Consider the following 72,089-nt stretch of genomic DNA (forward strand, 5'->3'; position numbering starts at 1 on the left):
CAAATACAAGATCACCATAAACAATTTAACATGTGCAACTCTAGATTTTAGCATTTACTTACTTTACTTTAAATAACTTTTAAACATTTTAAATAGTTTTATTGTGTATAGTTTTGGTTATATAGTTTATATTAATTGGAGGATTGGGTTTCAACATCTGCAGTAGTGTCAGTTTGTTCTTGGTTAAATTATAAATAAAAATTGTCAAAAAAATGTTTTTTAAAGGATTTTGTTATCTTTTAGACCTTTCAGTTATTTATTTGGTCATTTTGATAAAAATATATTGACTATTTGTCTTAACTAATTATTAACTGACAATAATTAAGACATTATAAGACATAAAAAAACCAAAATTTTAATGCTATTTAATAACAACAAACTAAAAAATCTTTTAACTAGTGCTAATTAATAATTATTTGAAACATTAAGTCACTGTTTTGTTTTGTTAATTAATGCAACTGTATTGTAAAAGGTTACTTTAATGTCCTGTTGCAGTAATATATCAAAATGTCTGCAACTCTAGATCATCCAAATGTATTAAATGCTGATGCGGAGGACACATGCATGACAGGACATTTAAAAAAATGACAATCAAAAGTTATTAAGCTGGAACATATGCAATTTCTGTGTAGTCTGAAGTATAAGGTCTGTGCCGCTTAATTATAGGGCGTCAGTGTGTCTTTGCTATCGTAACCACGGGAAAAGTACACCTTGCTCTTATTTAAAAACACACAAAAGTTAAGTACTTACTCTCTTAATTAATCATGGGTGTGTTTAATTAATTTTGGGTGTAATGTGAAAAAAAATCAGAGTGTCTCTTTAAGAGCTCATCAATCCCTTTAAGATTAGAACCAGGTGAGCTTTGTCTTTGGTGGATTGCTATTTTAACGGTGCAGCTACCTGGACGTGTGCAACAAACGCTTCTCAGCAGAGGAAACTGAGCTGCTGGTTGACGCTGTGAAGGAGCTCCAGCAGCTCATTTATTACGGGAACAGCGATGTTATTTTATTTACTATTCTGTTTATTGTTTATTGATGTAAAAGTTGGGTTTGTGGATTGTGTCTGTTTTGCAAAGAAAGAAATGGACGTCTGACTTTTGGCTGTTGTCAGGGTTTAAAAGGGTTTAGAGTCAGTGGCGCACTGAGTGTGTTTTCCAGTGCTAAGAAAGCAATACGCCAGAATCAGTGTAGATATATTCAGAAGCTCTGCTGCTATTTAAACGTAAAATAGAATGTTAACGGATTGTGATAGGGCACTGAATGTGTTCTGGTAATGATTCTGTAAATAATCGCACTTATTTTGGTCATTTTGAGCTATTATACTCCAGTATTTCAACTCTTTCCTCATAGAAAATTCATAATTTAACACATAAAACCTTAAAAACTGCGCCTCCAGAGCTCCCAGAGCCTCTGCAGATGCAGGTCGGCGTGGGATCACAGCTAAAGAGCTGGTCTTCAGTTCCAGCCTAATCTATAAAGTCCGCCTGGCTCTTTCTCGCTCTCTTTTTTATTTATTTTATAAACGCCGGAATCAAATCTTTCTCCTCCAGCCGGCGGAGAAGTGGGTCCTCCAAGCCTTTTTTCATATCAAACAAACTGCATCCGGCTGGTAATGCGATACGGTAAGCCTATTAACACTCATTTCTCTTCCTTACACGCCGCAAAGATGATATAATTCTTGTTCGGGGACGCGGCGTATAGATCCCGGCAACAAAGCGCTCCTCGAGTTCGGGAGTTTGGGCTGGTGAACCCTTCAGCCATCCCATAATTCTCTGCACAAAAGGAGGATTAACAAATGAGCGCTCAAACAAAGGAGATGTTTGAGCTCAGACTCAATAGAAACGACAAATCTCCAGTTTAGTTCCACACCTTTCTTCCGGAGCCCTCTGGAACGTATGGGAACCCCCACTGCTTCTGTTCAAATCTCATCAACGCCGTTTTAACCAATCAGCTTCCAGAGTTTACCCTGCATTCGAATATAAACTGGAGATATATTAGCCTAATTAACGAGATTCACTTTGGAAACGAACACGATTTCCTTAATCATCAAAAAGAAAGTAACTGACTGAGTAAGTTACAGTAAATTTTAGTGTTTATTACATTGTTTATTATGGTGTTTATAGACTAATATTTCCTATACAATATTCCTTTACACTAAATAAAGATATATTAGTCTTTAAACACCCTCAATAAACACTCCTATACACTAGAATATGAGATATTAGTCTATAAAGACCCTCAATAAACACTCCTATACACTAGAATAGGAGATATTAGTCCATAAACACCCTCAATAATAAACACTCCTATACACTAGAATAGGAGATATTAGTCCATAAACACCCTCAATAATAAACACTCCTATACACTAGAATAGGAGATATTAGTCTATAAACACCCTCAACAAACACTCCTATACACTAGAATAGGAGATATTAGTATATAAACACCCTCAATAATAAACACTCCTATACACTAGAATAGGAGATATTAGTCCATAAACACCCTCAATAATAAACACTCCTATACACTAGAATAGGAGATATTAGTCTATAAACACCCTCAACAAACACTCCTATACACTAGAATAGAAGATATTAGTCTATAAACACCATCAATAAACACTCCAATACAAAAAAGTGACTGACATTGTTTATTGAGAGTATTTATAGACTAATATCTCCTATACTAGTGTATAGGAGTGTTTATTGAAGGTGTTTATAGACTAATATATTCTAGTGTATAGGAGTGTTTATTGAGGGTGTTTATAGACTAATATATTCTAGTGTATAGGAGTGTTTATTATTGATGGTGTTTATAGACTAATATCTTCTATTCTAGTGTATAGGAGTGTTTATTGAGGGTGTTTATAGACTAATATATTCTAGTGTATAGGAGTGTTTATTGAGGGTGTTTATAGACTAATATATTCTAGTGTATAGGAGTGTTTATTATTGATGGTGTTTATAGACTAATATCTTCTATTCTAGTGTATAGGAGTGTTTATTGAGGGTGTTTATAGACTAATATATTCTAGTGTATAGGAGTGTTTATTGATGGTGTTTATAGACTAATATATTCTAGTGTATAGGAGTGTTTATTGATGGTGTTTATAGACTAATATCTTCTATTCTAGTGTATAGGAGTGTTTATTATTGATGGTGTTTATAGACTAATATCTTCTATTCTAGTGTATAGGAGTGTTTATTGAGGGTGTTTATAGACTAATATATTCTAGTGTATAGGAGTGTTTATTGATGGTGTTTATAGACTAATATATTCTAGTGTATAGGAGTGTTTATTGATGGTGTTTATAGACTAATATATTCTAGTGTATAGGAGTGTTTATTGATGGTGTTTATAGACTAATATATTCTAGTGTATAGGAGTGTTTATTGATGGTGTTTATAGACTAATATCTTCTATTCTAGTGTATAGAAGTGTTTATTATTGAGGGTGTTTATAGACTAATATCTTCTATTCTAGTGTATAGGAGTGTTTATTGATGGTGTTTATAGACTAATATATCCTATTCTAGTGTATAGGAGTGTTTATTGAGGGTGTTTATAGACTAATATCTTCTATTCTAGTGTATAGGAGTGTTTATTGAGGGTGTTTATAGACTAATATATTCTAGTGTGTAGGAGTGTTTATTGAGGGTGTTTATAGACTAATATATTCTAGTGTATAGGAGTGTTTATTGATGGTGTTTATAGACTAATATATTCTAGTGTATAGGAGTGTTTATTGAAGGTGTTTATAGACTAATATATTCTAGTGTATAGGAGTGTTTATTCAAGGTGTTTATAGACTAATATATTCTAGTGTATAGGAGTGTTTATTGATGGTGTTTATAGACTAATATATTCTAGTGTATAGGAGTGTTTATTCAAGGTGTTTATAGACTAATATATTCTAGTGTATAGGAGTGTTTATTCAAGGTGTTTATAGACTAATATATTCTAGTGTATAGGAGTGTTTATTGAGGGTGTTTATAGACTAATATTTCCTATTCTAGTGTATAGCTGTGTTTATTCAAGGTGTTTATAGACTAATATCTGCTAAGTATGTGTAATGCTGTTTTTGAAAGGTTCACACGCTACTATCTTCTATTCTCTTGTTTATATGAGTGCTTTTGACTGTGTGTTTTTATATATCAACGTCTTTTTTTAAGCATGCAAGACCAAACAGTTTAACTGGGATCAAAGAAATTAATATTTTTTGATGATGCAGCCTCCAAAACAGACTGAAACGGGCTCACACTGTTCCGCACAACCTTCAAACGCAAATAAATCCCTAATCCAGTCCAACAGTGATGTGAGTAACATGACGTTATCTATATTTGAACACCAGTACGCTCAAATAAACGCCTGTTTAATCGTTCACTTTTCATTTCCAGCCGGCGGAGCGCGTTCGACTGCCTGCCTGTGACCTTGGTTTAATCCAGCGTATTCAGGCCGCGGCGTAGCGCTCATTAAGCGCTGGTTTACAAGTGCGTTCATTATATAATCACTTTATTTTTTATGCTTTTATATAAATTTAATGGTGTTTATTGGTGTTTACGTGTTTACTCGGACGGGTAAAGTAAAGAAACGTGAAAACGGTGCCGGCGCCAGGCCCACCGTCGCTTCTGGATTCCATTAAACGCGTGAAATAACTTTAAATGAACATTAAATGAGGCCTAATTGCCTGAAATCCCATCTGACGACTTAAACGTGATACTTTAAACCCACCCCTGGCACAGATTTGGGTAGAAAAAAAGAAAAAACGCCTCCAGCAAACACGAGGCTGGCGTTCGCCGCTACGCCGCCGCGGCCGAGAGGCATGTAGAGAGAAAGAGAAAGAGACAGATAGAGAAAGAGAATAAGTGAGAGAGAAAGAGAATGAGAGACAGTGTGTGAATTTTAATGTGCAGGATGTAGAAACAGCTGCAGATCGGTTTGGACGCTGATATGAAGCTGGTTTGGTGGCGGGTGGGGGACGGAGACCGGCGGTGAATTCGGGTAGTGGCAGGTTTTGGACGGGGGACGGTGAGGACACAGCTGGAAAAAGGACGGTTCTCTCGTAACAATGATGGCCTTCACTAATTACCCTCACTCTACCAGGACGCGGGCATTTCTGTAGTCAGTACAGGGGACAGACTGGCTGTGCCCGTGCCCAGTGTGTTCCCATTATACTAAAAACAAGATATTTTAACCCTGTTAGACCTGAATTATCTCCAGTTATGGACAAAAAAAAAATATGTAAAAATATAATACTAATAATTAATTGAAACAAGACATTTTATACACAACTTATATCTCGGTAAATTATTATTTCCAACTTTCTCAAGCATTAAAATGTTTGTAATAGTTGTATATAATGTAATAATTAATCTCAATTAATTATTAACTGAGACATATCTACAGCTCTGGAAAAAATAAGAGAGCACTTAAAAATGTTTTTTTTTTTTTTTTTACCAAATTTTACCAAATTGAAAACCTCTGGAATATTACACACATCTTGTTCTCTTCCACATTTTTTCATCGTACAACCATAAACTTAATAAAATGGGGTTTGTCTCTACGAGCTTTGATCATCTAGAGACGTTTTCTAGAGATTTTTTTTACTCCCTTCTTCTTTATAAAACAGCTGAAGATCAGTCAGGTTGGATGGAGAGCGTCTGTGAACAGCAGTTTTCATGTCTTTCCACAGAAGATTAATGAGATTTAGGTATTTTAGGACTTTAACTGGATCATTGTAACTAGTGGTGTCAATCGATTACAAAATTTAATCAGATTAATCATGAAAATCATTAATTCTGTGATTAATTTGCTTTTTATCGTATTTGTTTCTATTTAGACGTACATTTTTATAGTGGATATTTAAATGTAAATAAAAGAACGAATGTAAGAAATGTAAAATGCAATTATATGTACAGTATATTAGCGGTGTCAGTTAAAATAATAGTATATACTTGTATGCTGGAGGGGAGATGAAATTAACGCGACTTGGATTCTGGAACGCGAACAGGATTCTGTCCTGTATTTATTTATCTCCATCCATCTTCCATCCATCAACTCTGACCAGCTTCCTAAATCTGTCCCTGCTGAAGAAAGAAAAGCATCCCCACAGCATGATGCTGCCACCACCATGTTTCACAGTGGGGATGGATGGTGTGTTCAGGGTGATGAGCTGTGTTACTGAGCTCTCTGGAATGATTTAGCTCCATCTAATACTTCTGAAAAAAAAAAATGATTCCATCATCCTGACCTCACCAATCCTTATTTTGTTGTTGAATGCAATCGAATCCTCACAGCAATGTTTTTACTCCAAAATGTAGTGAAAAGTCTTATCTAGATAGTAGAGACAGTTACTCCAACAAAAGCAGAGTAAACTCTTTTTAATACCCTTGATTTCAGAAGAACCAATAGATACAAAAAGTCATCTCAACACTTTAGTCTCTCTGTTGTTCCGCTGACCTTTGTCAGGGTGTCCTGTTGTATTGGTGGGAGTGGCCATCTTGTACCAGAAGGTCAGAGGTCAGGACCATGAAAGACACCCTATCACTAGCCCTGACCTTTATCACGACCCTTGGAGAAGATCAATTACACTATTGATCGACAGTAAAGGTTGAGTTATGATTGAGCACAGAGGACTGTCACAACTAAATGCCGTCAGATTGTTGAGCAACTGTGACCTTAAATGTAAGAATTTGCATTATTGTTTGATGGTTTATTTGGTTTCGCTGGTCTACCAGCATCATCAACCTGTCTGTGATGACGTAGATGATCCAGGATGACCAGGGTTGTCCAACAGTATGCCTGGACTGAATAGCTCTACAGTATAAACCAACAATTAGTTGGAACTCAAACAAATAAAGTCTATCATAGTTTATAGAATAAAAACAACAATGTTCATTTTACTCAAACATAAGCCTATAAATAGCAAAATCAGAGAAACTGATTCAGAAACTGAAGTGTTCTATTCATTATTTTGAAAGCTGTGGGGCATAATGTAAGGTCCAGTGTCAGAAAGCTGGGCTTGCATCCTAGGTCTTTGCTGGGTCTTGCAGCAGGACAATGACCACAACCACTCGTCAAAAAGCACCCAAAAATGCATGGAAACAAAGCTCTAAAATGTTCTAAAAGTGCTTGCGATGAGTCCGGATCTAAATCCCATTGTTTAATTGTCCACCTCATTTCCAGACCACTGTGACCATCAGTGTAGATATATTCAGAAACACTGTTGCTACTTACAGGAGAACTCCAGTGTAAAATTGACCTTGGGTTTTGTAAAAAATGATAAAGAGTACTTATCTTTGATGAATAGCACACCTCCGCTCTCCCGCAACTTTCCGAGACCCAGAATTTTTGTACTTTTTTCCAGCACTCTTTACAATGGCCGTAAAGGGGCATATTTTGCTGTGATTATTTGCTTTTTACACTGTTATCCAGTTTAAAGTAGCTCCACACCTCCTTGCCAGAATCCGGAGAACCCTGACATTTGAAAATAGGCATCAACAACTTAAAAAGTGCTGAAAAAGCTTATTAAAACTACTGATTACCAGAGGTGAAAAAAGTACTGAAAAATTGTAATTAAGTAAAAGTTCCTTTACTTTTCTAAAATTCCACTCAAGTAAAAGTAAAAGTACCCATCTAAAACTCTACTCGAGTAAAAGGAAAAATTACTCAATTTAAAATGTACTCTGAGTAAAAGTTACATAGTTACTTTTAATGATTTAATGTAAAAAAGTAAAAACAAATAATAAATAAATTGTTTTTAATGAACTATTATTCCACATAATATTTTGGACCTTCCAGGCAGTATTTTTAATAATAACTTGGACCACCCCATAAAACATTTTCAAGAACAAGTGGCATAGGTTTCTATGATCCATTTTTTTCTTTACTATTAAAAAGTTATGGTCATACAGGTGACTATAAACTGTAGTTTTATAGTTTTACATTTCTTTACAATTTTTTAACTTGCCATAGCTGTGCTTTAACTACTATTTACATGTTTTTTTTTTTTTTTTTTTACATTTAAGCAGATTGTGTAATGATAAAAATACTCACCACCACATGCTTTCTCAGGTTTGATCTGGAAGTTTTGAAAGCTGACAGCTCTGTCCGGCGGGGCAAGTACATTTTGTATTGCATGAGGAAGTTATTGCCTCGTTATTCCACGCGCGAGCATCCGTGCCAGTTTTTTTTTTTTTTTTATTCAAACAATTGTTTTTTTTTTTCCACAGCATTTTATTTTTTACTCAGTAATTGGAAGTTTTCCAATGTAGTAAAGTAAATTACTTGTGTCAAAATGTACTTGAGTAAAAGTAAAATTAACTATTTTAAAAACTACTTTAAAAATGACAAATTACTTATAAAATCTACTCAATTACAGTAGCTTGAGTAAATGTAATTCATTACTTTCCACCTCTGCTGATTACATCTTATAATGTAAGCTACTCTCCAGGCGCTGCCATCTTTAAGTAAAGTCATAATCAGTACAGTGGTGTTTGATGGTGTTTTTAACACACTAAAAGTATATTTTACATCAGAGTTCTCGTTTAAAGGATGCAGGAGTGTAGGATTGGACCCACATTCTCAATTCTATATTAGCAAGGTTTCTAGCTGTGATGTTTCAGCAGGATAATGCTCCCCCACACAGCCAATGTTTCCACCAGACTGTAGGATAGAGAATCAGTATATCACTCAGCATCACTGGGCTGCATCTCTCTGATCCGGTGCTGCCGGGTTTCCGCCCTCGTCTGAAGGCTCTTTGAGGTCCGGTCTCTGCAGAGCTGCACTCTATAATGCGGCTGCAGGTTGAGGTCGGAGCTCTCTGACCCGGTTTCTGCTGCTGTCGGTCGGGCCAGTGTCGGGCCGGCGCATGCAGAGCGTCCGGTTCTGCTTCAGTGAGCTGTAAATACTCGCTAAGCTCAGCGCATTTCACCTGCTGCAGAGCGGCGCCGAGTAACACGGTAATAATGCAGCGGGAGGAGCCTGTTCTCATATAACAGATATACTGTGTATAATATAGAAACAGAAGTACTGGAACACCTTTCAAAATGTTGGGAGACCTTTAAAAGTATTGGGACACCTGTAAAAGAATTAAGACACCAAAATAAGAAAATAAAAAAACAAAATATTGGGAGAACTTAAAACGTATTGGAAGGTGTGAAAAAGTATTAGGACATTCTGAAAAATATTGTGAGGTGTGTAAAATGTATAGGGACATGTGCAAAGGTATTAGGACAGCTTGCCACCTGTAAAAGCTTAGAGACACATTCAGACGTATTGACTTTTGTTAAAGTATTGAGACACCACTAAAAGTTTTGGGACGTGTGCAAAAGTATTAGGACACTAGTAAAAGTATTGAGACGCTAGTAAAGTTAAAAGAATTGAGACATCTGTAAAAGTAGTAGGACACCTGTAAAAGTATTGAGACATCTGTAAAAGTATTGGGATATCTGTAAAAGTATTGGGATATCTGTAAAAGTATTGTGACACCTGTAAACGTATTACGATATCTATTAAAGTATTGTGACACCTGTAAAAGTATTGGAACACCTGTGAAATTATTGGGACATCTGTAAAAGTATTGTGACACCTGTAAACGTATTACGATATCTATTAAAGTATTGTGACACCTGTAAAAGTATTGGAACACCTGTAAAAGTAATACAATATCAATTAAAGTATTGGGACACCTGTAAAAGAACTGAGACACCTGTAAAAGTATTGGGATATCTGTAAAAGTATTGGGACACCTGTAAACGTATTACGATAGCTATTAAAGTATTGTGACACCTGTAAAAGTAATACAACATCAATTAAAGTATTGGGACACCTGTAAAAGAATTGAGACACCTCTGAATGTACTGGGACACCTGTAGAAGTATTGGGACACCTGTAAAAGTAATACAACATCAATTAAAGTATTGGGACACCTGTAAAAGAACTGAGACACCTGTAAATGTACTGGGACACCTGTACAAGTATTGGGACACAATTTATCGGGACATGTGCAAAAGTATTTGGACAGCTTGCCACCTGTAAAAGCTTAGAGACACATTCAGACGTATTGACTTTTGTTAAAGTATTGAGACACCACTAAAAGTTTTGGGACGTGTGCAAAAGTATTAGGACACTAGTAAAAGTATTGAGACGCTAGTAAAGTTAAAAGTATTGAGACATCTGTAAAAGTAGTAGGACACCTGTAAAAGTATTGGGACATCTGTAAAAGTATTGGGACATCTGTAAAAGTATTGGGACATCTGTAAAAGTGTTAGGACACCTGTAAAAGTATTGGGACATCTGTAAAAGTATTGGGACATCTGTAAAAGTATTGAGACATCTGTAAAAGTATTGGGACATCTGTAAAAGTGTTAGGACACCTGTAAAAGTATTGGGACATCTGTAAAAGTATTGAGACATCTGTAAAAGTATTGGGACATCTGTAAAAGTGTTAGGACACCTGTAAAAGTATTACGATAGCTATTAAAGTATTGTGACACCTGTAAAAGTATTGGAACACCTGTAAAAGTAATACAACATCAATTAAAGTATTGGGACACCTGTAAAAGAATTGAGACACCTGTAAATGTACTGGGACACCTGTACAAATATTGGGACACCTGTAAAAGTATTGGAACACCTGTAAAGGTATTGAGACACCTGTAAATGTACTGGGACACCTGTACAAGTATTGGGACACTTTCAAAAGTATTGAGACTCCTATAAAAGTATTTACATGCGTCTCAATACTTTTAGATTTGTCTCAATACTTTTACGGGTGTCCCAATACTTCTATAGATGTCGTGATACTTTTACAGACGATAAAAGAGAACGCTTTTGGACTTTAGTTACCAAATACTTTAAAGTAGTTTTTGCCTTAGTATAAATAACTGTATATTAAACACTAATGGCATAGGTCCCAAAATATGGAGCCCTGAAGGACTCCATAAGATACACAAAATCAAATGTTTACCAAACTCTATTCTGTAAGAGTTCTGTATTAAGATGTAACCCTGTGGGATACCAAAGAAGCTTAGACATATCTTCCTCTTAGTTGAGAACTAAGCTGCTAAACGTCAACTTTAGAGGCCCCAACACTGAACCCTGTGGGACACCAGATATTCCCAACTGTTTTTGTACTAAAATTAAGAACTGATAGAACTGATTCTACAGGCCCTGAAATCCTATCTGTAAGATTTCTGTATGGAGGATGTAACCCTGAGGGATACCGGACGAGGTTAGGCAAGTCATCTTAAATAGATATCAATTATTTGAACATGCAGTCTATAACCATTTATTTAAAAAAAAAATACTTTCTTGAGAGAAATTAAAAGGAATTAGGGGACGTGCTTTTAAACATGCTTTTTAAATGTCACATGAGTTTTTTTAAACATCTTTAGATTATAAACCTCCTAAGAAATGAAATAAAGCTGCCAAAGATCGATCAGTACATGTTCTGAATAGTTAAATATATATGTTATTAGATTCAGAGTTGAAAAAGGATAAAAAAAACAAGTTTAATTTGGTAGATTTACAACAAGCATATGGCACCTATTTGGTGGAATGGCTTAACTGTATATTAAGCACAAATGTCATAGGTCTCGAAACAGAGCCTTGAGGGACTCCATAAGATACACAAAATCAAATGTTTACCAAATTATACTGTGTAAAGTTTCTGTATGAGGATGGACGATGTAAGGATGTAACCCTGTGGGATGCCGGACGAGGTTGGGCGTATCCTCCTCTGAGAGCAGGGCCGTGATTGGTCGTATCAGAAGGCCCCTGGATTAAATAAAGAGGGAAAGTTTGGTGAAGTGGGCGGAGTGACGGTGCTGTCAGAGAGCCGTAAAGGGGAAGAAAGAAGCCGAACAGCAGCAGTGTATTGTTTGATTACACGCTTGTTCTTCTCCCGGAACATCCTCACGCTGAATTCGGCTGAGATGAGGCCGGGGTTCGGATCCGCCCTCCGCCTCGCCTCTGTCACCGAGCGACCGTGATTTATAACACGCTCCATTATCACCGCACAAATTCCATTTGATGCATCGATGTAGTTCTCTTCCTCTCTCAGAAAATCCGCCGGCTCGCCGCCTTGTTTTCATAATGAAAAAATATTCCCCACGCTTAAACTGTATTAGTCACGGCCAGACGACTCTCGCGTAAGTGACAGCTCCCGTCCTCGCGTCCTCCTGCTGTCCCAAAAACACGGCCTGCCACTAAAAACCAACAGTAATCACACTTTTATTCACAATCACGCTATTAAAACACTATAAACACTATAGATACGCCCATAGTGCAGCATCCCACACCACTGATTATATACATTCTGTTTATTCCTAAAGCTCTGGAAAAAATGAACAGAGCGCTTCAGTTTCTGAATCAGTTTCTCTGATTTTGCTATTTATAGGTTTATGTTTGAGTAAAATGAACATTGTTGTTTTATTCTAAAAACTACAGACAACATTTCTCCCAAATTCCAAATCAAAATATCGTCATTTAGAGCATTTATTTGCAGAAAATGAGAAATGGCTGAAATAACAAAAAAATATGAAGAGCTTTCAAACCTCAAATAATACAAAGACAAAAATTCATATTCATAAAGTTTTAAGAGTTCAGAAATCAATATTTAATCACAGTTTTTTTTTCATGCATCTTGGCATCATGTTCTCTCTCCTCCACCAGTCTTACACACTGCTTTCGGATAACTTTATGCTGCTTTACTCCTGGTGCAAAAAATTGTTCAAGCAGTTCAGCTTGGTGGTTTGATGGCTTGTGATCATCCATCTTTCTCTTGATTATATTCCAGAGGATTTCAATTTGGTAAAATCAAATAAACTCATCATTTTTAGGTGCTCTCTTATTTTTTTTCCCCAGAGCTTTCAATTATATATGTATAATTGAACATTGCATATCCTCGCTGTCCAATTAAAAACTATTTTTTATTGACCAGATAATTTGAACAAACAAACAAACTTTCCCCTACACTGCATCAATTTCTTTTGTTGAACGAACCAATAGAAACTCTTGAAAATGACCTGAAATAAACTCTTTTTTTTTTTTTACATTGACTTCCGTTGAAAGTTTAGAAGGTCTCCTGCAAACTTGCTGTTTCGGAGATACTTGTTTTTTTATTGGACAGCGACGATATCATAATACAGAAGCCCAATAAATTACTATTTTGCATATATATATTTTACATAACAAATTACATCCATTAATGAGCATGCAGTATGAGCATCTTATGCTTATGCTTACGCAATATCACAATGTGCATCAATTTTATATATATAGCATACAACATACTGTTCAGATTGATATGCATGGCCCTGATCTGAAACAAGCACTTTATTATTAATCATAATAAAACTGCAGTAAATGAAGTGAACTAGGTGAGGAAAAAGTGAAATTGTGAACATCTCTCTTCTGCTCGATTACACCTGGATTAAGGAGTTATTAAGTGGTGATTGGACGGATTTTAGGTCCAAGTATCACTTAAATCATCTCCTCCTGAACCTCCAAACCGATATTGATCCGTATGAAGGTTCTACAGAGCTTCAGTGGTTCTCCAGACTCCCAGAGTAGAGCGATGATGACCGATCCGAGCTGATATCTGATTATGGCAGTGTGTTTCGGTGACGGCAGGAGTTTCATCACGTGCCTCTCGACCTTTTGCAGTGTTAGAGCGGACGGCAGATGGGCGGCCCAAAGAGGGGAGGACAAAGCGAGATGTTGTTGAGGAGTTGCAGTAGAGCCGGTGAGTCACTCCGTGTTTTATTCATCATAGCCGTCAGATTAAAAGCAAATAAATAAATAAGAACACGGAGAGCGCCGGGCGAGATCGGGCCGATAGCGGCACGCCGGGACTCTCGCCCGGCGTGAACCTGCCCAGCCTGTCCTCAAACCTCGCCTCGGCGGCTTCAGATAAGGCGGCGGCTACGGCGCGGGTTTAGCATTCATCAGATCGATTAGCCGGATGCCGATTTGACACTGTTTACTCTGGCGGCCCGGCTGTTTTGAAGTATTTTCCCGGTTACTCGGGTCCCCGGCGCCTCTTATCGCCGCTCCCGGCTCGCCGCAGAACCTTCAAATATCAGCCAAAGCCCCGGAGGATAAGAAAACAGACCTGCTGTCCTGATGCATACAAAATCCACCGCCTATTGTCCCCGGCTGAGCCGCCGCAGCGCGCCGCCGCGCTCCCTACACCCACACGCCGAGCCACGCTGCCGCCGCCGCAAAGCTGCAGCCGCTGCAAAACTGCTGCCGCCGCCCGGTGTCAAAGAGAACGCAACCTCAGCGCCCTCAGGATGCTCCTGTTGAACGTCATGCTGATGTTCGCGGAGAAAGACAGAACAGAGTGTGCTTTTATTGAGAACTGTACTTTATACCTGGTCCTGAAGCTCTTGAAGGTCTTAAATGTCCTGAAGATACTGCATAGTGATCTTTTGTCAGCATTCGCATGTGATAAGCACCCCATTGTAATCACACCTGTTGTTACAATGCTACAAGTACCACATAAGATACCCCAGCAACTACCTGGCAACACTCTAGCAACCACCTCTGATTGTACACATACTCTACTTTATACCTGGTTCTAAAGGTCCTAAAGGTCTTGAAGGTCTTGAAAGTCATGAAGATACTGCATAGGGACTTTAAAACATGTTAAAAGCACCCCATAGTAATTACACCCGTCTTTACAATGCTACAAATACCACATAAGGTACCCCAGCAACCACCTGGTAACACCCTATGAACCATAGTAACCACCTAGCAAACAGTTTTGACATGGCAGCAGATTGCCACAGCTGGCAATGGAGTATTGTTTTAATCTAACAACATGCTTTCCCCCCATAGGAATTAAACCCAGCCTACAAGTACCACATGAGGTACCCCAGCAACCACCTAGCAATGTCCTAACAACCACTTCATTTACAATATATACAATAATACACAACACCTGGCATACAGTGTACCATACTAGCCATTGCCAAGCGACTCCTTTGTAATTACAATGCAACACCATATCAACCCCTTTTGCCATATTTTAGCACCCATCAAGCAACCACTGAGACACCGCATTAACCACCTTGCAGCTTCATATGCATAGGAACCTTATAACACACGCACAAACCTGGGTTTACATTAATATGGGTATTTTATGCCGGCATTCACACATAAAAAGCACTCCATAATAATTCAATATGTCTTTGCCATGCTACAAATACTACATAAGGCATCCCAGCAAACACCTAGCAACCACCTAATTTACAATGCATACGATAATAACTTACACTAGGCATACTATACTAGCCATGGCCAAGCGACACCTTTGCAACAATTAGGAAAGTCCATATCAACCACCTTTCATTCATCATTTACCCCTAGAATACCATAAAAACCACCTAGCAACAGCATAGTGACATCCTGGTGTGAAATGGGGTAAGGTAAGTTGATGCAAAGGTGTTGCTATGTGGTTGCTGTGGTGTTGCTTGGAGGTTGCTCTAATGTTGCAGGGTGGTTGATATGGTGGTACTTAGAGTGTTTCTATATTAGTATTATTGGTTTGCATTATGTCTTAGGCTATGAAGTTTTAAAGATATGTGCTTTCTAGGTGGTTGCTATGGTATTCATGTTGGCCTCTATGTGTAATGTTGTATTAAACAAGATTAAATTAATTAAATTCAGTTAAATGATTGTAGATTAGTACACGGGTTCAGACCCAGGCCGTAGGTACAGTACAGGCGTCTTCATTACCGGTGATCTGTAACGAGCAGAAGCGTCCAATCAGAGCGCGCGCTGGGTTTGAGGTGGTAAAGGAGTGTGTAATTAGATTGGTGTGGTTGTGTACGGATCAGAGCGAGGGCGAGGGGTATGATTGAGTGGCGTTTGGGGGGGAAGGTGGAGGAGACGAATGCTAATCAGCGGCAGCGGCGCCGGAGATCAGAGCTCTGAATTAATTCATCACTTTACCAAAACGCCGCATTCGGCAGACTGACTCGCGTGTAATCTGATCCGGCGTTCCGGTAAGCGCGTTATGGGGAGTGCTTTTCCGTGACTGTTACACTTTCACGCTCCACATCATCATTCCTCCACCGCGCACACCGCCGCCGGCTCTAAGCCTCGGCACGGAACCGGCGCTATGACATCATCACGGATCAGACCGGGGTCGACCCGGAGACGCCGTACTCGCTAAACACTGTTTCATTCTGCTGTAAAAAAAAACTGCTTACATTCAGCTCACTAAACACTAATACAGCCCGATTATTTACTGACAAAACCCTAAGCAGCTGTTTCAGTAGCAAAGGTGGTTGCTCTGGTGTCCCCAGGTGGTTGCTGTGGTGTTGCTTTGGTAACACTTTCTATGAATGGTAAGTTTGGTATGTTATTACCTGTGATATCATAGCAACTGCCAGGCAACCACCATGCAACACCACAGCAACCACCTGAAATACTGTACCTAAGCAAACAGAAATGACTCTTTAAACATACTCATATCACTTATAACATTATTATAATGCATTCATAAAGCATTATAAACAATAAACATGGCTTGAATGTGTTATGAGTCAAATAGACACAACATTCATAGAAAGTGTTACCGTAGTTTCTATCTGGTTGCTTAGGTACAGTATTCCAGTTGGTTGCTATGGTGTTTTATGGTGGTTGCCTGGCGGTTGCTATGTTATCACAGGTGGTTGCTATGGTGTTGCTTATTGCTTTCGGTAACACTTTCTATGAATGACATGTTTATTAGACTCTATATATACATACTTGTAACACTTATAATATTATTTTAATGCATTCATAAAGCATTATTTTTGTACTTGATTAAAAACGTTAAACTCAGGTTTATAATGCTTTATAAATGCATTTTCATTGTAAGGTGTCCCGAGGTGGTTGTCATGGTGTTGCTTATTGGTTTTTGCATTATTACTATTATTGTGGACATTTTTCTACTAAATTTTATTATTGTCTCTCGTCCCCACCGTAGCAACTACCTGTGACAACATAACAACTGCCAGGCAACCACTTGCAACACCAAAGCAACCATCTTGAAATACTGTACCTAAGCAACCAGATAGAAACCACAGTAACACTTTCTATGAATGGTTTGTCTATTAGACTCTATAAAGTATGTTCATAATACTTTATGACTGCATTATAACAATGTTATAAGTGTAAGATGTATGTTTACAGAGTCTAATAGACACAACATTCCTAGAAAGTGTTACCGTGGGTTGAGTCTGCTTGGTTGCTTAGGTAGAGTATTCCAGAAGATTGCTTATGGTGTTACATGGTAGTTGCTTGGCAGTTGCTATGTTATCACAGGTGGTTGCTACGGTGTCCCAGGTGGTTCCTCAGGTGTTTACTCAGATAGGACAAGATACAATAGGCAATCAGTCACATGAGTAAAAACACAAATACAGCCAATTCATTTTCTGACCAAATCATAAGCAGTTGTTTTGGTAGCAGAGGTGGTTGCAGTGGTTTCCTGAGGTGGTTGCTATGGTGTTGCTTAGTGGTTTGGGTAACTCTGAAAGTGTTGAACATTGTGTCTATTGGCTTATGCCTCTTAAAAACGTACTTATTAGAACTTTATTATTATTTTTGTATCAGTATGGCAGATATGCAGCAGATCAGATTGAAAAGATAGTGTGAACAGATTAAAACTGGATTTGGGTTGTAAGTGGTTGTTAGTTTAGGCATTTGAAGGACCATTAAGCATTATGTTTTCTGTAGTAACTCATAACTTGACAAGGATGTATCATCAGATATTAAGGAAACATGTTGAGTTTAAGCACCAGCAGTTTTTGTCAGCAGAACTTCAGACAGTATTTTCTTAATGGAACTGTATCAGTTTGTTATGGTAATCTGTGTGGGATTTACTCCCATTTAAGTAGTCCCAGTCCCATTTCCACACATGGGGCTGCCAGATATAGAACACACATCACGCAGACAGTGAAACAGGTGAACAGGTAATCACTGATCTTCAGCACGGTTGCTGAGCATGGCTGGGTAATTTACCACCATCACTAGAGTAGTAGAAATGGGAATTTTAGACACTAAAATGTATATATTAACAGATTAGCTACCGAGTAAGACTAGCTGTTTCTTGCCACAGTGTGTCTGAGGAGGACCGGGTGGAGCAGAACATTATCCAGTGTTTGGAAATTGGACTCCTTTCGCACACTTGATCGCATTTATTACTGATAAATGACTGTTCCTTTAATATCAATTCAGTGTCACTGACTACATAAAAAGAGCTCTTCTCAGAAACAGGAGCTCTTTCAGGAGATATAAAAGATCTAACGACTCGACCCCGTCACGTTCCTCCCGTACCGCTGGTGAACGGTGCGAGGGTGAGTCGTTATCACTTTTATATCTTCTGAAAGGGCAGCCGTTCTGTGTTACAATGGCTAATGCTTTTTTTGTGCTAGTGAACACCATTGTACAAAATAGTGACATTATACCATAAATATTGACTGTACTTGGCATTAGACCAAATATTTAATTTTGTAAATCAAATTAATAAAGCCATATAAATAATAACAAACATTGTAAATAATTTATGTTATTCGATTAGTAGCCTAACTTTTTTAAACATCATTTGTTAATAAATGAACCTCACAATTTCCATCACTATCTCAAATATCCACCATACATTCTTAAAACCCAAGGACCACCAGATTAGGACTCATGGAGTCATGTTCAATCCAATATCTAGACCTGAACCCTATTGAACATTTCTCAACTGTAATAAAGAGCATGATGGATGGTCACAAGCCATCAAATAAAGCTTAAAATCACCCAAAGACTGGTGGATCAGAGCATGATACCAAGACACATGAAAGCTGAGATTCTGAACTCATCATCATTAAAACATCAGTACAGCTGTTTCTTAATGAATATGAAATTGTTTTCTTTGCATTATTTAAAGTTTGAAAGCTCTGAAGCACATTTTATATGCATATATTCCTTATTTTGAACATTTCTCATTTCCTATAAATGAAAATATTTTTCAAACATTAACATATAAACAGTGAAATCAGATAAACTTATCATTTAAAGTGATTTTAAAGCTTGTTTAAATACCATTTTAAACAATTAAATCACTGCTATGTTATATATATACCTCTCTGGAAAAAAATAAGAGAGCACTTAAAAATGATGAGTTTCTTTAATTTTACCAAATTGAAAACCTCTGGAATATAATCAAGAGGAAGATGGATGATCACAAGCCATCAAACCAAACTGAACTGCCTGATTTTTTGCAACAGGAGTAAAGCAGCATAAAGTTATCCAAAAGCAGTGTGTAAGACTGGTGGAGAAGAACATGATGCCAAGATGCATGAAAAAAAAACTGTGATTAAAAACCAACCAGGGTTATTCCACTAAATACTGATCAATTCTGAACTACTTTATGAATATGAACTTGTTTTTTTTTTTTTGCATTATTTGAGGTCTGAAATGTTCATTTTAATCAAACATAAATCTATAAATAGCAAATTCAGAGAAACTGATCAGAGGAATCAGAAAAGGACTCTCTTCATTTTTTACAGAGCTATGTATATGTGGTAGAGTAATACTTGAAGAGCTTTGGCCAGAGTGCCATTACCGTGCAATTCTGGCACTCCTAGTAAATCTCGCGTCCAATCACATTATTCTCATGCATGTGTTATGACGTTCCTAATATCTTGTATGAATCATGTAGTGTTTGGTTTTATGTAAGTTCCAATCCGTGGAATTCTTCCCTGTATTGGTAGCATTAGCATGCTAAGTTTCTAGAGAACATTAGGGTTTATTAAGAGTAATAACTGTGAGGTGGAGCTGGTGCTGAGTTAGAGTATAGATTATAGTGTAGAGTATAGATTATTGTATAGATGTTCCAGTGGCTGTAATATGAAGGTAGGACCTGGCGGTGCTAATGTCTGCGTAACCGGGCTGAAAGCAGCCGTACGTCATGTACTTCAAAGCGTAATGAGTGGCTGATCCGAGTCTCCGAGAGAGAATTACTGCCGGAGGAATATTTACATGTTTCCCACAATGTATTTCCAAGAAGCGAAAGACTCCCGGGGCGTCGGCGACCGGCCGCGGCGGCATATCTCCGGCCTAATTGGACGTCTCATTATTTGAAAAGGACTCGAGCGACTGACGTTTCCTCAATAAGTGGCGTCATTATCGGCGGCAGAAACGGACGCGGGAATAATCGCGGCAGACGGATTGAAACTGTGTTTATTGTCGGGCAGAAAGGCGATGGAGGAGCGAGGGAGCGGGAGCAGGTGCATTGTGGGATAATTATTATCGCAGCAGCTTCACGCTGACAGGTTAACGCGACCTCATTTTTACCAACACAGATGAAGCCTCTCAGGCAGGGCTCTGAGGATCATTCCATCATAACCCGGCTTTTAGCTTCCCGATCGGCCTCACGAAGAGCCGGCGGAGAACACGAACACTGAATCTGAGAAACTGCTGAAGATACGTTCCTCCTGCGATGCAGCATTAATGCAGAAAATAAGAGTTCTGTTCTGTTATTTGCTCATTTTACATTAATAAAATTCATCTAGTGGGCTAACACCATATATTTGGTTAATTTAAGTTTTAATAACTGTAAATTTATGAGTTTTACATATCTGTATTTATAAGCTGTCATATAAGATTGTAGTAATGTAAATGGGGAATAACTACACACTGATGCTGAGTGAGAGATGGGAGGACATGGGAGGTAAAAACCCCTGTAAAGTTGCTCAGTAGACCCCGTTCAGCCAAAGAGACAAACTGAGCATGTACAGCAGTGCAGAGTAGTTGGCCTTCGTAGTTTGGTATAGTTGACGATGCAGTTGGTGAGGACCTGGTGGAGGAACCAGCAGAGGAGCCAATGGAGAAGTTAGTGGAAAGATGATGGAAAAATACTGCAGAGGATTTGATGGAGAAGCCGTTGGAGGAGTTGATGAAGTAATCAATGGAGGAGTTGGTGGTGGAATTGAGGAAGGAGTTGGTAGAGGGGCCAACGGAGGAGCTGGCAATGGAGTTGTTGGAGGAAGCGATGAAGGAACTGAAGAGGGAGTTGGCTAAGGAACCAATGTAGGAGTTCATGGAGGAATCTGGGGTGGAGCTGATGGAGGAGCTGATGGAGGAGTCAGCAGAGGAGTTGGTGGTGGAGCCAATGTAGGAGTTGTTGGAGAATTTGTTGAAGAAGTTGGTGGAGGAATCGTCTGAATAGTTGGCAGAGGAGTTAAGGAAGTAGTCGAAGGAGAAGTTTGGTAGAGATGCCAGTGGAGGAGTTGATGGAAGAACCGATGAAGGAGTTGATGAAGGAGCCGATGAAGGAGTTGATGGAGAAGCTGATGAAGGAGTTGATTGAGGAGCCGATTGAGGAGTTGATGGAGGAGCTGATGAAGGAGTTGATGGAGGAGCTGATTTAGGAGTTGATGGAGGAGCTGATGAAGACGTTGATGGAGGAGCTGATGAAAAAGCTGATGGAGGAGCCGATGAAGGAGTTGATGGAGGAGCTGATGAAGGAGTTGATGGAGGAGCTGATGAAAAAGCTGATGGAGGAGCCGATGAAGGAGTTGATGGAGGAGCTGATGAAGGAGTTGATGGAGGAGCTGATTAAGGAGCTGATGGAGGAGCTGATGAAGGAGTTGATGGAGGAGCTGATTTAGGAATTTGCAAAGGAGTTGTCGGAGGAGCCAGAGGAGAAGTTGGTGGAAGAGCCGATAGAAGAGTTGGCGGAGGACCTGGTGGAGGAGTCGATGTGGGATTTGGGGGGAAGGGGCAGGGTGGTGTTGCACACTCAGGCAGAACTGATGGAAGAGCGCACTCTGAAACAATTCCTTCGGCGGTTCTGAAAGTAGCGTCCGACTCAGAACACCAATCTGATGTCCATTCTGCAGCTCTTAGCGGTGAGTTAATAGTGCTTTACCCTCACCAGGATTGGAGTAGAGGAATTGGAGGAATTTGCGAAATTGCTGCAAATGTCATCCGTGAACGAGAGAGCGTAATTGGCCTCTCTCTCTCTGATAAGGGTCTATTTGCAGGACTGCTCTCAGACCCTCGCTCTCGCGTCAGATACGAGGTCACGTATCGGGGTTGAGTGGCTACGTAGATAACGTACCGGGCTCTTTATAGCTCTCGCAGTGGGAGGGGCTAATAATGCACTTATGGATCAGAAACACTCAAACTGTTCCATATTAATCACAATTTTATACAAAACCAAAATCCACAGAAGACTTTCCGAGACTTTCATCAGTAAAGATGAGCAGATGATCTCCAGTTTGTAAAAAATGTGTGAAAAAGATGATTGAATAGAATCGTCTGGATCTGCTGCTTTTATTTAAGGAACACATTAAAAACTAAAAGCTAAACTTAAACAAGTATGTTTTAAGTCTGAACTTAAAAAATTGAGACTATGTGAAAAATCACTATTCCAGATTTTTATGATGGAAGAAATAGACCATCCACATGGTTCACACTAGAATGAGTATGGAAGCCATGCATTCATATGCCATCATACTACCACCACCATGTTTTACAGAGAATGTAATGAGCTTTGTGTTGAGAAGTTTTAAAGCTTCTCCATACTTTTTTCTGACTATTATTTCAGCACAGGTCTGTCTTAGTCTCACCTGTCCAAAGAACGCTGTTCCACAACTGGGCTGACTTCTTTATACAGTACAAGTATTTTTTTTTTCTTTTTTTGGAAAAGTCTAATCTTACTTTTCTATTAAAGAGCCCCTTCTGCTAAAATCCTCTTGTTTTTTTGTATTCTGAAACACAGTAGGTCTCTCTAAATTCTGAGCTGTTTATGATGCTGCACATGTTGAAACTCTTCCTCTTCCTTATTGTTCTGCAGCAGTTAGTAAAAAAAAATATTCAGAAAAACAAAACGAGTCGATCAGGAAAAGCACCGCGTCTACATCAACCCGTCATTTAGTATTCATGGCCCCGCCCATCTCGGCACGGGACCCACAGGCAGAGCTGAAGCTGGGCAGCGACGCCGTCTCGTCAGATAGGAGCTAACAGCGCTAGGAACAGCATGCAGTTCATTCCTGTGTTATTTGTGCGAATAACACATCAGTGTTTACATACTTTATATACCCAGTAATTAAGAGCTAAGAAACAAATGTTTAGAATTAGTCTATGGAGGGACAACACCAGCCAAGTTCAATTGAGATAGTTAGGTGTAAAAACAGTTTAGAAAAGTTCTGTTTACACTAGTTAAAAAAAAAAAATAGTTTCTGGACCTGGACTACCCACCTCTGTGTGTAAGCAACTATAGGTTAAAATAGGATCTCCAGTGGATTTGGTGTTTTACAGAGACTCTAAGACTAGGTCAGTGGATGAACTGCACTTATTATTACTCATTATTACACATGTTGACATATGACATTGTAAAGACTTTTAGTTATTAGTGTAAAAATGTGTTTATTTTAAAACGTTTCTAACTGTTGTTTGTCTCACAGCCTCCTGGTGTCGCAGTGCTGTTAGCCAATCAGAGGCGATATTATGTTTGCATGTATGAATATTCATGAGCAAGAGCTGAAATTGTATAGTTTTTCACCGCCCTCCACTCCTCCACCGGACTAAAGCAGTGTTATACCGGATCACCAGAGCACTTTTTTTTTTCACAAAAAGCATAAAAGCATGACATTCATTCATACTAGAGACACAACTAGACATTTTAAAACGAATGAAAAATAGAAGAAATTACATTTTTTAATCAGTTTCTCTGATTTTGCTATTTATAGGTTTATGTTTGTGTAAAATGAACATTGTTGTTTTATTCTATAAACTACAGACAACATTTCTCCCATATTCCAAATAAAAATATTTAAGTCATTTAGAGCATTTATTTACGGAAAATGGCAAAAAACGAAATGACTGAAATAACGAGAAAAAAAAAGATGCAGAGCTTTCAGATCTCAAATAATGCAAAGGAAACAATAAGTTCACATTCATAAAGTAGTTTTAAGGGTTCAGAAATCATAAAATATTTGGTGGAATAACCCTTTTTTTATCACAGTTGCATCAACATGCATCTTGGCATCATGTATGTTCTCCTCCTCCACCAGTCTTACACACTGCTTTTGGATAACTTTATGCTGCTTCACTCCTGGTGCAAAAGCAACCAGTTCAAGCAGTTCAGTTTGGTGGTTTGATGGCTTGTGATCATCCATCTTCCTCTTGATTATATTTCTGAGTTTTTTTAATTAGATAAAATCAAAGAAACTCATTGTTTTTAAGTGATTTCTTAGTTTTTCGGAACTTCTTTGTGTCTGTCTTCGTTGTTTATGGTTGGGAGTATTTTGTGGAGAGCTTGTTTCCTCATTAAGTGGGTTTGGTGCAGGTATGCGACGGCGTGGACTGATTTGTTGCAGTAATGAAACTCAGCTGAATAAATTCCGGAGGGTTTATATAAACCCGGCGCGGCGTGAGAACATAAGCCTCCGCAGTTCATCCATCCGGAGCGTAAAGAACGTAAACCAGCCGCCGCCATCGTCATGTGTTTTGTGGCAGAGATCAAAAACACTTGCCGGAGGAGCGTCGCGGCCGTGTGTACCTTAAATCAGCCCGTGAGTGTGTGTGTGTGTCACCGTGTCACTGACGTCAGCCTCCGTATCCGTGCTTTTAGATACACAACACAAATTAAACAGAATGGAGCACCACTTTACTCCACCACTTGACCTTCAGTCACGGACAGGTACAGTACCGTCCTCACCAACATCTAAACATCTAAACACTGCTCCTCTGATCTCCACACTGAAACAAAAATTATTTGAATGATGTTGAATGAATTTAATAATATATACTATGTATCCTAAATTATTTGAGTAATATTGTATAAAGTAAGTAATTGTAATTAGGTAATATTGTATGCAGAAATGAAGTAAAGTTTACTAAAAGAAAGGATTGATTCAGTAAAAATAAATGAAGTAACGTTCACTTATTTTGTAAGTAACTTCAACTCGGTTTCAAGACTTAAATGTCTTCAGTCAATCCTTTCTTTTAGTAAACTTTACTTCATTTATTTTTACTGAATCAATCCTTTCTTTTATTAAACTTTACTTCATTTATTTTTGCTGAATCAATCCTTTCTTTTAGTAAACTTTACTTTATGTATTTTTACTGAATCAATCCTTTCTTTTATTAAACTTTACTTCATTTATTTTTACTGAATCAATCCTTTCTTTTAGTAAACTTTACTTAAATTCTGCATACAATATTACCTAATTACAATTACTTAATTTATATAATATTACTCAAATAATTTAGGATACACAAAATATTAAAATTCCTGAAATTTAAATATTTTTAGTTTAAACACACATATTACATGCCATTCATGTGTTGAGACAGTGAGACTTGGTCTGTTTACAAAATAAGTCTTTGAGATTATGTAAATATTTGCATATGTAAATATTCGAACCATAGCATCCCCATGGCAACCACTTAGTAACACCTTAGCATCCACCTCACACCTGCTTAGCAACACCATAGCAACCACCATTGCAGTCACAGAGCAAAACCATAGCAACACCGCAACAACCAGTTTGTATAGAACAACCACTTGTCAACACTGTAACAATACCTGGGATACCATAGCAATCGGATTGGAATATCACACAACACCATAGCAACCACCTGCATAGCAACCATTCTATGTTAATCCCTTAAAAATACCATAACAACCAGATTAAACAGCATAACAACCACTTATTAAAACTGTAACAATACCTGGAATACCATAGCAAACCATAGCAAAGTAGAAACACCAGTTGGAATATCATAGCGACCCCTTAGCAACACCATAGCAACCACCTAGTATACCAGTGCAGCCATATAGCAACATCATAGGAACACCATAACAACCAGATTGAATAGCCTATCAACCACTTATCAACAATGTAATGATAGCGGGGACACCATAGAAACACCAGTTGGAATATCATAGTAACTGCTTAGCAACACCATAGCAACCACCTCAACCAATTCAATAGCAATCACTTAGCAATACCAAAGCCACTCGTTTCAGATTTTTTTTTATTATTTAACAACAGCATATACTGTCTTAAAAAAAAAAAAATATATATATATATATATATATATACAGTATATCCTCAGCAGAGCTTCATAGCTCCTCTGCAGTGAGGATGAGCTTCTGCTGTCGCTGTCACTTTATATACGGCGGTAAACAGTAGACCCTGATATAGAGTCTTTATGGTTCTCATCGTACACACCTGTAAATAAGGGGTTGTGTAATTATCAGTGAGGTAATTAGAACTCTCCGGTGTGAGTTTGTCTCCGGGGAGATAACCCTCGCACTACTAATCACACCCGACACGTCCGCATGCAGATTAGCGCCCGACCTCCTAAATGCAAAGAAGACGTCCGATAAATAATTAATTACCCATCATGCACCTCTTACTCCGATCACAGCGCTCAGTCAGTGGCTGTTCAGAGCTGGAGGTTTGATTTGTTAATTTTACATCGGCATTAGGTGGCTAACGCGGCTAACGATCAGTGGAGGCTTGTGTACGCCAATTAGCATGATGCTAACTGCTAATGCATGCCTAATTCATCACACACTCTCCTCAGACTGTGTGGAGGTGGATTGTGTGGTTTCTGATATCTAGAACAACATAGATTGAAGAACATTAGCATTATCAATTGCTAAAACAGTAGCATCAGATTGGAGACAGTTGCTAGGCTGATAATACTTGCTCATAAGGGCAGCTTTGCTGGCTGTTGCTCTGGGGTTGCTAGTTGATTACCAGGTAGTTGCCCCAGTGCTGCTTGATGGTTGCTATGGTATCATTAGATGGTTCTGTTAATATTGCTAGAGTGTGTTAAGTTGTTGTTAGTTGATAGATGCTACTAGCTGGTTGTGGTAATGTTACAAGTGGTGGGTAAACTTGTGTTCTTGTATTGCTTGGTGGTTTTTATGGAGTTGTTAGGTAGTTGTTGTGGTATCTCAGCTGCTAGAGATATATTTTTAGGTTGCTTAGTGGTTGATGTGGAGTTGCTAAGTGTACACTTTGTAGTCATATAGTGGTTGCTGTGGTATCTCATCTGTTGTGTTAATGTTGCTAAGTGGTTGCTAAGTGACTGTTGTAATATCCCAGCTGGTTGTGGTAATGTTGCTAGTAGTTGCTAAATATGTATTTTTGTATTGCTTGGTGGTTCTTATGGAGTTGATAGGCAGTTGCTGTGGTATCTCAGCTGGGTGTGGTAATGTTGCTAGTGGTTGCTAAGTGGTTGATGTGGAGTCGCTAGGTGGTCGCTGTGTAGTCATATGGTGATTGCTGTAATGTCCCACCTGGTTATGGTAATGTTGCTAGTGGTCACTAGACAGGAGTTATGCTGTTGCTAAGTGGTTGCTGTGGAATTCTTAGGAGGTTGCTGTGGAGTTGCTAGGTGATTGCTGTAATATCTCAGCTGGTTGTTTTTGTTTTTGTGTTGCTTTGTGGTGGCTGCTGTGGAGTTGTTAGGTGGTTGCTGTGGTAATGTAATGGAGTGGTTGCTAGGTGCTGTGGAGGGTTTGGGAGGTTGGTGGAGGTTAATCTGAGCTCCACTCGACTCATCCAGCGTCCTTCTCTTGGCTCACGATGAAGAAACCTCCCTCTGCCCTTTCCTACTGCTGACTCATAAGTGTACACACACACACACACACACACATTCACACACACACACACACACTCTACACACACACACAGACACACACACACACACACACTCCATGGCTCTTGTCCTCCTGTTTTATAAAATATTTCCTCTCAGAGTGGTGTGTAGGAGTGATCTGTGTGCTGATGGTTAGATGGGATCGATGCTGCTGGTTTAAATCTAGCGGCACTGGCAGGAGTGGCAGGAGCACAGGCAGTACTGGGAGCATCAGGAGTGGCAGGAGTATTGGGAGCATCAGTATAGGTGGGAACGTGGAGTGGCAGAAGCGCCAGGAGTAGCAAGAGTGTCGGAAGCATCAGGAGTTTCGGGAGCATCAGGAGTGTCAGGAGCATCAGGAGTGTCAGGAGCATCAGGAGTGTCGGGAGCATCAGAAATAGCTGGAGCGTCAGGATTAGCAGGATGGATTGGAACATCAGGAGCGTCGGAAGCATCAAGAATGTCAGAAGTGTCGGGAGCATTAGGAATGTCAATAGTATCAGGAGTGGCAGGAGTATCAGAAATGTCAGAAGTATCAGGAGTGTCGGGAGCATAAGGAGTATCAGGAGTGTCGGGAGCATAAGGAGTTTCAGGAGTGTCGGGAGCATTAGGAATGTCGGAGTTATCAGAAGTGTCAGGAGCATCAGAATTGTTGGAAGCATCAGGTATATTGGGAGCATCAGGAGGGTAGGGAGCATCAGGAGCATAAGGAGTTTCAGGAGTGTCGGGAGCATTAGGAATGTCGGAGTTATCAGAAGTGTCAGGAGCATCAGAATTGTTGGAAGCATCAGGTATATTGGGAGCATCAGGTATATTGGGAGCATCAGGAGGGTAGGGAGCATCAGGAGGGTAGGGAGCATCAGGAGTGTCAGAAGTATCAGAAGTCTCGGGAGCATTAGGAATGTCAGAAGTATCAGGAGCGGCAGGAGCATCAGGAATGTCAAAAGCATCAGGAGTGGCAGGGGCATCAGGAGTGTCGGAAGCATCAGGATTGTTGGAGTTATCAGAAGTGTCAGGAGCATCAGAATTGTTGGAAGCATCAGATACATTGGGAGCATCAGGAGGGTAGGGAGCATCAGGAGTGTCGGAAGCATCAGGAATGTCGGAGTTATCAAAAGTGTCGGGAGCATCAGAATTGTTGGAAGCTTTAGGAAAATCGGGAGCATCAGGAGTGTCGGGAGCATTAGGAGGGTCGGAGATATTAGGAGTGTCCGGAGCATCAGGAATGTCGGAAGGGTCAGGAGTAGCAGGAGCATCAGAAGTGCTGGAAGCATCAGGAATGTCGGAAGTATCAGGAGTGTTGGGGGCATCAGGAATGTCGGGAGTGTCCGGAGTGTCGGGATCATCAAAAATGCCGGTAGCATCGGGATAGTCATAAGCATCAGGAGTTTTGGAAGCATAAGGATGGGTGGGAGCATGACGAGTGTCAGGAGTAGCAGAAGATGATGGCGCATCAAAAGTTTCGGGAGCATCAGGAACATCAGGAGTGTCGGAGGCATCAGGACAATTTGGAATATCTGGAATAGCAGTAGTTTTGTCTGCAGTGCAAGAACACTGTAAACTGTTTATTGTAGACGTGCAGTTCTTGTTTAAAATAGTGCAAACCTGAGTGAGCTAAATCAGTTATATATATTTATCTATAAAAATATCTAGCGTACGCTATATATATATACATCCATGTATATAATTTATACACCCACTTCCTGAGTCCTGGTGCACTCCAGCAGCAGCAGCAGTGTGTTTTATATAGTGAGTAATCAGGAAGAGAAGCGGCCGGTCTGCAGCGCTAGAACACGTTCAGCCCCTCCACTGCGTCACGGAGGCAGCAGGGCATGAATCACGGATTTGGGGGGAGCGGCGTGCTTCCAGGAACGCGGGAGGGTGGAGGACAGAGGGATGGAGGGAGGATGGAGGGAGGAGTGATGGATGAAAGTGGAGTGTTAGAGCTCTATAGGGAGAGCTGGAGTGATTGAGGGGAAGCTGTGTGTCACTTTTTACAGCTTCATTCGCTCAGCGGCGCCACATGACAACCCGCCGCTACATCAACCCGCATACAGTACAGTTCAGAACACACACCGTATGAGTGTGTGTGTGTACACTCCTTTATTAATCTCAAAATAAGGCAATTTGCAATGTTACAGCAGCAAAGGACAGAGGAAAATATGTGGTACCACTTTAAAATAAGACTACCTTTATGAAGGGTTTACAAAAGGTTTATAATTAGTTCATTAATGGTTACTAATTAGGTTGTAAATGCCTTAAAAGTCATCAATACTCAGTTATAAAACATATGTAGAAAGGGCAACAATATAGATGGCTGTGGGTTCACTATTTGGCAAACAACAGGTCAGTGTTGCCCTTTCTATGCATGTGTTATAACTGATTATTAATTATTTTTAATTTTAAGAATTTACAACCTAATTACTAACTATTAATAAACTAATTGTAAACCATTTATAAACCCTTTATAAATGTAGTCTTATTTTAAAGTGGTACCAAATATATAAACAAATGCAAAGTCTATATATACAAAATATTACAGAAAAATAAATAAAAATATATAAAAATACTATAAAAATATATATACTTCTAGTGCAGCTAAGATAAGGTCACAGCAGATATGATTATGGTAGGTTGTGACTAAAAGTGAATACATAGTGATTAAATAGTGAATAAATGATTTCTTGAATTTTTTGCATGTTTGTCTCTTAAATGTTTCACATCATTAAACGAATTTTAACACAAAAAGTCGTTTTTAAATGCAGGTTTTTATTATTAAGCAAGAAAAAAATCTAAAAACCTCCAAACCTCAGTTAAAAAACATAACTTAACTTATTCTCATTCAATGAATCATGTAAATTAGAACCAGCCTGAAAAAAAGCAAAGTATACCAAAAGATACTCGAAATTTAGACATCATACCAATATCCCAAAAAAAATAAAAATGAAAAAACAAACAAATGAGAAATAATCAGTCTGGAAAAGGAAAAAAAAACTATTTCTACTTCAGAGAACCACAGTGAAAACCATTATTGTTTTGAACTGTTCTTTCCAAGCACTTCACCCCAGCTGCCATTTGCCATTCTTTTTATAGGTCACTTGACCTGAACCCCATTGAAGAACTTCTGAATGTATGTGATCATGTAAGATGTAAGTTGGTCACAAGCCATCAAACTCAGCTAATCTTCTTGATTTTTGTGCCAGGAGAGGAATAAGGTCACCCAAAAGCAGTGTGTAAGACTGGTGGAGGAGAACATGATGCCAAGATGCATGAAAAAAACTGTGATAAAAAAACATCAGGATTATTCCATCAAATATTGATTTCTGAATTCTTAAAACTAATTTATGAATATGAACTTGTTTTCTTTGCATTATTTGAGGTCTAAAAGCTCTGCATCTTTACTAAAAGAAAGGATTGATTCAGTAAAAATAAATGAAGTAAAGTTTACTAAAAGAAAGGATTGACTTATATATATATATATATATATATATATATATAAATAAGCAACAAAATGTATAAACACAGAGACGGTGAGGAACACGTTACACTGGTAAAGTCTGCATCACTCCTGACTGAAGAACTTATTTGCTAATTATCGCTCGACTGCAGAACGGCAGCGTTTAGCGCAGGAATTACCGCAGCAGCTCAATAGTCTCATCACCCCGTACAATATGGAGCGGCGCATTAAAATTCTAATGCAATGTTCTGCAGCGGAGATGAAGCGGACTATATATTAGAAACACACTGACAATCCAATACCCTGATATCATTATGGTCCGACCTGCATTATTCTCAGCGCAATCAGTCTGCTGCAGTTACTGCACTCGCCCACAGAAACCTCAGCAAGCTCCGTGATTGGCTGGATGATGTGTGATATGAAGCTTTTCAAAGCACTTACACAATATAAGACATTAAAGTCACTGAAGATTCTAAAAGACGCACTAAACCCTAAACCATATATTTTGCATTAAAAGCTGAAGTGTGTTCCTTTAAAGTAATGAAATATAAAAGTCTTGCATAAAATGATATAAACATATCCTGACCTTTAAAAATGCTTTTATTGTGGTAATTTCTGCCTCTGTATCATTTTAATCCATAATCTCCTCTGACCGTATTTTACCTGCACTAGATTTAAGCATTTTTTACTTAATTATTTTTTTTGCATTTTTTGTATACATAGTTTTATTATTATTGGTTTATATATTTTCCTGACTTGATCTCTGTGCTTTCCTCTGTGCTGCTGTAAAATGGCAATTTTCTCCATTGTGGGATTAATAAAGGATTATTTTATCTTATCTTATTTTATCTTATCTTATATTATGCAAATCAGTCAATCAATAATCAATGACGTCCATTTATCTGCCTCTCACTGCTATCAGAGGCTCAATGCTCAGCCCAATCAGCTTTCCCTCCTGCCCCGCCCCTAAACCCATACATCACCCAAGGGGGGTTTAGTAACCCCCTCCAGTTAAAAGATAACTTAATCAATCAAGTCCTCAATCAAGAAATCACTTAAATAGAATTTGACAAAGCGAGGTTGATCAAGACACACTCAAAAGCTAGATGTCATGCCAATATCCAAAGAAAATTCAGGAACAAATGAGAAAGAATGAGAAATAATTGATCATCTATCAGTCTGAAAAATATTTTAAAGTCATTTCTAAAGCTTTGGAACTCCAGAGAACCACAGTGATTCACTATTATTCACTAATGGAGAAAAAACATGAAACACTGGTGAACCTTCACAATCAGCTTTCACTCCTGCCCCGCCCCTAAACCCATACATTACCCAAGGGGAGGGGAGGTTTAGTTATACTTTAATATGTGTAGCATGATGTCATCTAGGCATAATTTTTAGATTTCAAAATTCTCCAGACATTATAGCAATAAAATAGCAATCTGCCAAAGTCAGAGCTCATCCGGCTCTTAATGGGAATGTTGAGCGAGAGACACTGTGATTGGTTTATTTCACGTTATGCCCAAAATTAACCACACCCGCAATTAATTAACCCTTTCAGACTCTGCGTCCACCATTTGTCACATAACAGTAATCGAGACCTATTGTCCATCAAAATAGACCGTTAACCAGCCAATGAAAAAGTTTACAACGTTTAGAAAACCCAATGAAACAGGAGCTAAGCCCCGCCCACTGCACTGGAAAAAAAAAAAAAAAAACAAAAAAAAAAAAACAGCAAGCCAGACATAAGGGTACGGTAGCAAGTAAAATAAGCTAATTTTAAAATATTGTATGTGATTTAGATCACTTTTTATATATGGTGTGTAAAGTATAACATTATAATGTTAAAAACGGGCTTCAATTAAAGTGAATTAAATCATTTGGTTAATTAGATTACATTTTATATACAGGAGATTTTATCATAGTATATTAAAGCCTTCTATTGTGTGGTGTGCATTGCATACACAATAGGATATTTATAAATAATTAAGTTCTGAAAGAGTTTGAGACATGCAGGGTGTACTTTTCCCGTCATTACGATAGCAAAGACACACTGACAATAATAACAACTAATATAGGGCTATATTTTAGTTTCCTTTCTGTCAGTTGATTTCTTCTGGGTGCACCTACTTTTTTTTGACGATGAGCGTCTATACATATATAAATATATATATATAGTATATATGGAGCAACCCTGCACAATCATGGTCTGGCCCAAAGCACTCTGCACTAATGTTCTGCTCACCATTAGAGCATCAGAGTGGAACACCTCTGATCTTCGCGGTGAGTTTATTACGGCGGGACAGAGACAGATGGGCGCTTGACTCCGGGTTTGTTCCGCTCTATCAACAGAACTGAGTTCCGTCCATTCAAAACACTAAAAACACAAAAACACAGACATTCAGATTTCTCTGCCTCCAGAGCAGGTGTGTATCAGTGTGTGTAGGTGTGTATCAGTGTGTATATTGGTGTGTGTAGGTGTGTATTAGTGTGTGTATAGGTGTGTGTTGGTGTGTGTGTGTTTGTGCAGGATGAAATATGACTCTGTCTAAGTGCCCTGATGTGACACGGATCCTGGTATTGATCCATTAGTCCAGCTGTTGTCCAGCTCCAGGCGTTTCCATTTCTCTACCTCTCTCTCTGTCTATCTCTCTCTCTCTCTCTCTCTCTCTCTCTCTCTCTCTCTCTCTCTCTCTCTTATCTCTCCCTCTCTCTTTCTATGAATTCAATTCAACTTGGCTTTATTAGTTTACATATATATGTATGTATATATATATATATATATATATATATATATATATATATATATATATATACATACATATATATATATATATATATGTCTGTTTTGAAAACAATGGTGCTAAAGTACACAAATGTCAAAAACTGATTATATAGTAAGACATCACTAAAAAGAAACAATGGCAATTATAACAATAATAGTCACTATAGTAAAAGTAACAACAATAATAAGAAGGAATGATTAGATTAGTTAGTATAGTCTACCTCTCTTGCCCCCAGTCTCTTTCCTTCTCTATCTCTCCCCCTCCACCTTTACTCCTCTCTCTCACCATCAGTTTCTCTCTTTCTCTCTACCTCTCTCGCCCTCAGCCTCAATTCAATTCAAGTTTGCCTTATAAGTTTGACTATTTTGAGAACAATGTTGCTAAAACTCGAAAATGTCAAAAACTGAACATCACGGAAAATATATAACAGAAACAACAATAAAAAACAATGACAATAATAGCAACAATAATAACAATAGTAATAAGAACAATAATAATAGTAATTAAGAACAATACTAACAATATTAATGAGAACAATACTAACAATATTAATGAGAACAATACTAATAATATTAATGAGAAAAATACTAACAATAGTAATAAGAACAATACTAACAATAGTAATAAGAACAATACTAACAATATTAATAAGAACAATATAACAATAGTAATAAAATCAATAACAGCATTAATAACAATAGTAATAATAACAATAATAGTAACGATAGTAACAATAATAATAATTAGAATAATTTGATTATTTAGAATAGTATACCTCTCCCGTCTCTCTTTCTATCTAACTCTCTTTCCTTTACTCATTCTCTCTCCCTATCTCTCTCACCGTCAGTTTCTCTCTCTCTCTCTCTCTCTCTCCCTCAGACACACTCTCTCTCTCTACCTCTCTCAGTCTCTCTACCTCTACCTCTTTCGCGCTCTGTCTCTCTCTCTCTTTCGTTCTTTCTCTCTCCCTCAGTCTCTCTCTCTTTCTGTCATACACTCTCTCTCTGCCTCTCTCACTCTCAGTCTGTCTCTCTTTCTCTCCCTCAGACACTCTCTCTCTCTCTCCCTCTCTCACCTGCAGGTTAAGCTCCGCCCCCTCCACTCCTGCCTTTGTGTTTTTCTCTCATTTGAAAACTAAACACCGGTCTATACAGTGCGCATATTAATTAACCTCCCAGGACCTGAGCAGTTAGAGAGCGGCGTTCAATGCAGAATAGCAATTTGGGCTTATTTATATATGTATATATTTATTTATTTATATATTTATATTCCCTCTCTCTCTCAGGTTCCCTGTTTAGCCTCCTTCTCTCCTTCCCGTTAAAATTACCTAACGTAACACACAGTATGGTAAATATATAATTTCTCCGGCGGGGAGAGAACGTGTATTTTATATATTTATCAGTCTGATTTCTGTGGCGAGGTTTTCTCTCTGTATTGCCGCCTTGGCCTGCAGATCTGTCTGGCTCTCAGAAAAAAAATAGGTCATTAAATATATTTCACAGAAACATTTTTCTTCATGTGGTTCCGAGTCGCTCGGTGTGAAGGATGTAAATGAACAAATTCCACCCCGAACTCTTATCCTGGGAAAGGTCTAATTCATGCCTTTTCTCCCCTCTTAACGCTTCATAAATCTGGAAGCAGCTTTCCCGCCTCGCATTGCGTTCCTGGAAGAAGTCGGCCTTAAGCGATATGAGCGATTTGAGTTATTACACCCAATATGCGCTAACACGCTAACATGCTGTTAGCCAACTCAGCATGGACTCCCCGAGACTTGAGAAAACAGTGATAAAAGGTGTAATCTAACACCAATATTTGAAAGGAACAATATGTATTAAAGAACAGCATGTATGTAAATTGTTGGCCAGCACTACTCTGGATCACTTAACCTCAAACACATCTCAAACACTCACTGCATTTATTCCATAAATTTCACTGAAACTGAAAATTTTCTTTATGTAGTTCCAACTCTCCTGGTTTGTAGGATGTAAATGAACAAATAGATGTAGATGTTTCTGGAAGAAGCTGCTCTTATGTGATGCAGGAAATTTGTGGTATTATATGCTACCCAATATACACTAACAAGCTAACATGCTAACGGGCTTACACGTTAGCTTAAACTCCATAAAACTTGTAAAGGTGGTTTCTTAAAACAAGACCTTTCATAAAACGGAACAATGAAAAGGAACAATGACATGTGGGTAACATGCAGCAGTGCAATACAGTGCCATTTCAGGACATTTGTAGCAAGACAATAGCAGTAGCCACCACCTACCTGGACCCACGATATCTAAATGTTAAAATGATTAAATAAAAAAGGCCACTCCTACTACTTGCTAGCAGTTGTAAAAAAAAATGTTGTTAGCAAATATTAGTTATCTTATTATCCATATATAAGCCTCATTGTTAACCTCTTTTGGAGAAAATTAGCAGCTTAGCCTTAGTTTTCTGTCTAGATTAACATCCAGCACTCGTTTGACTTTTAAAGAAAATAATTTTTTTAAGAATTGCAGTTTGCATTTTGTTTACTTGCTGAATTAGAAGGGGAAAAGACGACACCCCTGTCCCTTACTATTGTTGCTTAAAATGCACCTTATAAACTGGTGCACTTTATAGTGCGTATTATTATCTATTTTTATCTTTTATTTTAATCTATTCAATAATCACACTCCGTAACATGTACATCTACACCCTGGGACTCTATTGGCATTTTACTGTATATTCTGTACATGTGCACTCCTGGACACTATGGACACTTCATGGTACATCCTGTATATTCACACTTCTGGACACAACACTATTACTTAACTTAAATGCAATACAATACAATGCACAGGTTTTATGTTTAGTATATGTCATATCTAGATAGATGGATGGATAGATAGATAGATAGATAGATAGATAGATAGATAGATAGATAGATAGATAGATAGATAGATAGATAGATAGATAGATAGATAGATAGATACTTTATTTATCCCGAAGGAAATTTAGGCATCCAGCAGCAACAACACAATACAATAAGAAACATACTCAGACAAATCAAAACACAGAAGAATAGAAAATATATAAGGCTATAAAAAAAAAAAACTAACTATACAAGGTAAGGATCTATCTTGACGGAGCAGTGCAGTAGATGTTGCTAATTGTCATAAATAATTAAATAATTAACAGAGTAAAGTGCAATGACATTGATTACGAAAGTGACTGATGTGACATAGATGTGACATATCTGCTATCTTTTATACATAATTTAATTTATTCTGTATTACTGCACTACCTCATATCTACGGATGATTAGCTTTTGTATTTATATATTTATGTATATATTCTTCTTTGGAATCATATAGTTTAGAGTTATATTTCTTGCTGTGCTCTCTTACTGTACTCCCGCTATTGTTGTTTGCTTCTACTGTGTTGTGTAACTGCTACAGGCTGATACATTTCCTTTGGGATCAGTAAAGTTTCTTTCTATCTATCTATCTATCTATCTATCTATCTATCTATCTATCTATCTATCTATCTATCTATCTATCTATCTATCTAAAATACGGTAATACATGCTGGCTCTTTAAGTCCTCTGGGTTGCCAGGTGGAGCCTCCACAGATCAGACTTGTTGTTCCAACACGAACCACAGATGCCGGATCAGAGATCTCCCAGATAGCGAACGAGTCACGGCCCATTCCTGACTCACACTCTGATCCGGCCCACATACCCAATGACTCGGCCCGAATCAGTGCTGCAGAACACGGATACAGATGGTTACAGTCTGAGAAGATCTGGACCAAAGCAGAACTGCTATATGAACATTAATCAGGACCAGAACCAACGGTTCAATGGTTCAACAGCCAAGGCAGACCTTAACTATGGCCACCCACTGTTTGGCCTATCGTCAATGGCATCAATTAATTTTCTAAATAAATGTATCAGAACATTACTATCATGAATCAGCACTAAGAATAATAAGAACTCAAGAAAACCTCAAACACAAGCCAATACAAGTTCAAATCCCGGACGAGCCCGCAATTCTGAAACAAAGCCAAAAATATCTGACATGTTCTCAAATTTGCAAGCAGAGTATGCAAATTAGAGACCAGAGGCGGAGCCAGCCTTGCCTGTTTATTCGGAAAAGATCCGCCCCTTTTGCATAATGAGGTGCTACGCTCCCTGTACTCAACCAGAATATGCAAATTGGAGAGCAGAGGCGGGACAAGACTTACCTGCTTATTTAGAAAACACGCCCCTTTCGCATAATGAGAGGCTACGCTACCTGTAATCAACCAGAGTATGCAAATTAGAGACCATGGGCGGGGTCAGACTTGCCTGCTTATTCAGAAGACCCGCCCCTTTTGCATAATGAGGTGCTCCACTCCCTATAATCAAGGTGAGACAATTTCTTACCAGTAATATATTGATAATTTAGTGGCATAATAATGCAGGAACTTTTTATCTCTAAGAATATTCAGACACTCGGACAATTAACTGTTTGGTTTGACTTATTGTATATGATGTGCCAAATATTACATATATTTCAGTTTCATTCCAATTTTGATGTCTGAATATTCTTAATGATTATTCAATATTCTTAAAGGTTCATTACTCTTCAAAAGTAGCATCTATTGGCATTATTATGATACTAAAATGATCAATAATCAGTGGCAAGAAATTACATATACTTTGAAGCCTTAATATTCTTCATATTTAAAAGTTACTGTACATGTAACTGCATTATTATGTAATTATTAAATTATCAATATATCAAGGGCAAGTAGTGACTTATTATAAAACATTCTAGATATTCAAGGACAAAATACTGTCAAAAAAATTAGTAGTAGATTTCTGACAGGCCTACTTTTGATATCCAGCCTTGTACCCAACATACCAACCCTGATATCCACAAAATTCATTTTCCCTTTCAGTATTTCTTGAAACTTTGTGCAATTTTCTGTTACAAAACTGACATTAGCAGGTCTAACCTTGATTACAGGGAGCGTAGCGCTTCATGCGTGAAATGTTCCACCTTGTGCTGTTTCGCTCTGTCTCCGGCTCGGCATGATCGGGCTGTACCCGTCACTGTTATTTTGGCACTGAAAAAATATGATTTTGGTATTTCTAATATTTTTCGGGAAGAGGAAATATACAGGACCAAAAAAACAATTTCTTGATATGAAAGAATCTGAAATTAGCATGTCATTTTGGCACCGGCTTCATGGAGCGACACAATGCCGGCGAGAGCTCTCCGCCCGTCAGCCGCAGCAGAGTAATTCAGCCATGCCGGCTCGCGGCAGGCAGTGCCGGCCTCGGTGGCATTTGCATTGTGTTTGAGCGGCGCAGGGTGTGTTCGCGCCCCCAGGCTAACGGGGGAGTGTTGTCCGAGTCCCGCTGAGGCCGGGAGATGGGAACAGTCAGAAAAGCTGCCGTTCTGACCGGAACCTGACCCGACCCGGAGAACACACAGCGCCGGAGCCGGCCCGCGCTCTACCGCCAATTAAACCCGGGTGGGAGGGGCCTCCCTGCGGCTACGGCGCCGGAGATCGGGCATCTGGAGTCGAGGAGATTTGTTCAACTACTAAAAAAAAACAAAGGAAACATGAAAATAAGTTGATTGTACAGAACCCCCCCAACCAACCCAATCCACAAATTACTGTAAAAAAAAATACATTTTTTCACCTTTCAACCACAAACTCCAATGTATTTTATTGACACTTAAAGTCTGTACCTCCACCTTTTCTTCTTCTTTTTTAAACGTTAACGTGTTAATGGTTTTTAATTTTCTTTTGTCTTAGCTGTTTTTTTCACATTTCTATCATTGTTTCTTTTTTTTACTTTTATTGTTTTTAGTTATTGTTTATTTTGTTTTTACCCTGTTATGCAATTTACTCTAAAACTCCTAAGTAAAATCCAGTGCTGTCAATTCACTTCAGAAGTCTTAATTTATTGAGTTAATAGAGTTAATCCAGCTGTGCGTAACTTAGTCTCAGTATAAATACAGCTGTTCTGTGAAGATCTCAGTGGTTTATTAGTGAACACTAGTGAACAAACAGCATCATGAAGACCAAAAAAAGGAACTCACCAGACAGGTCAGAGATAAAGTTGTGGAGAAAAAGTTTAAAGCAGGGTGAGATTATAAAAACATCTCCCAAGACATGAACCAACCATCCACCCAAACTGACAGATCCAGCAAGGAGAGCCGAGAGACCCATGATCACTCTGGAGGAGCTGCAGAGATCCACAGCTCAGGTGGATCAGGAGAATCTGTCCACAGGACATCTATAAGTCCTGCTCTCCACAAGCCTGATATTTATGGAAGAGTGGAAGAAGAAAATCATTGTTGAAAGAAAGATGTAAGAAGTGCTGTTTGCAGTTTGTAGCTACAAGTCATGTAGAAATAATGAAGTACTGATCCAGAAAGCTGTGCTTTTATGGGTAATCTGCCGGCTGCTTTCTGCTTTCTTATTTTTTGTTTGCTATTGAATAGTGTTTAACCAGCCGATGAACTGTTTGTGAGTGTGTGTGTGTGCGTGTGTGTGTGTGTGTGTGTTGTCACACTGTAAAAGCACCAAAACAAACTACTTTTATCCTAAAGATCAACCGCTGGCTAATCCGCAGCCCCGGCCCGACTCTCCCCCGGGGAGCGCTATTCAATTAAAACTGAGCAAAAGACTGCCGAGAGAAAAGGCTGCTCCCGCACCCTCAGAATACCAATATTACCCTTTAATACCAACCGTACCCTCAGTATACCACACAAACCCTCAGAATACAACACAAACCCTCAGTATACCACACAAACCCTCAGAATACAACACAAACCCTCAGTATACCACACAAACCCTCAGAATACAACACAAACCCTCAGTATACCACACAAACCCTCAGTATACCACACAAACCCCCAGTATACCACACAAACCCTCAGAATACAACACAAACCCTCAGTATACCACACAAACCCTCAGTATACCACACAAACCCTCAGTATACCACACAAACCCTCAGAATACAACACAAACCCTCAGTATACCACACAAACCCTCAGTATACCACACAAACCCCCAGTATACCACACAAACCCTCAGAATACAACACAAACCCTCAGTATACCACACAAACCCTCAGTATACCACACAAACCCCCAGTATACCACACAAACCCTCAGAATACAACACAAACCCACAGTATACCACACAAACCCTCAGTATACCACACAAACCCCCAGTATACCACACAAACCCTCAGAATACAACACAAACCCTCAGTATACCACACAAACCCTCAGTATACCACACAAACCCCCAGTATACCACACAAACCCTCAGAATACAACACAAACCCCCAGTATACCACACAAACCCTCAGAATACAACACAAACCCTCAGTATACCACACAAACCCTCAGTATACCACACAAACCCTCAATATACCAACCGTATCCCCAGAATTCCAACCACCCCCTCAGTATACCAACATTACCCTCAGAATACCAATATTACCCTTTACAATACCAACCGTACCCTCAGTATACCACACAAACCCTCAGAATACCACAAAAAACCCTCAGTATACCAACCACACCAACCATACCCTCAGTATACCAACCATACCAACTGTACCCTCAGTATACCAACCACACCAACTGTACCCTCAGTATACCAACCATACCAACTGTACCCTCAGTATACCAACCATACCAACTGTACCCTCAGTATACCAACCATACCAACTGTACCCTCAGTATACCAACCACACCAACTGTACCCTCAGTATACCAACCATACCAACTGTACCCTCAGTATACCAACCACACCAACTGTACCCTCAGTATACCAACCTTACCAACTGTACCCTCAGTATACCAACCACACCAACCATACCCTCAGTATACCAACCTTACCAACTGTACCCTCAGTATACCAACCACACCAACCGTACCCTCAGTATACCAACCACACCAACCATACCCTCAGTATACCAACCATACCAACTGTACCCTCAGTATACCAACCATACCAACTGTACCCTCAGTATACCAACCACACCAACTGTACCATCAGTATACCAACCACACCAACTGTACCCTTAGTATACTAACCACACCAACTGTACCATCAGTATACTAACCACACCAACTCAGTATACCTTATTATACTTAGTATACCTTAGTGTACTAACCACACCAACTGTACCCTCAGTATACCAACCACACCAACGTACCCTCAGTATACCAACCACACCAACTGTACCCTCAGTATACTAACCACACCAACTTTACCCTCAGTATACCAACCACACCAACTGTACCCTCAGTATACCAACCACACCAACTGTACCCTCAGTATACTAACCACACCAACTTTACCCTCAGTATACCAACCACACCAACTGTACCCTCAGTATACTAACCATACCAACTGTACCCTCAGTATACTAACCACACCAACTTTACCCTCAGTATACCAACCACACCAACTGTACCCTCAGTATACTAACCATACCAACTGTACCCTCAGTATACCAACCACACCAACTGTACCCTCAGTATACCAACCACGCCAACTGTACCCTCAGTATACTAACCATAGCAACTCAGTATAGCAACCGCATTCTCAGAATACCAACCGTACCATCAGTGTACCAACCATACCCTCATTATACCAACCACACCAACCTGCCCTCAGTATACTAACCATACCAATCGTACCCTCAGTATACCAATCACACCAACCATACCATCTGTATACCAACCATACCAACCATACCCTCATTATACCAACCACACCAACCTGCCCTCAGTATACTAACCATACCAACTCAATATAGCAACCACATTCTTAGAATACCAACCGTACCCTCAGTATACTAACCACACCAACTTTACCCTCAGTGTACCAACCACACCAACTGTACCCTCAGTATAATACCTGTTTCCTCTCCCAGACGCCCGGGCGTGACTCATTTACAGCACATTAGCGGGGCGTTTAGCGCATGACGGGATTATTAATATCTGAGCTTTTATTGTGGGAAATAAAGTGATAAATAAAAACGCTCTGAGATCAGAGATATTTTATTATACCCAGCGCTTCTTTACTCATCTATACTGCACTCCAGATATTACAGGCCTGAGGACCCACGCAACATTATTACATAAATAAACATAAGAAAAATACATTTATTAAAACAACAAAGCAGTAAAACACTGTTACAGCATGCAGGAGAAGGGAGCTAGCATAGCGCTAATGCTATTATACTCAGTAAAACAGGCCATTGTAGTGAAATTTAATAAATAAAGGCTGATAATCCTCTATCTTTAACTGTTAAAGACTTCAGACTCAGCTTAAGTCAGCGGGTTTAATCCTGAGCGATACCTCGGCAACCGCCCGCATTATATTACTGATTTAAAGAGTGTAAAGAGCGGCTGGAGGATATTTTAGGACGGCTAATAACGGACTGACGTCAGGCTGACGAGCCTGAGGAGAGGCGGCTCTGCTCCACTTCCTGTTCTCCTCATGGTGAAGTGTAAAAAAAAACTCTTAACTCCAGCCTGGAACAAGAACTGGTCTGGTTCTGTTTTTTTATACAGTAAAATAAAAAAATTTAAGAGTTAGTAAAGAAAATAGTCTTGTGTAGCAACAGTAATGTTTAAATATGCTTAAAGCAATTAGCAAATAGATTGATGTAATATACAAGTAGGCTTGCATCTGTGCATCTAGGCTAAAAAATGTACAAATTTAGTTATAAATGCAAATAGGATTGCAAAATGTGCAAAAAAATAGGCTAATAAATCACTTACCTAAATATTCTCATAGAATGCGCAGATGTAGAACAACTACATATAGACATTCAAATCGAGCAAACAGACAAAAAAAAATGTCGAAAAATGGAAAATTAACAAAAAAAATTGTTTTTTAAGTTTTTAGTTAAAATGGGTCTATGGGCTTCCCCAGCTCTATTCTTACCAGTTTCAGTCCCTTTCAGAACGAGCCATTTAAGTGCTCTGTCACTTTTATGCAAATAAGATGTTGCTGTACACGCCCTATGTCTACGCTAAGCGCTTACCTACAACACGTTAGCATTAGCTTGTGCTAAATGGCAAAACACAGACAAGCTAGTTCATGCTTAAGTGTGATAGAAGAACAAAACTCATTTTTCGAAGGTTCTTACATCTTCCTAATCTGCTGACTCGCCACAGACAGTAGTTAAAGATCCCTCCCTCAGAAGAAGTTTGCTGGCTAATTCTGCTGTGTACTGTCTAATGATCTCAACCAGCAGACCCAAATAGAAACCTTTCTTCAACTGATCTCGTTGAAAAAAGAGGGCTCTTGCGGGGGTTGACGGGTGAGGGGTGGAGTCAGGGTGGTCCTATGCAGGTTTTCTTATTGTGACATCACAATATGGGAGGAGTCAAAGGGCTCGTAGAAGCTCAAACTCGAGATTTCCCACCACTTTCCTCAGGCCGGGTCAGATAAGGCTCAAGAAAATAGTCTGTGATATAGGCGTCTGTTTTTATTAACTATTATTATTTACTATTTTTATTTCATATAAATCTAACCCATATTAAATTAGGTTAGATTAGAGGAAAGTTATTTAGACGTCATTCTTTTAGCTTAATTTACCGATGTTTAGGCCTGTGGATCATTGTTAACTTTGTTGGTGTTTTAATCTTTAGGAGATATATACACATTTTTCTTAAATAATAAATAGGTCTATGCTTCTTCTGTGTTGCAATGTTAATTGACATCACTCTGAACAGATTTCAGACAGAAAATGTTTTTAAAAGCTCAGTTTTAATGCTCTACTTATTTAAAAAAAAGGTCGGGTTTAAATCGGGCTCAACAAGACAGTTTCATAGTGCCGTATATGACCTATTATGTGGAGATGTAGAAAAAAAATAACATATAAAACCAAGACAACTCCAATTACTATACTACAGGAGAAATCTATAAGATTTATTAAGCAAACAAACTACTACCAACCAACCAAGAAATTATTCAATTATTCAAATTACATTATTTAAAATTCTGTGATTTATTAGACCTTAATATTGCACAGATAAAGTATAAAGCACAAAATAATTTACTCCCAAACAACTGAATTCAGGGGAAATTTTTAACTAAAGAGAGAAACTATGAAGTTAGGGGAATAGATAGATTTTATATAAATAGATGTGCATCTGTCAGTGCGGTAAAGCTGTGGAATAACTACAAGGAAGAATTAAGAATGTGTAGTTCCCTCTATAAGAACATAAGAACACACACACACACACACACACACACACACATATATATATATATATATATATATATATATATATATATATATATATATATATATATATATATATATAACTTATAAATATGCTGTCTATATAATGTGAATTTTCATATGATTAATAATTTTTATTCATTTTTTGTTGTTTTTTGTTTTTTTGTTTGTTTTTTTATTTGTCTGTTTTGTGTCACTACACTTTGTAATAAACATATATATGTATATATATATATATATATATATATATATATATATATATATATATATATATATATATATATATATTAGTAAGGTAAAACGTTTAGGCGAAATAAGCTAAAGCATCAGCCTATACCTTTTTGGTTTGTATTGATTGTTTAAATGCAAGATACAGTTTTTTTTTCTTTTTCTCTTTTCTTTAATATCTATTTTTTTTACTTTTTTTATTGGTGTATATGTTTTGTAAAAAACGAAATCAAGTAAACTAAACAAAAACTAAACAAAGCAGGGTAACACTTTCTCATCTCTCATCTCTATAAGACTCTATAAACATACTAATAACACATTATAATGCATTCATAAGGCATCACAAACATGGCTATACATATTTATAAAAATGTGTAATTCATCAGAGCCATGTTTATTCTGCATCATGAACTGTGATTATAAATCATTAATAGCTGTGTTTATAACATGTTATACATCAATACCAAGAAACTCAGTCCCAGCTTGCAGAATTTATCATGACTAAAAAAGCTTCCAACTTCCAACTAAACACACCCTCAATAATGCAAAAAATATATATTTTTATATACTTATTAATTATTCTTGTCTTGAATATAATATTAGTTATGGTCAATTATAATGTATTATAACAGGTCTTTGTGTGCTCTAAGTATTAACGATAGCTATATACTATTTTAACATATATATTATAAACACAGCTTATAATGTATTATGATCACAAGTTATAATGCTTAATGAACATGGCAATGATGGGTTATGCATTTTTATAAATATTTATAGCCATGTTTATAAAGCCTTATGAATGCATTATAATATGTTATGAATGTGGTTATAGAGTCTAATAGAGATGACATTCATAGAAAGTGTTGCCCAAAGCAGTTTATGGGGATCTAAGTTCTAACATCTAGTCACCTTTCATCTTTAACGTAAATGTTACGCAGTTTTAAAGAAAGGCTACGTGTTTTTCAGTTCTGGGGAGATTAGTGTTTAAACAGGTGAAGATGAGCTTCGTATAGATAATCATCTCAGTGTTGATTCTCCTTCAGTGTGAGGAGATTCTCCGGTTCTGGTCCGAACCCTAAACGAGCGACGCCGGACTCGTTAAGGCTTCTGTTCTTAACGTGTTCCTGTGTTGTGCTGTAATTAACGGCAGGCCCCTCCCCCTCCTCGTTCAGAAAGAGGGCGTATAAAGGAGTGCTGTACCTCCTGGTTATTAGCCTTAAAATTAAACCGCAGTGTTCCCCCAGGAGAGCGAGGTATAAATTATCTAACAGCAGAAATGTTTTTTTACCCACTTTTTTCTTGCCTTAAATATCTCATTACTGGAGAGTGTTTCCCGGTGGAGTATTTATGACTTAAGGCTGAAATCCGCTCTCTGGCGGAGATATTAATGCGGAATCGCGAGTGGACCGCGGCCAGACAGCCCTGGAAAGTTGTCCAGGAACTTCAAGCAGAGTTTATCTCCACTGTACACCCTCTCAACCACCCTGAATATCACTCCATCTGCCAGGTTTACTGTAGTGTCTGTATCAGCTTCAATCAGGAGCTAGGAGGCTTAACGCCACTACACACTTATTTACACCTATCAAATCTATTGCAACTACTTGGAATACCATATCAACCACCTAGCAAAACTACATTAATTACCTGTAATATCATTTCAACCACCTGGCAAAACTACATCAACTACTTGAAATACTACTGTATATCAACCACTTAGCAAATCCATTGCAACTGCCTGTAATACCATATCAACCACCTAGCAACTCCATTGCAACTACCTGTAACACCATGTCAATTGTTTCTTAAATTATGTCATTTACCTGACCTACCATATCAACCACCTAGCAAATCCACTGCAACTACCTGTTACACCATATCAATCACCTAGCAAAACTACATTAACTACTTGAAATACTATATCAACCACTTAGTAAATCCATTGCAACTACCTTTTACACCATATCAACCACCTAGCAAAACTACATTAACTACTTGAAATACTATATCAACCACTTAGTAAATCCATTGCAACTACCTGTTACACCATATCAACCACCTGGCAAAACTACATCAACTACTTGAAATACTACTGTATATCAACCACTTAGCAAATCCATTGCAACTGTCTGTAATACCATATCAACCACCTAGAAAATCCATTGCAACTACCTGTAACACCATGTCAATTGTTTCTAAAATTATGTAATTTACCTGACCTACCATATCAACCACCTAGCAAATCCATTGCAACTACCTGTTACACCATATCAATCACCTAGCAAAACTACATTAGCTACTTGAAATACTATATCAACCACTTAGTAAATCCATTGCAACTACCTGTAACACCATGTCAACCACCACTGAACTTATGACATTTACCTAACCACCGAGCAAATTTATTGCAACTGCCTCTAAAATTATGACATCTACCTGACCTATCATATCAACCACCAAGCAAATCCATAGCAACTGCCTGTGATAACATATCAACCACCTACCAAATCTACTGCAACTACCTGTAACACCATATCAACCACCTAGCAAATCCATTGCAATGAACCATAATACCATATAAACCACCTAGGAAATCCATTACAACTACCTGTAACATCATATTACCACCTGGCAAAACTACATCAACTATTTGGAACACTATATCAACCACTTAGCAAATCCACTGCAACTAGCTGTAATACCACATCTACCACCTAGCAAATTTATTGCAACTACCTGTAACACAATGTCAACTGCTTCTAAAATTATGACATTTAACTGACCTACAATATCAACCACCAATCAAATCCATAGCAACGGCCTGTGATAACATATCAACCACCTACCAAATCCACTGCACCTACCTGTTACACCATATCATCCACCGAACAAATCTACTGCAACTAAATGTAACACCATATCAACCACTTAGTAAATCCATTGCAACTAGCCATAATACCATATCAACCATCTAGCAATTTCATTGTAACTACTTGTAATAACATATCAACCATCTAGCAACTACATCTTTGCAACTATACTTAATACCATATAAACTGCCAATTTGTAAGGCCTAAATAATCGTACATTCTCTTAATCCAATGCAACCATGTGTAACACCATGTCAACCACCATTAAAATTATGACTTTTTTAAGCAAATTCGTTGAACTACCTGTAATACTTCATCAACCACCTGGCAAAACTACATCACCTACTTAAAATTCTATATCAACCACTTAGCAAATCCACTGCAACTAGCCGTAATACCGTATCAACCACCTGGTGATTGAAGTACCTATTGACTCTGCAGTGTTATAATGCAGTGCACGTTCTAATTCCTGTCAGTTTACACGTGCACAATGAGGCAGGATTACAGGATTGTGTGAGTGGTGGAATATTGAGGGCTCTGTTTTTTCTGGCGAGCGTTTCGCTTCCATTAATCTCTGCAAAGAGGCCTTTTATGTTATTATCTGGCAGCGGACCAGAGCTTTGTCCACCCCCAACTTAAAGCTGCCTTTTCTTAACATCTCAGGCTTTATATTCAGAGCTGCTCCGGAATTCTCTCCGCCTGAGAAATGCAGTTATTTAAACACTAAACCGAAGAAATCACGCTAATTATCCCCAATCCCAGAACATACAGTATCGTCTTCATCCTCAAAACTACTGCATTTATATACCTGTACACTAAAATACCTCCCGTTCTAGTGTATCGAAGTGTTTATTAAGAGTGTTGTTATAGACTAATATCACATATTCTCTAGTGAATAGGAGTGTTTATTCACAGTGTTTATAGACTAATATCTCATGTTCTCTAATGTATAGGAGTGTTTATTAATGTGGGTGTTTATAGACTAATATCTCCTATTCTAGTGTATAGGAGTGTTTATTGATGGTGTTTATTATAGACTAATATCTCATATTCTAGTGTATAGTAGTGTTTATTGATGGTGTTTATAAACTAATATCTCCTATTCTAATGTATAGGAGTGTTTATTGAGGGTGTTTATAGACTAATATCTCATATTCTCTAGTGTTTTGGAGTGTTTATTATTGAGGGTGTTTATAGACTAATATCTCCTATTCTAGTGTATAGAAGTGTTTATTGAGAATGTTATTATAGACTAATATCTCCTATTCTAGTGTATAGGAGTGTTTATTGGGGTGTTTATAAACTAATATATCCTATTCTAGAGTATATGAGTGTTTATTGGGGGTGTTTATAGACTAATATCTCATATTCTAGTGTATAGGAGTGTTTATTGGGGGTGTTTATAGACTAATATCTCCTATTCTAGAGTATAGGCGTGTTTATTGAGGGTGTTTATAGACTAATATGTCTTATTCTTGCATTTTCTGTTTTTACTTTAGTTTGTTATTGTAAATAAGTGATTTAAGCATGCAGTTCCCACAGTGTTAATTGGTGCACATAGGTGTTTATTGCTAGTTTGGTATATTAGCGTCCCAGCTTCAGTCTGCAGCTAAAGAATCAGAGGTTTTCTGACTGATTCATTACTTTTTGAGAGTAGAATAGGTCTGATTTTTTGCCGGTCGTCTCCTTTAATAGAGCCGGAGGCTGAGTGAGGCGGTGAGAACAGTTCTGCTCATGCTTTATGAGGCCCTGCGTTTAACCGCCGTAAATCCCCACATCTTTAGTTCCTCATTTCCAATTTGCTCCCTCTTTTGAATTGCCGGAGTAATCTGCGCTTATCACACTCCCCCCGTCGATTCATGATAAATCGACCAGCAGCTCCTCGCCCTCTCTCTCTTTCCCTTTATTTCCTTCATTTCTGCTGCTAATGAGGGGCTCGGATTTGTTAGGCCGAGAGACCGCACACAATTCAGCCTGTATCTTTCCACAGGGAGCAAACAATCAACACTACTGACAGTAACACACAGTACATCTCTAACCATACAACCAACACAACCTCCACTAATGAGATACTGCACTCAGTAAACACTATAATACACTATAAACACTCCTGTACATAACAAAAGGAGATATTAACCCATAAACACCATCAATAAAATCTCCTATGCAGTAGAATAGGAGATATTAGTCTATAAACACCCTCAATAATAAACACTCCTATACACTAGAATAGGAGATATTAGTCTATAAACACCCTCAATAATAAACACTCCTATACACTAGAATAGGAGATATTAGTCTATAATCACCCTCATTAAACACTCCTATACACTAGAGAATAGGAGCAGTTAGTCTCTATAAACACCCTCAATAAACACGCCTATACACTAGAGAATATTAGTCTATAAACACCCTCAATAATAAACACTCCTATACACTAGAGAATAGGAGCTATTAGTCTATAAACACCATCAATAAAATCTCCTATGCAGTAGAATAGATGATATTAGTCTATAAACACCCTCAATAAACACTCTTATACACTAGTTTAAGAGATATTAGTCTATAAACACTTCAATCAATAAACACTCCAAAACACTACAGAATAGGAGATATTAGTCTATATAAACACCCTCAATAAACACTTCTATACACTAGTTTAAGAGATATTGTCTAGAAACACTTCAGTCAATAAACACTGCTATATAAAGAGAAAAGGAGATATTAGTCTATAAACACACTCAATAAACACTTCTATACACTAGAGATTGATATATATATATATATATATATCAGTCAGGAATCCCATAATCTTTATAAGTAAGTCTATTAAAGATTATTTAACACCCCCCCAAACACCTTGCTAACATTGTTTGATGGTTTAGCACCATGCTAATCGATGGACTCAAGCTTCCATTACCTGTTAGCTACATTAGCCTGATAACTCCAGTGTAAATTTGATTTTTTCACCAAAAACTTGTGCTTTAAGTCTCTGTAAGCCACGTCAAACAGGAGCTTAAGCCTGTTGTAGCGTTGGCAAGCTGAGGGTGTTTGATGTCCAATTATGCAGCAATGCTGCGTCTGATCTGAGTGTTTGAAGTCATCATGTATTCTAAAGCAGTAGTGGCTGAGGTACGCTCGTTAGCCGTCATGCTAACCGTCAAGAAGCCCTAAATCCAGGCCTGCTGACGCCTGAACTCTGCAGGTATTTAGAGTTTAGAAAGCGCCGGGTGAAACATGTGATGGACTTTTTTATGTCGTTAAACTGGTTCCAGTAGAACAAGCTTTTGGTACCCTCCTCGTGTTCCCATAGCAACATCATCCACCAATTATCTCAGCAGTCAGACAGATATTTCTCCAGATTCCCCCTGAAGACTGTTTCTCCACCATAACAGTGTGTTTTCACGACTCAATGAGCTGAGTTGTGGGTACAAGTTCTATAATTCACTGCTGTGTTATTTGGATCTTCTCTATGTGCCATCATAGAGCTCAGTTTAGAGTCAAATCGAGATTTCACAGCTTCTAAACATGGTGGCGGTAGTTTTATCATTGACAACTCACAGTGAGAGCTAGCCAAGACAAAGTACAGCTTTTAAAAATGGTGGAGGTAGTTTCATTAACTCGAAAAACAGCAAAAACAAGCCAAGACATAGTACAGCTTCTAAACGTGGTGGAGGTAGTTTTTTCATAATTTACAACTTACAGAAAGAGCAAGCCAGAATAAAGTTCAGATTCCAAACATAGTGTATGTAGTATCATAATCTACAACAACTCACAGTGAGAGCTAGCCAGGATAAAGTTCAGCTTCTAAACATGGTGGAGGTAGCTTCATCATATAGAGCAACTCACAGTGAGAGCTAGCCAGGATAAAGTTCAGCTTCTAAACATGGTGGAGGTAGCTTCATCATATAGAGCAACTCACAGTGAGAGCTAGCCAGGATAAAGTTCAGCTTCTAAACATGGTGGAGGTAGTTTTATCATCTATAACTCACAATAAGGGCTAGCCAGGCTAAAGTACAGCTTCTAAACATGGTGAAGGGAGCTCACAGTGAGAGCTAGCCAGGCTAAAATACAGCTTTTAAACATGGTGTGGGTAGTTTCATTAACTCAAAAAACAGCAAAAACTAGCCAAGACAAAGTACAGCTTCCTAACATGGTGGAGGTAGTTTTTTTTTTTGTATAATTTACAACTTAAAGTAAGAGCTAGCCAGGATAAGGCACAGCTTCAAAAAATGGTGTAGGTTGTATCATCTACTACTCAAAAAACATTGAAAACCAGCCAAGACAAAAGTAAAGCTTCTAAAGAAGGTGGAGGTAGAATTTTTTATGATCTACAATTTAAAGTAAGAGCTAGCCTCTATCTATCTATCTATCTATCTATCTATCTATCTATCTATCTATCTATCTATCTATCTATCTGTAGTTTATAGAATAAAACAATAATGTTCATTTTACTCAAACATAAACCTATAAATAGCAAAATCTGAGAAACTGATTCAGAAACTGTAGTTTGGAATGTGTTTGGGTCTGAAATGCAGTATTGGGTGTATAATAATAAATTACATATTATCAGATAAAAAACATGAAATATCTTGGGTTAATAGTGTCTGCAATGCTGCTGTAATTCGAGTAGTAATTTTATGAGTATCCCCCATTATTTGTTGTCCTCGGGCCGTAAGCCATTGTTATATAAGTGTCTGAGGTTAAATAGTGTGTCCCGTTAGGAGCGCCCGTCCTCATTCGGGACGCCAGTTATCACAGGAAATGAAGCGTGAAGTACATTCCCACTAACGTTCCTGCTTATTCAAAAGCTCTGGACTCAAATCCACAAACAACAAAAAAAAAGAATATCTGTGTTGGGTATATTACATTATTTTAATATCAGCACAAAGGACATTATTAAAAGTGCTATAAAATGCATATATTAAGTATTTTAAGTTGTTGTTTGGTGTATAAATGGTAAATATATGTCCATTTTTGTTTAAGAAGCTTATTTTAAAGGGTTCATATGGAAAAATGAAAAGCTGTGATTTATTGTATTGGCTGCTGTAAGGCACAAACTTAGCTTAAACTTAGCTTAGCTTAGCTTAGCTTAGTGTAGCTGGCTTCCCTGTAAAGTGCAGCTTTCTTAGAGTGGTGTTTTACAAAAGTATTCATACCCCTCAAACTTTTTCATGTTATTTTTATTGAGATTTAAAGTGACAGACCAACACAAAGTAGCTTATAATTGTGAACTAGCCAGTTTTAGCTTCTAGCATTTTAGCTTCTTGCTTAGCTGCTACCACAGTCCCCTGTTCTGTTGGTTGTTAATAAGCAGTATTAGTTGCTTTTCTGATTTTCTAGTATGCAAAAAAAAATAAATAAATAAATATATATATATATATATATATATATATATATATATATATATATATATATATATATATATATATATATATATATACCACTCTGGAACAATGAAGAGAGCACTTCAGTTTATGTTTGAGTAAAATGAACATTGTTGTTTTATTCTATGAACTACAGACAACATTTCTCCCAAATTCCAAATATGCAGAAAATAAGAAATGACTGAAATAAGATGCAGAGCTTTCAGACCTCAAATTATGCAAAGAAAACAAGTTCATATTCATAAAGTTTTAAGAGCTTATATTTGGTGGAATAAACCTGGTTGGTTTTTAATCAGTTTTTTTTTCATGCATCATATTCAGGCATCATATTCTCCTCCACCAGTCTTACACACTGCTTTTGGATAACTTTATGCTGCTTTACTCCTGGTGCAAAAATTCAAGCAGTTCAGCTTGGTTTGATGGCTTGTGATCATCCATCTTCCTCTTGATTATATTCCAGAGGTTTTCAATTTGGTAAAATCAAAGAAACTCATAATTTTTAAGTTGAAAAAATATCAATAAAAACCATAATAACAGATATGAACACCCCGCGATTAAGCTTTAAGACAGCGTGTCTCTTTGTCTGTAGATCTGAGTAACTCAACAAGTGCTGAGAGAGGAGGTTCAGGTAGGGTCAAATCCCCTAATCTGCTGGAATGTAATGCGTGAAGAAATATCACGCTTCTTCAGTTTTTAACAAGCGAGAAAAACACAGTGCTTACTGCAGCGTTATAATCTGCAAATCAGGCCACCCCGGGTCAGCCCAGTATTGTCTGGAACTGTCAACAGCTTTTTTATTACAATGCAAAATACTGCATCCATAAACACAATACACTCAAACAATACACTCGCGCACACATTTACAGCGTACTCTCACAAGCCCAACAACAGCCAATTCAGGTCACCATTCCACTGAAATAAAAGAGCGGTGCTTAAAAATGAACAGAAATTTTCATCATCGGCCCCTGTAACAATGAATTATACTCAGATTTTAGTTTAAACCCATCTTATATCTTTACCCTGGAAAAGAGGGGTTGGGTGTCCCAATTCTTGTTGTTGGGATAGAGGAGTATGGTTCCCCAATTCGTATTGCTGGGATAGAGGGGTAGGGTGCCCCAATTCTTGTTGCTGGGATAGAGGAGTAGGATTTCCCAATTCTTGTTGTTGGGATAGAGGGGTAGGATTTCCCAAATCTTGTTGCTGGGATAGAGGAGTAGGATTTCCCAAATCTTGTTGCTGGGATAGAGGAGTAGGATTTCCCAATTCTTGTTGTTGGGATAGAGGGGTAGGATTTCCCAATTCTTGTTGTTGGGATAGAGGGGTAGGGTGTCCCAATACTTGTTGGGATAGAGGAGTGCTCAGAGGATGTGCAGAACAACTCACGGATGTTCTCACGGACATTTTCAACATCTCTCTGAGTACTGCAATCGTGCCGACGTGCTTCACGTGCTTCCACCATCGTCCCTGTGCCGAAGAAGTCTCAAGTGTCCTGCCTTAATGACTACCGTCCCATTGCACTTACTCCCATCATCATGAAGTGCTTTGAGAAGCTGGTCATGAGGCACATCAAAAACCAGCTCCCGTCCTCACTGGACCCTCTGCAGTTTGCGTATCGTCCAAACAGATCAACAGACTCTGCCATCTCTACTGCACTCCACCTGGCTCTCACCCACCTGGACAACAAAGACTACTATGTTCGAATGCTGTTCATCGACTTCAGTTCAGCATTCAACACCATCATCCCTCAGCATCTGATAGGAAAACTGAGCTTGCTGGGCCTGAACTCCTCCCTCTGCAACTGGGTTTTAGACTTCCTGACTGAGAGACCACAATCAGTCAGGATTGGAAACAACATCTCCAGCACCACCATACTGAGCACCGGCGCCCCCCAGGGCTGTGTGCTCAGCCCACTGCTGTTCACTCTGCTGACTCATGACTGTACTGCAAAGTACAGCTCAAACCACATCATCAAGTTCGCTGATGACACAACTGTAGTTGGCCTCATCAGCAAGAACGACGAGTCAGCATACAGAGAGGAGGTGCAGTGGCTGACGGACTGGTGCAGAACCAACAACCTATCTCTTAACGTGGATAAAACCAAGGAGATGGTTGTTGACTTCAGGAGAGCTCCAGGTGTCCACCACCCGCTGAACATCAACGGCTCTGCTGTGGAAATTGTGGATAACACCAAGTTCCTCGGTGTTCACATTGCAGAGAACCTCACCTGGTCCCTCAACACCAGCTCCATAACCAAGAAAGCCCAGCAGCGCCTCTACTTCCTGCGGAGACTGAGGAAAGCACGTCTCCCACCCCCCATCCTCACCATGTTCTACAGAGGCACTGTAGAAAGCATCCTGAGCACCTGCATTACCGTCTGGTTTGGGAATTGCAACACCTCAGACCGCAAGACCCTACAGCGGATAGTGCGGACAGCTGAGAAAATCATCGGAGTCTCTCTTCCCTCCATCACTGAGATCTACACCACACGCTGCATCCGCAAAGCCACCAGCATTGTGGACGACCCCACCCATCCCTCACACGGACTCTTCGCTCTGATGCCGTCCGGCAGAAGATACAGGAGCATCCGAGCCTCCACTACTAGACTCTGCAACAGCTTCATCCACCAGGCAGTCAGACTTCTCAACGCACAGAGACAGAACTGAACCCCCACCCCACCCACCACTCACCCAACACACTCGCACAAAACTAAACTGTACACCCCCCCCCCCTTTACACAAAACTAAACTGTACACCCCCCCCTTTACACTCACAAAGAACTGAACTTCACCCACACACACACCCAGTCAGCACACAGAGGCTGACATGACTTTATTTGCTGCACTCTTAAAAACTATAAACTCTACCTCAGTAACTGCTGTGATTATATATGTTCTATATGTTACAGTATGTCACACATCTCTGCACCTTATCCCCACTATACACTTTATTATACCGTATCGGTACTGCACTGTCCTGTCTTTAAATTGTCTCGTCTTTTGTATTTATTGTATTTATTGTTATTTAGTGTTATAATTTTATAATTTTATGTTGCACTGTCGTCACTCCTGCACTTTATGTTGTCTATTGCTTGTGGTTCTATGTTGCACCATGGTTCCGGAGGAACATAATTTCATCACACTGTGTACCTGTACTCAGATGTAATGACAATAAAAGCCTCTTGACTTGACTTGACTTGAGTAGGGTGTCCCAATTCTTGTTGTTGGGATAGAGGGTTAGGGTGCCCCAATTCTTGTTGTTGGGATAGAGGAGCAGGATTTCCCAATTCTTGTTGTTGGGATAGAGGGGTAGGGTGCCCCAATTCTTGTTGTTGGAATAGAGGAGTAGGGTGTCCCAATACTTGTTGGGATAGAGGGGTAGGGTGTCCCAATTCTTGTTGTTGGGATAGAGGAGTTGGGTGTCCCAATTCTTGTTGGGATAGAGGAGTAGGGTTCCCCAGTTCGTGTTGCTGGGATAGAGGAGTAGGGTGTCCCAATTTGTGTTATTGGGATAGAGGAGTAGGGTGTCCCAATTCTTGTTTTTGGGATAGAGGGGTAGAGTGTCCCAATTCGTGTTGTTGGGATAGAGGGGTTGGGTGGCCATAAAATCCTGTTATATAATTATGTTGAGGTTAAACAGTGTTTGGCTCCCATTCTGGCGCCAGTTAATCGAAAGTAATGGGAATCCATATCTACATCGCCTACAGTCAAAAGGTCAGCGAAATGTGAATCATATCCCTAACGCTTCGAAAGCTTTCGACTCGAATCGACACATTTCTGTTAATGTTCTTCATACGTCAAGATAAATCACATCTCTAAACGAGATTAGAGCAGATAGATTAATTGATAGTGATATCAATTTCCCCCTAATCCCAACACCTAACCCTCACTCAGAACCAATCATGTGCAGCGTAACGAGGTCATTAGTGGAAGCTGTTAATCAATGAGTGACAACATCTAACTGTCACATGTCATTACACTCCTAGTTATGGCTTGCTCTGGGCATGAATCTGACAGAAATGCATTTTGGGTAAAAAAAAAAAAGAAAAAGGAAAACTGGAAAAAAATCATCACTCTTTCTTCACCTTTTTACACAGAGAATCAGGTGTTAAGGTCTTTAGCAGGTAAATTTAATTAGAAGCGTTTAGAGGTGTGTTTCTTTCTTTTTAACATTTTTTTACATTGTAAGTTTAATATTAAAGACTATATTAAAACTCTACAGGAACACATGCTAATTATATTTAATAATATACCACAATTTGTTTTCTAATTTAGAAGTATCAGATGTATATTTGAGGACAGATCTGGTATTTTAATCACAGTCTACTCTTTAGGGAGAGTCACCTGGAATAGTTTTCTAGTTTTGTAGCGTCTTGAAGGAGTTCCTCACAAATCAAACTGTAATCAAATGATACCTTTAATTTCTCTAAGAACCTTTCCTTTGCTATTAATGAGTTTACTTTTGCATTTTGGAGTATTGGTAGGCCAAACGTAGGAAAAAAATCGCCATTTGGTTTTGCATAAACTAGATTTTGGAGTTCTGTTAATCCTGCAAATCAAACTGGAACCAAATGGTACAGCTAAATTCTCCAAGAACCATTTCCATACTATTAATGCTATGAGATTGAATTGATTTTACTGTAGCATTTTGGAGTAGTGGGAAATCAAACTTAGGAAAAATGCTTATTTGCTTTTTCATAAACTAGATTTGGAGTTATATAAAACAGATATTTAGACTGTAAATAAATGACACAACTAAATTATTGCAAAACTCCTTCAATACTATCAATACTATGAATATAAAATTATTTTACTTTAGCATTTTGAAGTAATGAGAGATCAAATATAGGAAAAATGTTTATTATGGTTTTGCATAAACCAGATTTTGGAGTCCTATAAAACCAGCAAATTAAACTGGAATCAAATGTTTCCATTGAATTATTAAAGAACCCTTTCTATGTTATACATGCTATGAGTTTGAAGTGATTTTACGTCAGCATTTTGGATTAGTGGGAAGTCAAATCTAAGAAAAATGTATATTCAGTTTTGCATAAACTGGAGTTGGGAGTTTTATAAAACCAACAAATCGCCCTGTAATCAAATGTTTCCATTATATTCCTAAAGAACCCTTTCTATACTATTAATGCTATGAGTTTTAAGTGATTTTACTGTAGAATTTTGGAGTAATTGGAAGTCAAACCTAGGAAAAATGTCTATTTAGTTTTGCATAAATCAGATTTTGATATCCTATAAACCAAACTGTATTCAAATATTTCCATTAAATTATTAAAGACCTTTTCTATACTATTAATTCTATGGGTTTTAAATGATTTTACTGTAGCATTCTGGAGTAATTGGAAGTCAAACACAGAAAAAATGTCTATTCGGTTTTGCATGAACCAGATTTTTCTATAAAACCAGCAAATCTAACTGTAATCAAATGATACCTTAAAATTCTTAAAGAACATTTTCTATACTAATAATGCTATGAGTTTGAAGTGATTTTACTGTAGTGTTTTCAAGTAATTGGAAGTCAAACCTAGGAAAAATGTCTGTTTTTGCAAAAAATAGATATTAAAGTTCTATAAATTCTGCAAATCAAACTTCAATCAAATGATACCTTTAAATTCTTGAAGAACCTTTTCTATACTACTAAATCTACAAGTTTCAAGTGGATTTACTGCAGAATTTTGGAGTAATTGGAAGTCAAACCTGGAGAAAATGGCTATTCAGTATATGCCGGTGTAGTTTGGGATGCTAGACCTCACAGTTGATCTTTGAGAGAAGAGTTTGGGTAAAGTAAATATGAGAATGGAAATACAGGACTGTGTCATCTCTCCCTGTATTATTGTTAGTATTATTTTACGGAACTCCACACTGCAGTTAGCTCCATTCTAATTGGTGTATATAAGCTTCCAGTACTCGTTAGCTACATCAGCCTCGTAACTCCAACCTAAAGCTACAGAAGCTTCAGAACTTCAGACGGTGAGCTTCGTCTCTGATCAGCTGCATTGGGTCTAGTCTAGACTGTGGGACTGTTCTTTTAATAACCTCGCTAACAAGCTGAGCGTCCTTGGGTATAGAGTGTACTGAGCGTTAAAGGAAAGTCAGCCCCCGCCCCCCCCCCCGACCGCCAAATTATCCGCATTGCTGTGAGGAGCGGATGGAGAACGTTTTCCCCTCAGTGCTTCCGGAGCTGGAGGATACGCTTGCAGGAAGCCCTCCAGTCCAGTCTCAGAATCCACCTCCCAGCCCTTAATTTGCTGCAGAACCGAGCCGAGTACAAAGACGTCAGAAAACGCCAATGATTCTGACTTTTTCTTCGCTAAATCAGGGCAATTTGGCCGGAGGAGAGCGGGCAGCATGACTCGCGTACGGCAAATGATATCCTTGCTTGGCGAAACGGGAACAGAAAGACCCTATAGAGCAGGAAAATCTCGGAAGGAAGATGAACACTCTGTGCTTGAAGCCCTTATATGTAATTCCAATCCTCTGCGTTATAAAACCATGCTAATGCTAACGTTTCCCTGGGTCACCTTGACCTCACTGAGCTGAATGAAGTTAAATCTGGATTCAGCTCAGATATTCGGTAACAGGTTTGGCCACAAAATCTTTTTGTTTGTCAGAAACGGTGTTGGAAAAAAAATCCCACGTCCAAGCAATCGATTAAAATTAATGCTAATTACAGATAATTTTATAGCTAATGTCGTTAAAATGAATTGCAAAAAGCTAAGCTCCAGGCCAGTTTCTGCTAGTAGATGGTTTTCCATATGATCCATATGAACTGATCTTTACTGGTTTAGGTGGTAGTATCATAGACTGGTACTCTAGCTGGTTATCCACCGCTACGCTAGCGCAGAGTGTACTGCACTTGATTCTGGTTATGCTGAAAAAAATACTACCCTTTTCCTCTATGCTATAATATATAACCTTTACTACACTATACTACTCAATACACCTTATGCTACTCTGTAGTACCATGGACTCCCAATACTTGCCTATACTATGCTATATTAAGCTAAACCCCTCATACAACCTATAATCCCTGTATTACCCTGTAATATCTTCTACTCCTATGCACTACAGTACCATACTCTCGCTATACTATCCTATACCCTGAAACTAATACTCTCTTTATTACCTTATTATTTTACTCTTATAATATTTTACCCTTACATATTCCCCCTATGCTATTCTATATAACCTTTACTTCCCATACTCCCCTATACTCCCCATGGTTTCTACCATCTCAACTTCCTACATTCATCTTTACTCACTTTATTACCCAAAACTCTGTATTCTACCCTAAAACTCCTATACCCCCATAATCCCTATGTTATATATGTCTATACTAACATATACATGCTCCCCTATACTGGTATACTATTTGAATGGGTGTCCAAATAGTGAATTCAAACCATGTGCTTTCAAACATACTCCCTTTATGTACTATTCTATACTCCCTATAGAAACCCATGTACTACACTATACTGCCCTACATTTCATATATAAACCCATATATGGTGTAACTCTGAACTCACTTAAACTACCCTATACTCTCTATAGTACCCTACACAGCTGTATAGTACCATATACTATTCTATACTCCTTATACTACCTATACTACCATATTCTTCCCATACTACCTATACAGCCCTGTCATGTCTAAAGCACAGTGCCTATACTATAGTGTCTATGCTATCGTATAGTCCTCCTACTACTCTAGACTACTCTATACACTCTTTATACTAATCTTTTATCCTTATATGGTCTGTAGTCTCTATACTATACCATACTCTGCTTTACTGTGCTATACTGAACTATGCTCTATGCACTATACTATAGTATTTAAATGTATATCCTCATGTACGTAGTTTCTGATAGTGTTGTAAGTAAATTTGAACAGTGGATCAGATACATACATGTAGATGTTATGATAAGAACGTAATTAATTAGTATTGAAGTAGTAATAAAACTATATTTACTCTCACTAATATAACTATATGTTCTACAGTTTCTAGTGCCTCAGTGTTTTTAATGCAGGAAGTGGAAGAATAAACCAGCCTGACCTTGGATTTGAGGAGGAGAAAGACAATGTTCTTTTGTAAAAGCAGGAAAAAAAAGAGAGAGAGACAGTGGGAAAATGGGTCAGAGCCCACCACCGGCCCGGAACACAGAACACAGAACACCTCCTTAGCATTTACAGATACAACACCCCCCCCCACACACACACACACACACACATTCAGCATTCAGCACCAGTCCGGCCCCTCGCGTCCCTCTGATTGGACGGACAGCCCACTGTTAGAGGTGTTATATAAGGCGGTGTTCCTGCGGGGACTCGGCAGATAGAGGAGCAGGAGGACGCCGGGCTGGGTCGGGCCGCGGATCAGGACCTGGCGAGGGGGGGGTGGATTGATTGGAGGCCTGGCGCCAGTTCTGACCGGGACTCCTGTTATCGGACTCGTCCTCCAGGCTGAGACACTCTGCTCTACAAAACTGGAGAAGGACAGCAGGACATCAGAACCTGATCACCACTTCAATGAGTTCCAAAGCCCCACTCTGAAGATCCTCGCCCACACTTTACCTTAGCTCGACTAATGTAGCCATCTAGATCATCTATTATTCAGCTCAGTTTTTGTTATATCCTGAACCCTGAATTATTCTGATCCTTAAATCCATGTATCCATAATCTTACCTAAACCTTACTTAAAACAAAATCCCAACCTACACTGCGAACTAAAACTTATTTTTTACCTTAAACCTAGTTCAGATTAAAACATATTTTAAAAGTAGCCCAAAACTGAACCCAACATCTGCCCAACGCCGTTTTCCTACGTCTCACCAAATACTTTTGTCTAAATCTTAAACTTAAATTTTGTTATATTCCTGAAACCCAAGAAAAATTTTCAGACAAATTTAATCACCATAACATTCTTATTCAAAGCCCAGTCAAAGTGATGAACCTGAATCCTTTTTAAATCTTAAATCTAACCAAAGCTCAACTTCAGCTAGAAAACATCTAACACAAACCTGAACCTGAAGCCCAAATGTACTCCTACAGCCCAGTTCCCCTGGTTCCTCTGAAACCCCTGTTTTTCTGGTCCCAGTTCCTCTGGGTTCCATGGTTTAACTGGTCCTAGTTCCCTTGATTTTAACTGGTTCTTGTTTCCCTACTTTCCCTTGTTCTCCTGATTATCCTGGTTCCCCTGGCTTAACTGGTCCTGGTTCCCTGGTTCCTCTGAGTTCCCTGTTCTCGGTTCCCCTTGTTCCCCTAGTTTAACTGGTCCTGATTCCCTTGGTTCCGCTAGTTTAACTGGTCCTGATTTCCTTGGTTCTCCTCGTTTAACTGGTCCTGATCCCCATGGCTCCCCTGATTTAACTGGTCCTGATTCCCTTGGTTCCCCTGCTTTAAGTGGTCCTGATTCCATTGGTTCCCCTGGTTTAACTGGCCCTGATTTCCTTGGTTCCCCTAATTTAACTGGTCCTGATTCCCTTGGTTCCGCTAGTTTAACTGGTCCTGATTTCCTTGGTTCTGCTAGTTTAACTGGTCCTGATTTCCTTGGTTCCCATGGTTTAACTGATCCTGATTCCCTTGGTTCCCCTGGTTTAACTGATCCTGATTCCCTTGGTTCCCCTGGTTTAACTGGCCCTGATTCCCTTGGTTCCCCTGGTTTAACTGGCCCTGATTTCCTTGGTTCCCCTGGTTTAACTGGTCCCAATTACCTGGTTTCCCTGGTTTCTCTGATTTAACTGGTCCCAATTGATGTGGTTCCTCTGGTTCTTCTGGTCCCAGTTTCCCTTGTTTTCAATGATTTCTCTCATTCTCCTATTCCCGGTTCCCCTGGTTTCCCTGATTTTAACTGGTACCATTTTCCCTGATTTCCCTTGTTTTCCTGGTTCTGGTTCGCCCTGGTTTCCCTGGTCCAGGGTTCCTGTACCATTTCCCTGATTTCTCAGTTTCCCTGATTTCCCTCATTCCCCAGGTCCTGGTCCTGGTTCTCCTGGTTCCCCTGGTCCCGGTTCTCCTGGTTTGGTGAGGAGCGTGGGCAGGGGGGCGGGTGCGGGTGGAGGTGATTATGGCGGGGATCATTTTGGAGTGTGATTTGATGAAGTCGGGGGGTGTAATTTCGGAGGATTCTGGAGGACTCACTGCAGTAAAAGCCTTCAGACTTCCTGCCATCAAAAACCCGCCGCTGACAGCCTCCACTTTCCGCCTCACCCGTCAAACGCAGCAGTGCCGGCTTACGCCTGACGCCTCAGCGGCTGCAGCGACGCAATTTACAGACTTTTATTTTATCCTGGATTAACCTTTAATATAAAAAACAACTTAACACATTCCTCCACTGCTGCAGCACTACAGAAACTAACTAATAATGCAGAGCTATACCCAACACTAATTCACTATTACCATTTACAAATGTACTGTACCATGTCCAGAAGCTCCGCCCACTTCTGTACTGGACTAAGAGGAATTTGGTATAATGGATCTTCACACAGTGGAAACACAGAGTACTGTGTTCAGAATGATCAGTATTGCAGATCTTTTTGACTGGAAGTAATGCACACGGTTTGATCCTGGCCATTGAGGAAAAGAACCATCTAGACTGTTATCAGCTACAAGTAACTTCTGCATTAATGAAGAAAAGCACATTAAGATCTGTATGTGCTGCAATAAAGACTGCATCTTTCAACAAGACAATGCAAAACCACACACTGCACACTTTACAAAGTCAACACTGTTTGTAGCCAAAAACAATATCCAAAAAGTGTTGGAAAGTAAATCATTTAAAAAGTAAGAAATTTAAACTTGATTGTGAACGAATGTTGAATTGTCTTTTAAACTTTGAAAAAATAAGATATTGAAAAGTAAAACATTGATTCATCTTAGAAGTTAGAAAAATGAAAAAACTGAAAAGTAAAACATGGAAAAGACATTGAGTCATCTTTGAAATTCTAAAATGAAGACATTTTAAGAAAATGAAGACGTTGATTCCTTTCTGAAATTAAAATAGGAAACCATTGATATAATAAAAAAGTAAAAAAATTAAAAAAGACATTGCATAATTTTTAAGTTAAAACATTGGAGAATGTATTGGTGAAGTTTCTGGTGAAGGTTCTGGAGAAGTTTCTGGTGAAGGTTCTGGTGAAGATATTGGAGAAGGTATTGATGAAGGTTCTGGAAAAGGTTCTGGAGAAGATTCTGGAGAAGGTTCTGGAGAAGGTTCTGGTGAAGATATTAAAGAAGGTATTGGTGAAGGTTCTGGTGAAGATTCTGGTGAAGGTTCTGGAGAAGGTTCTGGTGAAGATATTAAAGAAGGTATTGGTGAAGGTTCTGGTGAAGATTCTGGTGAAGGTTCTGGAGAATTTTCTGGGGAAGATATTGGAGAAGGTATTGAAGAAGGTTGTGGAGAAGGTTCTGGTGAAGTTTCTGGTAAAGATATTGAAGAAGGTATTGGTGAAGGTTCTGGTGAAGATTCTGGTGAAGGTTCTGGAGAAGGTTCTGGTGAAGATATTAAAGAAGGTATTGGTGAAGGTTCTGGTGAAGATTCTGGTGAAGGTTCTGGAGAAGGTTCTGGTGAAGATATTAAAGAAGGTATTGGTGAAGGTTCTGGTGAAGATTCTGGTGAAGGTTCTGGAGAATTTTCTGGGGAAGATATTGGAGAAGGTATTGAAGAAGGTTGTGGAGAAGGTTCTGGTGAAGTTTCTGGTAAAGATATTGAAGAAGGTATTGGTGAAGGTTCTGGTGAAGATTCTGGAGAAGGTTTTGGTGAAGTTTCTGGTGAAGGTTCTGGTGAAAGTTCTGGATAAGTTTCTGGAGAAGATATTGGAGAAGGTATTGGTGAAGGTTCTGGTGAAGGTTCTGGAGAAGGTTCTGGTGAAGTTTCTGGGAAAGGTTCTGGTGAAAGTTCTGGATACGTTTCTGGTGAAGGTTCTGGTGAAGATATTGGAGAAGATATTTGAGAAGGTTCTGGAGAAGATTCTGGAGAAGGTTCTGGTGAAGTTTCTGGTGAAGATATTGGAGAAGGTATTGGTGAAGTTTCTGGTAAAGATATTGAAGAAGGTATTGGTGAAGGTTCTGGTGAAGGTTTTGGTGAAGTTTCTGGTGAAGGTTCTGGTGAAAGTTCTGGATAAGTTTCTGGAGAAGATATTGGAGAAGGTATTGGTGAAGGTTCTGGTGAAGGTTCTGGAGAAGGTTCTGGTGAAGTTTCTGGGAAAGGTTCTGGTGAAAGTTCTGGATACGTTTCTGGTGAAGGTTCTGGTGAAGATATTGGAGAAGGTATTTGAGAAGGTTCTGGAGAAGATTCTGGAGAAGGTTCTGGTGAAGTTTCTGTTGAAGATATTGGAGAAGGTATTGGTGAAGGTTCTGGTGAAGATTCTGGTAAGGTTCTGGAGAAGATTCTGGTGAATGTTCTGGTGGAGGTTCTGGTAAAGGTTCTGGTGCAGGTTTTGAAGGAGGTTCTGCTGACGGTTCCTCAGCGTGGGTTTGACAAGGTCAGACACTGTTGATGCCCTGTCTCCTGACTCTGCTCTGGATTCTGGAGATGGTTCTGGTAAAGTTTCTTTTGTTGTTTTGGTGGTTTATCTGGTGGACGCCGTGTTTCCTGGCTCTGCTCTGAAGGTTGGGATTTGATCCCGTTATGTAAAGATTTGTGGCTTCGGCCCAAACCCAGATTACCTGAGATTAACGTGTTTTTACCCTGCAGACCTGCTGTAATAAAGCTTTGATAAGAGATGCTCTGCAGGACGTCCTGAGGTCCACAGGTCAATCTCTGCTTTTTTAGATAATAAATAATATATAATATAAACTCTTCATCATCCGGATCATCAGCAGATCCGCATCGCCGAGTTTATACCGTCCTTTATATACACTCTGCTGACTCATAATCTATTTCTTTACTTATTATATATGTATATTTATATATTCATACAGATTGGTTTATTGGTCTAATTAGCTAATGCTGCTAATGCACATATTAGTCAGATATATTTTTTTACGTGTCATCTTTAAATAAAGATACAGCATTTATTAGCTTTTATTAAAATGTGCAGGTCAAGACACACACAAAATACACCAGAAAAAAACAAAAACAGAAAACAACTATAATGAAATATATTGTAATATAATTATACAATTTAACATACAATTTAACTGCATATATGCTCTGAATGTACCAAAATGTATAAAGACAAACCAGGCCAAGTAAGGCCAAGTGTTTAAGAGAAAATAAGTAAGGTCTAATAATATATAAATTAAAGAGGAAAAAAATACATTTATAAAAGATTTAAAATGAATAAAATTGGAAATTGAATATGAAAATTAATAAAGACATAATGCAAAACAATAATAAAAGAAAACTAAAAGAAAAACTAAAAACAACAAAACAATACAAGAACTAATGTTTTTCAGGTAAATCACTGAAAATATCTTTAACATAAAAAATAAGACATTTAAAGACATTTATTTTTTTCTAAAATTAAAAAAGTAAGTCATTTATTAGACATTGCATCACCTTTAAAATAAAAAAGTAAGGCACTGAAAAAGCACCACTACTATTATATATATACTACTACTATTACTACTACTACTACTAATAATAATAATAATAATAATAATAATAATAATAATAACATTCATAATGTAATTTTAAATGTTCAGAAATATAACAATATTTGGTGGAATAACCCTGATGGTTTTTAATCCCAGTTTTTTTGTTTTTTTTATACATCTTGGCATCATGTTCTCCTCCACCAGTCTTACACACTGCTTTTGGATAACTTTATGCCTTTACTACTGGTGCAAAAATTCAAGCAGATCATCCATCTTCCTCTTGGTTATATTCCATAGGTTTTCAATTTAGAAAAATCAAAGAAACTCATCTATTTTTTTTTTCCGGAGCTGCATATATGTATATATACAGTATATGAACTGAATGAACCGGATACTGAGTAAACGATTAAAATAATTCATAGGGATTTTTTTTTCTGTGTTTGTGCTCTTTTAGCATGGTTAGATTAATACGTTTAGAGACAGGAAGTGAGTGGAAGTGAGTGGTCTGTTAAAGTGGTCTGTTAAAGACTTGTTTACGTGGTTTCAGACTCGGCGTGACTCACCGTTATCTCTAAACACGGACTAAAGTATGGACATAATGAAGGCCTGGAGGTATGCTGCTGTTTTTAGCTCCGCTAATGTACTTCAGTTCATGTTTATAGATAACAGTGAGCCGCTCTGCGTTCAACACCACATAAACAACACTAATACAGACTGCAGAGGAAATAAACACGGCCCAGCTGGATCAGACTGGTTAAACTGGGACGACGGTTGATGGAAACCAGTGTAGGGTTTCTGCGTTTCTGTGTTTTAGATCAAGATGGGTTGGTTTAGATGGTTTACCACCATGCAAACCTACCCAACTGGCATTTCAGTCAACCTACAGTGGTCTAAAGTGGTGCTGCCACTATGATCGGGAGGTCGCTGGTTCGAATCCTGGTCATGCAGCTTGCCATCAGCTGCCGAACTTGGTCTTGCTTTCTCTGGGTGGGTACAGTAGATGGCGCTCTCTCTTTTCCCTAATCTCTCCTAGGGTGATGTTGATCAGCACAAGGCTTCGTCTGTGAGCTGCTGTATCAGAACCCCCAGAGTCGCTGCGCTTTCCTCCGTGTTTTAGCGCTGTGATGCTACTCAGCTAAAGAGGTTCAAAAAGAGGCGGAGTCTGACCTCACATGTGTATCGGAGGAGGCTAGTGTGTTAAGAGCATCACTAGTGATAGGGGGGAGGAGTCCTAATGAGTGTAAAAATGGTGAGAAAATGGGATACTTTTTTTTTTTTTATAAAATTAAAATAAAAAAAGTGTTAACAGTATCTCCATTCATTACTCCGTAGGTAGAGGTATATACAGTATACTTGGGTTTAATAAAATATTTCAATATTTTAGTTGAAGTATCAACTCAAGCTGTGCAAAAAAAGTACTTAAAGTATAAAAGTGAAAGTAATGAAAGGGGAAAAATAAAAGCTCTTAAGAACAAAATCTTAGGCCACGCCCACAGAGTTGTAAATTGCGCCTTTTTCTTAAAGCCATAATGACTATAATATTAAAATATTAAAATGTTAATGTTGATAATATAATTTGGGATTTTGCACTAGGCTGTTCCTTAGTGTTTCAGCTGCATATATGCTGATTGTAAATGAATGTATTTTAGTAGAATGTAAATATTGTACATTAAAGAAGCTTAGCGTAGTATAATAGTAATAATAATTAGTAATTATTATAATTAGTAATTAGTATAATAATAATAATACATTATTAATAATTAATAATATTACATTTTAAAATTCTTAAAAGCGCTTTACACAAACTAAAAGGCAAAATTGCAACAACAATAATAAGGGACACAGTCATCAAATTGAACAAAATGACTATATATAAAACATATAGAAAATCTACATTACATCATAGGTTAAAAGCAAATCTAAGGAGGTGCGTTCTGAGAAGTGCCTTAAATGTAGACAAATGTCAACATACTCACTGCGCACCAATCAGTGTTGAGTATTGGGAGACTCCGCCCACAACGATCTTCACTGCGTTAAATGTACAGAACACGATGAAACACGAACACAAACACAAACATCAGCCGCGGTTCAGACTCTGATCCGGAGACTCTCAGTCCCTGAAACCGGGGTGAAGGTCTGGGCCGGTGGGCCGTGTTCCGGTGGGAGGGGTGAACTATCGCTTTAATGGCGAGCTGAGAGATATGTACGGCGCTCGGAGAACGTGGCCCGGGTGATTGAACTTTAGTTGACTTTCCATCGCCTGGGCCAAAGCTTTCAGCCACCCAAGTTTTCCACCATTAGCTCTGGATGGAGAGACCCCTGTTGCCATGGAAACTGGGCTGACAAAAAGCTGGTTATAGCTCGGAGACAGAGCGAGAGAGAGCGCGAGAGCGAGGGAGAGAGAGAGTGAGAGAGATAGAACGAGAGAACGGAGGGGAATGAAGTTGCCTGTTTGTCGGCGTCAGGGTTGAGGAATAGCTGGGAGATGATTGGTCACCGGCTGTTTAGAGGCGGGACCCGGTCACGTGATCCTCGGCGGCGGCGGGGCGCAGGATAACACTCAGTCAATATCGGGTTAAGAACACCAGCACACGCCTCCTCCGACACATGTGAAGTCAGACTCCGCCTCTTTTTGAACTGCTGCTGATGCTTTAGCATTGACAAGTAGCACTACAGCGCTAACGCTCGGAGGAAATTGCAGCGACTCTGATGGTTCTGATACAACAGTTCACAGACGCAGCCTTGTGCTGATCCACATCACCCCAAGAGAGAGCGCCATCTACTGTACCCACCCAGAGAGAACAAGAGATACCCAACTGTGCTCTCTCGGGTCTCCGGTAGCTTACAGCAAGCTGCATGGCCTGGATTCAAACCACCTTTTTCCCGATCATAGTGGCAGCACTTTAGACCGCTGGACCATTTGGAGCCCTTTCCCCACTAACTTCCTAATACTTAGTAAAGCATAGGTGTGTTTTAGGTGAAACGTGAAATAAACCAATCAAAGAGTGACTCTGTCGCTCATCATTCTCTTTAGGAGTAGAACCAGGTGAGCTCTGACTTTGGTGGATTGCTATTTTAACGGTGCAGCTACCTGGACGTGTCCAACAAACACTTCTCAGCAGAGGAAACTGAGCTGCTGGTTGACGCTGTGAAGGAGCTCCAGCAGCTCATTTATTACGGGAACAGCAATGTTATTTTATTTAGTATTCTGTTTATTGTTGATGTAAAAGGTGCCGAGATAGTGATGAATGTCTGACTGTTGGTGTCTGTCTAGGTTGTATTCAGTAAGGGGAGCTCCTGTGTTTTCTGTTACCAAGATAAACAAGCAAAACTCCAGAAATGTACCTGAACACACCTCATTTCATAATCAGAACACCACGCCCATCAGTGTAGATATATTCAGAAGCTCTGCTGCTATTTAAACCAAGCAGGAGGAAGGGGGCTGTAAGAAAGCGATGAGCATCAGGAAGAGACTTGTGCAGGGTGTAAGATAGGGTCCACAGTGTGGAATATCCTTTAATAATAATCTTTACAGTGTAGGAGAGTCCTGTAAAGGGTGACAGGGCGTTTTAGGGTTGTGTGGTAAAATCCTGTCCACTGGAGGTTAAATACAGAACCTCCTTTAACTGCAGCTCAAACCAACATTTATAAGGTCAACAGTATAAAGCTGGCCAAACCTACACACACACACTACACACACACACTCTATACACACACACACACACTATACACACACTATACACACACATATACACACACTATACACACACATATACACACTATACACACACACTGTCCACTAGCACTACACACACACACATACAATACCTATACACACACATACTATACATACACACTATACACACATACATACAATACCTATACACACACTATACACACCTATACATAAACACTATACACACACTATACATACACATATACAATAACTATATACACACTCACACACTCACACTATACACACACACTGTCCACTAACACTACACACACACACACGCATACACACTATACACACATACATACAATACCTATACACACACTATACACACCTATACATAAACACTATACACACACTATACATACACATATACAATAACTATATACACACTCACACACTCACACTATACACACACACTGTACACACACACTGTACATTAACACTACACACACACACAGATACAATACCTATATACACACACACTATACACACACACACACTATACACACACACACGCACACACACACACACTATTCACACACACACTATACACACACACAATATACACACTATTCACACACATACAATACCTATACACACACACTATACACACACTATACACACACATACACACACTATACACACACTATACACACACATATACACACTATACACACACACACACTACACACAAACACACTATACACACACACACTATACACACATACACTAAACTATACACACTGTACACACATAAACACACACTATACACGCATACACTATACTATACACACACTGTACACACATAAACACACTATTCATACACGCTAAACTATATACACACACACTATACATACATACATACACACACTATACACACATACACTAAACTTTACACACACACTATTCATACACACTAAATTATACACACACATACACACACTCACACACACAATACACACACATACACTGTACACACATACACCAAACTATATACACATACACTAAACTATACAAACACACAACCACACTATACACACACTATATATTCACACTACACTCATACATTACACACTATACACACACACACACACTATACATACTGTACATACACTAAACTATACACACACATTATACACACACACACACTATACTTAGTAAATATAGTGTA

The 72,089-nt window shown here is 38.7% G+C and overlaps 1 protein-coding gene across 1 annotated transcript; it reads right to left on the minus strand.

Moving 5' to 3' along the window:
- Window positions 1-27,907: 27,907 nt before the first annotated feature.
- Window positions 27,908-38,894, minus strand: LOC125785596 (dentin sialophosphoprotein-like). Its single transcript, XM_049469473.1, has 3 exons — window positions 38,867-38,894; window positions 37,450-37,629; window positions 27,908-29,187 (listed from the first exon to the last, which is right to left on the minus strand). The coding sequence occupies exons 1-3, from the start codon at window positions 38,892-38,894 to the stop codon at window positions 27,908-27,910; spliced, it is 1,488 nt and encodes a 495-aa protein (XP_049325430.1).
- Between the last annotated feature and the right edge of the window lie 33,195 nt (window positions 38,895-72,089).

This window comes from Astyanax mexicanus, chromosome 21 (genome assembly GCF_023375975.1).
Source record: "Astyanax mexicanus isolate ESR-SI-001 chromosome 21, AstMex3_surface, whole genome shotgun sequence".
NCBI classification, from domain to species: domain Eukaryota; kingdom Metazoa; phylum Chordata; class Actinopteri; order Characiformes; family Acestrorhamphidae; genus Astyanax; species Astyanax mexicanus.

What these genes read in the sequence shown, in the direction of transcription:
- LOC125785596 (XM_049469473.1), bottom strand. Translation starts at nt 38,894, where the DNA reads ATGAAGCGCTACGCTCCCTGTAATCAAG. An exon ending in CTACGCTCCCTGTAATCAAG is followed by an intron (nt 37,630 to 38,866) that starts GTTAGACCTGCT and finishes CGTGTTCTGCAG; the next exon opens with CACTGATTCGGGCCGAGTCA. An exon ending in AGGACTTAAAGAGCCAGCAT is followed by an intron (nt 29,188 to 37,449) that starts GTATTACCGTAT and finishes CTTGCACTGCAG; the next exon opens with ACAAAACTACTGCTATTCCA.